Consider the following 72089-nt stretch of genomic DNA (forward strand, 5'->3'; position numbering starts at 1 on the left):
ATGGAATTACCGAAAAGCTAGTACTTTTTACAGGAGACACCAGAACATAGTAGTACCAGTATCCTGTGAATGGCACTATTATGTGATGCAGTATGCAACACTTCAATATTTTATTTAACTACTTTTTAGTTATTGTAAAACTGCCTTTAGCAATTATACAACAACTGCTAGGTAGGCAAAATTCAGTACAGAGGATCCAAAATAAATTACTCTCATGTTGAGTTAACCATGTAATTCCATTAATATTGTTAAATGGGCAAAGTCAAAATGAACCCTAACCATTTTTACAATTAGTTAATCATATAAACTTTGGACATATTCCACTCTGTTTAAAGATTTTTCCCCCATGAGTTAAAGGGACAGTCTACTTGAAATGTTTTGCATTGTTACGTGAGTCACCAAGATCTGAGGGCCTGTTATGGAACATTCTTTGGGCAGGGGGTACATGGGCTTAAGGATACACAGAGACAGCATGGAAATGTGGAATTTTATATGCTGGACACCCTATGTACTTTCATAACTCTGTCTTATGTCCATGTCACCCTGTATCCACAAATACAGGATGGGTACAGGGTGTGAGTGCCCCTTGTGGGAGCAATTGTTACTCTATAAACCAAGTGGGCATAAAGGACTTAATAGTTAATAAGAGCTGTTTTTATACTTTAAGATGTATTTTATTTACGTTTCAGATCTGATTGTGTCTCAGGAGTCTGTCTGGGCATACTGATTGTGTTCCTGTGTGATTATGTTATCTAGATTGCCCAAAATCAGATTGTCTGAGTAAACTTTCCTCCCAAGTTAATTAACTTGATATGTTACTCTGTTTTACCTGTGAATAGACAATTGTTAGAGGTTTGATGTATTGATCATATGTTTGCTTTACTGTTTAACCAATTCCCTCTGTAACCTGAAGCTCTGTGACTCTGGAATGCCAGGGTGTATAAATATGTGTGCTGCTTTTAAATAAAGTATTTATTTTTATGTTCAGACCACTGTGTGTTGCCTCAGTTCTGTTCCCCTCCATAACTTTAGACTGCGGTCAAAGGGAGCTACCAGGAGCTATTGCTATGGATAAAGGGATGTCCTAGACAAGGGAAGTGTTCTGACGGAGGTACTCATTTGGGGTACCAGGCGGTCCATCATATGGATAACTAACACTGTTATATTAACCCCTTAATTACCGACGTACCCTGTATGCTGACATCGGCAAAACCTGCGCTATAAACAAGCCTGATAAGAGGGCTTGTTTAACGACCGCCAGACCAGCATCACACATGGTACATCAGTGATCATTAAGGGGTTAAAACACTTTTTACCTCTGTGATTACCATGTATCTAAGCCTCTGCAGACTGCCCCCTTATTTCAGTGCTTTTGATAGATATGCATTTTAGCCAAATAGTGCTGACTCCTAAATAACTCCACTGGAGTGAGCACAATGTTGTCTATAGGACACACATGAACTAGCTCTGTCTTACTGTGAAAGACTGTCAAACTTCACTGAGATAAGAAGCAGTTTTCAACAGTTTAGAAATTAGTTTAAGCCTACCTAGGTTTAGTTTTCAAAAAAGAATACCAAGCAAACAAATCAAATTGATGATAAAAGTAAATTGGAAAATTTTTCTTTTGATGAGGCACTTTTAGTCATTTTGGGGCCCCTGACAAACCCTATTCCAGTAGTTCAGAAAACACTTGTTGTGTTAGGACTTTAAATTTAACTTTTATGTTATATGAGAATAATAAAAGAGGGAGTTGATATGATAAAAAAATAATAATTCAGGTACATTAAGGGATTTAATAAAGCCAAGGCTAAAATAATGTTTCACAAAACATTAAATAAAAATAAAGAACGACATGTCATGATCAGGTTGGAGGGTTCTAGGTTTAGGAGATATGGTGATTTATTTATAGAATAAACACCAAATAGAAGTAGTAGGGTTAAAGACTGTAAGATGATTGAATAATGCTTGGGATATGCATACATTTATCCAGGGAATTAAGTAAGCTTACACTTAAGAAGCAAATTTTGGTAGGCTCCATGGGCATTTTGGTTCTTCTTCGTTTTTCTCGCCATTAAATGGACTTTCTAATGATACCATTATTTTCATCATATCTTATAAATTTACTATAAAAAAAAAATATGAGAAAAAAATGGAAATAAACACACTTTTTCTAACTTTGACCCCCAAAATCTGTTACATATCTACAACCACCAAAAAAACACCCATGTTAATAGTTTCTAAATTTTGTCCTGAGTTTAGAAATACCCAATGTTTACATGTTCTTTGCTTTTTTTGCAAGTTATAGGGCAATAAATACAAGTATCACTTTGCTCTTTCTAAACCACTTTTTTTTTCAAAATTAGCGTTAGTTACATTGGGACACTGATATCTTTCAGGAATCCCTGAATATCCCTTGACATGTAATATCCCAAAGTATTGATCTAGGCCCATTTTGGTATATTTTATGCCACCATTTCACCGCCAAATGCGATCAAATAAAAAAAATTGTTCACTTTTTCACAAACTTTAGGTTTCACACTGAAATTATTTATAAACAGCTTGTGCAATTATGGCACAAATGGTTGTAAATGCTTTTCTGGGATCCCCTTTGTTCAGAAATAGCAGACATACAGTATATGGCTTTGGCGTTGCTTTTTGGTAATTAGAAGGCCGCTAAATGCCATTGCGCACCACACGTGTATTATGCCCAGCAGTGAAGGGGTTAATTAGGTACCTTGTAGGGTTAATTTTAGCTTTAGTGTAGTAGACAACCCAAAGTTTTTATCTAGGTCCATTTTGGTATTTTTCATGCAACCATTTTACCGCCAAATGCGATCAAATAAAAAAAACTCACTTTTTTTACTAACTTTAGGGTTCTCACTGAAATTATTTACAAACAGCTTGTGCAATTATGGCACAAATGGTTGTAAATGCTTCTCTGGGATCCCCTTTGTTCAGTGTGTTTGTACAAGTGTATATAAATGTATACTGTATGTAAATTTTTATATATATATATATATATATATATATATATATATATATATATATTTATAAATTTGTGCAAATATCCATCACATATACATTCAAATATCTCTTTAAGAATAAATTGAATATATTCTGCAGAATAGAATTGAATAGATTATGAAAGAGGGTCTGCTGCATTGGTTATCTGTTAAAGTAAGATTTTCTGTATAAGTAAGGGAAGTTAGCTAATCAAGGAAACTTAAAATGTTTGTTCTGTATAGGGTGCATTTTAGGGGAGGGATTATTTTCATCTGTTTGGGCCTACCTAGGCTATAAATTTGGAGCCTGCTCTGAGAGGGTCTGCTGCATTGATTATCTGTTACAGTAAGATTTTCTGTATAAGTAAGGGAAGTTAGCTAATCAAGGATTTTGAGTAACCAAAGGGAAATATAATTATTTTATATTTTTAAGTTAAACCTTTTAGTAAGTATGTGTGAGAATCTCATTCAGTGTACAGCTTGCCACATGTTTGCATCATTGGAGCAGTCACTTCAGGGATTATATGTCTTTGGCAAATGTGAGCATATTGTCTCTTTAGAAACTCGTATTGGAGTTCTGGAGGAACGAATTGCAAAACTGCATGAAATTCAGACACTTGAAAGGGAAATAGATAGGACTGAGCTGGTTGTTAATGGTTCTAGCAGTGTGAATGGGGAGGATTCAGATGAGGAGACTCCAGAATGTAGCTGGGTCACAGTTAGAGGGCGAAGTAAAGGTAAGCGGAAGAGACAGGCCAGTTCTGAGTTGGAACACCCCAACAGATTTGCCAGATTAAGTGAAGATGTTGGGGATATATCAGTTCAGGGGTGGCAGTGTCAGAGAGGGCTGTTTTGCCTAGTATACTGAACAGTCCTTTAGTCGTGGAAGAGAAGCATGCTATGGAGGGCAGTCCTTTAGTCATGGAAGAGGAGCATACTATGGGGGCCAGTCCGTTAGCCATGGAAGAGGGGCATACAAGTCAGGGCCTGAGGCAGATGTTGATGGTAGGAGACTATATTATAAGAAAGGTTGATAGGGTAATTTGTCATCCAGACCCTTTAAATAGAACAGTTTGCTGTCTTACAGGGGCTCGTGTTAGGCATATTATGGAGCGTATTGATAGATTGTTAGAGGGATGTGGGTCTGATACTTCAGTCATGGTACATATTGGTACTAATGAAGGAGTTAACAGGAGATGGAGAGTCCTAAAGAATGACTTCAGGGAGTTAGGTAGCAAGCTTAAAGCAAGTTCCTCCAAAGTAATATTTTTGGAGATATTACCAGTGCCATGTGCTAACTCAGTAAGGCAAAAGGAGCTAAGGTCAGTTAATTCATGGTTAAAAACATGGTGTAAAAACAAAGGGTTTGACTTTTTAGAGCACTGGGCTGACTTTTCACTTGGGTACAATTTGTACAGTAAGGATGGATTGCACCTGAATGACATGGGTGCAGGTGTGTTGGGGGAAAGGATGGTAGCTTGTTTAGAGAATCTTTTAAACTAGGCAAAGGGGGAGGGCCAGTTAAAACACAATAGAACAGAGAGATCAGTCTGTGAATATGTCACTCCTATAATATCTAAAGGAAGGGATGACTTAAGAAATGTCACACTAGAAAGTATGAAGGAAAGCGCACCAAGTAGCAGCAGGAAGCACATGAAAATTAAATGTATGACAACAAATGCAAGAAGCATGACAAGTAAAATGGGGGAGCTGGAGCTCTTAGTTGCAGCAGAGGACTATGATGTTATCAGTATAACTGAAAATTGGTTGGATGAGTCACATGACTGGGCAGTTAACTTAGAGGGGTATACTTTATTTAGGAGAGACAGGAATAATAAAAGGGGTGGAGGAATCTGCATGTTTATTAAATCTAACCTTAAACCTACAATAAGGGAAGATATATATGATGATACGGGTGACAATGTAGAGACCCTGTGGGTTGAAATAAAGAGTGGAGGAAAAAATCCTAAAAAAATATTACTTGGAACATGCTACAAGCCACCCAACTTTAGTGACATGGAGGAAACTCAACTACTTATGCAAATAGGTAAGGCTGCTAATAACAGTGCTGTAATATGGGAGATTTTAACAACCCTGATGTAAACTGGGCCAATGAAACTAGTAATTCAGCTAAGGGGATAGATTTTTAAATGTTCTCAGGGATAACTTCTTGTCACAATTAATAGAGGAGTCAACTAGGAATAAAGCTATATTGGATTTAGTGCCATCAAACAATACAGATATAATATCAAACATAGAAGTCAAAGAACATTTGGGTAACAGTGGTCATAACATGGTCACATTTGAAATCTATTTTCATAAGTACTCTTAAAGGTTTAACTACGGCTTTTCATTTTCAAGAAAGCAAAATTCAACGATTTAAGGAAATCATTAAATAACATAAACTGGGACAAAGTATTCTCTAATAAAAATACAGAGGATAAATGGATAACATTTAAAACTTTGTTAAAATGTTTTTTCAAGATTCATTATCCTCAGGCATAGTACCCCAGGATTGGCGTAAAGCTGATGTGGTGCCACTCTTCAAAAATGGAAGCAGGGATGATCCAGGAAGCTATAGACCAGTTAGTCTGTAGTGGGGAAGATATTTGAAGGGATTATAAGGGATTATATTGATGAGTATATTCGTGTAAACAAGATTATGAGTTCAAATCAGCATGGTTTTATGAGAAATAGATCATGTCAAACTAATCTAATTAGATTCTATGAGGAAGTAAGTAAAAATATAGGTAAAGGGGAATCAGTTGATGTGCTATACTTAGGCTTTGCAAAGGCGTTTTATACAGTGCCACATTAGAGATTAATGCACAAAATTAATGGACTGGGATTAGCTGAAAATGTTAGCTCATGGATAAATAACTGGATAAAAGATAGGGAGCAACGAGTAGTAGTGAATGGATTATACTCAGATTGGACAAAGGTAAACAGTGGAGTCCCCCAGGGATCAGTACTGGGCCCTGTTCTTTTTAATATTTTTATTAATGACTTGGAGCAAGGATTTAACAGCGACATCTCTATTTTTGCAGATGATACTAAGTTAAGTAAGGTCATTGGGTCAGAGCAGGATCAACTTTCATTACAAAGGGATCTGCAAAGTATGGGCAGGTAAATGGAAAATTTGATTTTTTATGGGAAAATGCCAGGTTCTACATTTTGGAAGTAAAAAAAAAAAGCAGGCAATGCATTATTTAAATGGGACAAAACTTAGCCAATTAGAGGAGGAAAGGGATTTGGGAGTAGTAATAGATAACAAGCTAAAGATGGATGCACAATGCAGGGCAGCGGCTTCAAAGGCTAATAAGATACTAGCATGTATTATATGAGGCATTGATTAAAGGGAGGAAAGCATAATTCTGTCACTATATAAATCCCTGGTAAGACCTCACCTTAAGTATGGAGTGCAGTTCTGGGGACCGATCACAAAAAAACAAAATTTATGCTTACCTGATAAATTTATTTCTCTTGTGGTGTATCCAGTCCACGGGTTCATCCATTACTTGTGGGATATTCTCCTTCCCAACAGGAAGCTGCAAGAGGACACCCACAGCAGAGCTGTCTATATAGCTCCTCCCCTAACTGCCACCCCCAGTCATTCGACCGAAGACAAGCAAGAAAAAAAAGTAGAAACTATAGGGTGCAGTGGTGACTGTAGTTTAAAAATAAAAAACACCTGCCTTAAAATGACAGGGCGGGCCGTGGACTGGATACACTACAAGAGAAATAAATTTATCAGGTAAGCATACATTTTGTTTTCTCTTGTAAAGGTGTATCCAGTCCACGAGTTCATCCATTACTTGTGGGATACCAATACCAAAGCTTTAGGACACGGATGAAGGGAGGGACAAGGCAGGAACTTAAACGGAAGGCACCACTGCCTGTAAGACCTTTCTCCCAAAAATAGCCTCCGAAGAAGCAAAAGTATCAAATTTATAGAATTTAGAAAAGGTATGAAGCGAAGACCAAGTCGCCGCCTTACAAATCTGTTCAACAGAGGCCTCATGTTTAAAAGCCCATGTGGAAGCTACTGCTCTAGTAGAATGAGCTGTAATTCTTTCAGGAGGCTGCTGGCCAGCAGTCTCATAAGCTAAGCGTATTATACTTCTTAGCCAAAAAGAAAGAGAAGTTGCCAAAGCCTTTTGGCCTCTCCTCTGTCCAGAGTAGACAACAAACAAAGCAGATGTTTGAAGAAAATCCTTCGTAGCTTGTAAATAAAACTTTAAAGCACAAACCACATCAAGATTGTGTAATAGACGTTCCTTCTTTGAAGAAGGATTAGGACATAGTGAAGGAACAACAATCTCCTGATTGATATTCTTATTAGATACCACCTTAGGAGGAAACCCAGGTTTGGTACGTAACACTACCTTATCTGCATGGAAAATCAGATAAGGGGAATCACATTGTAAAGCAGATAACTCCGAAACTCTTTGAGCCGAGGAGCTAGCTACTAAAAACAGAACTTTCCAAGATAAAAGCTAATATCTATGGAATGCAAAGGTTCAAACAGAACCCCTTGAAGAACTTTAAGAACTAAATTTAAACTCCATGGCGGAGCAACAGGTTTAAACACAGGCTTGATCCTAACTAAAGCCTGACAAAACGCCTGAACGTCTGGAACCTCAGCCAGACGTTTGTGCAAAAGAATAGACAGAGCAGAAATCTTTTTTTTTTTTTTTTTAACCTGTTTTATTAATTTTTCCAGATTTCCAATTTTTCCAATAAACATAATTAAACAAAATAAAAAATGGGTACAATCTTTCATATTGGACCTATTATAAACGCATGATGGGATTGGAAATTGCGCATAGTACTTAACCTGAACCCCAACTTCTTCTACGAGGAGTTGGTGGCTTACATCTATCGTTGTCAAGAATATTAACGAGTATTTGGCATAAACAATGAGTATAACCTCTAACAATATTTACACATAATTACCAATTAAGCAAACCAAAACTAACTATCTTGTACCCCAACATCATATTCAAGAAATTCTTGGCAATGTCTATCCTTGTCAAGAATTTTAACTAATAAACATAACGAGTGAGTACAATCTCTCACATTAACTACACATAACTACCAATTAAACACATCAATTATCATGTACCCTGACTTCTCATGCAAGGAGAAAACAAAAACAACAAATGGAAAAAAGAAGAGAGAAAAAAAAAATAAAAAAAAAATTATTCTATCTATTTAAAATTCCTCATCTCCTCTCCCCCCTCCTCTCCCCCCCCCCCCCACCATGTGCCCAGTACTACTAAATCAGTATTTCTGAAAGGAAAAATTAAATATTCAATTTCAGCGGACGAAAAGATCTTGATAAATTTTGCTCATTTGTCAAAAAAAAGTTTTATTTCCCTTTCTAGGTTTAGGTCTGTAGCTTTCTGTTTGATTAGGTATTGTTTTTTAAGATAATTTCTGACTTCAGTGATTGATGGCGATATCTTGCTTTTCCAGTTTTTGAATAATGAGTTTCTGGCTGCTAAGATGACTAGGTTTACAATTTTAGAGTCCTTAAAGTTATTATTATTGTCAACTAAAAAAATAATATAAATCAATGTTAATTTAAAGGGGATGATTTTTAGTGTTTTAATTAGCCAGTATTCTAATTTATGCCAAAATTGTATGATTCTTGGGCATTTCCATATCATATGAGCTAGATCAGCTGCTGGTAAGCTGCACTTTGGACACTTATTAAAATTCATGTTATACCATCTGTAACCCCTATCTGGTGTATAATATGTTTGGTATAAAAGTTTTATATGTGACTCCCTCCAGGTCTCGGCCATAGTTGCTTCCATCGATAATTGAATTGACCTGGACACTTGCAGTTCTCCATTTACGTTGACCTGATTCATCCATTTTTGGGCTATTCTCACTAAATTCTCGTCTCCTTTATAGGAGACAAGGAGGTTGTACCATGGGGCTATAGAAAAATGGCCTATTCTGTTTAGTATTATCCAGTTGTCCAATTTGCCCCACGTCCATTTCCAATTATATTTACTAATTAATTGCCAAGCATAGTGTCTGGTTTGTAAGTACATAAAAAATTCCTGATTTTTTAAATTGAATTCCAATTTCAGTTCCTCGAACGATTTAATGACGCCTGATTCTTGCTTAAAGAATTGCGAAACCCTAATTAATCCTTGATTATGGTGGTGTATGGTCTTTCCGACGGCGCTAACTTACAAGACTTAAGCTCCTATAACGAGAGGGTCTCTAGATACCCAAGAGGGAGTTAGACAGAATAGTTTAGTGTTTAGGAGCGCCTATTTAAAGGCTAAGTCTAATGAGGGTATAAATAAAAGTACGTCGTTAAGTATACCAGCACAAGGAGCCCAAGAGTGTAGAGGATATTTACAAGTTTAATATAGCTTTTAAATTAACAAATTTATTAAGACAATAGCTTGGTGTCTATAATTGCAAACAGATTATAAAAGCATAAAAGTATATGGATCCATATCACTTCATAAATAAACAATAATTAAAAACATTCACTGGTGTACTGTATCTGATAAAATCAATTTTACAGTCTATGATAAAACTGGTTTGGGTGAAGTCAAAAAGATGTACAAATGATACAGTAAAATACAATAAAAGATGTACAAATGATACAGTAAAATACAATAAAGTAAAATACAATAAAATACAAAAATAATGCAATAAAATACAGGAATGGTGTAAAAAAAGGAGCAAATGGGGATAGGTCGTGTGGCCTAGGATAAAAACATATATGTGAAGGATGTCATCCTGATTTAATATGAGAAAAAATGTGATAATCTTTTAGAAAAATAAAGTAAAAATGTGATAATCTTTTAGAAAAATAAAGTGAAATGTTGTTTTTAGCCTGATGAAGGATGTTATAAAAATGTGTGCGAGTCCCCTCGTGAAAAGTCAAAAAGTGTCCAAAATTAAGTCAATAATCCGCAAAAAAGTCACTCATAAAAAACAAAAATCCAAAATGTCAAAGAAATGAAATCCAAAAGAATTTAGTAGTGATAATGTGATGTCCAATAAAAGTCAAAAATGCCACCTGTGTTTATGGATCAAACTGTGAATAGCTGAAAAAAATAGAATAGAAATCCAACTGACCAATTTCTTGAAAATATTGGATATATGAAACAATGAATATAAAAAGGTTTATAAAAAAAGGTTATAAAAAAATATATGACGATCCAATCCCTGTGGAAAAAGAAAAATACAACATAGAGCAGTATCGTTTAAAATACGTTTGCACAAGTAGAAATAAAACTCACCATATATGCCAACGCGTTTCGGCCCACCAATAGGGCCTTTATCAAGACTGATATATGGTTGGTGAGAGTGCTTGCTTTATACTTGTTTGGTTTGTGACAAAATTCTCAATTGCGCCAAAAAACTTGCGCCAAAAATTCGCGCCAAAAGTTGGCCTTTGAACCCAGAAGTGTAAGATAGACCGGATATGTGTAGCTCCGGTTTCGGATAAAAACATATATTATGATATTATGGCACATATATAAGTCCTTCATTTTAGACTCATTTTGTTAATGTCCCTTAGAAGTAATGATTGGCAATTGGGGACTTGCTGGAGATATAGTAACTGTCTTGTACCGGATGTATGGTATTTTCATTCTACCGGAAGTTAACTGAAACCGGAAATTGATTTTGAGAGCAAAATTTGACCGGAAGTGTAATATCGATAATAACATTTATTACGATATGGAGGCCCAGATTTATTATTGAATAATACCCTCCTTAAGGACTCATTGTGCTGGTAACCCCGAAACATTAATTTGGCAGTTCGTGACTTACTAGCCCCATAATTGGTACTTGATTCCTGAGAAAGCCGTTCTACCGGAAGTGTATACATACCGGAAGTTAACAGAAACCGGAAGTCGGTTTCTTACGTGGAAAGCAGAGGAGGCGGTAGACATGTGTCTGGGATTTGTGAATGAAAACATTGTGGGATCTTAAGTTTAGTATGGGAATCCTTCACCTGTTTTGTTAGAATGACATAAAATAAGGAACATAAAATAAATAAAGATTTTTTGAGTGAAACTGTGATGTGGTCTCCAAATCTGAGATTCGTTTATAATTATTCATTTTAATCGCATATAAATTCTGACCTAGGTGTAAAACGAGATTGGAATATAGTCTTAGTTATGAGAATAACCTATAGTTGTGGTAACTTCATCACTTGTTATTTAGGAGTTATTAAATCCAGATAGTTAGACATAGAGGTCAAGTCGTGTTTAAAATTGACATGAACGAGGTTAACAAGATATATATAAAAATATAAATTATGAAATTGTCGGAAATGTAAAAAGACATTTAAAAGATATAGAGTTGTCTTTTTGAAGTGTATTTTAAAAAATCTTAAAAATATTAAGAAATGTTAAAAACGAAAGCTTGTAAAATATAATTTTTTTAAAAATTATTTTTTCTTAAAATTGTTAAAAATTGTTAAAAATTGTGCATAGGGGAAGGTTTCGGGGCCCTAAATCAACCAACCGGCTATTGTCGCTTCAAGTTGGTGTTTATGTGTAGATCTATAATTGTTATAGGTGTTTGGTATGTGGGATCCTTCATTTGAGATGTAATAGATGCGATAAGTCTTCTTTATTATTGAGACCTTTAGGATAGAGACAATCAAGTTCATAGATCCATCTTGATTCAGCTACAAGAAGTTTTCTTTCATAATCCCCGCCTCTCCAGTTGGGTCTTATTCGTTGAATCCCATAGTAGCTGAAATCTTTAAGGTTACTTTTATGATGGATGGTGAAGTGTTTGTACAGGGCGGTTTCGGTGTTGCCGTGTTCGACTTGTAGAATGTGCTCTCTAATCCTATCTTTTAATGGTCTTGTGGTTTGGCCCACATACTGTAGTGCACAGCTGCATTGTATTACGTATATTACGCCTTTACTTGAACATTTTATCATATCTTTAATTATATATTCCACCTTTGAGTTGTTGGATACGAATTTCTTGGTTTTGATACCTCTTTTGCATGCTTTGCAACTTATGCATGGATAGAAGCCCCTGATTGTCTTGCCAAAGACATCTTGTGTTCCTGTTGATCTGGAGCGTGGGACACTAGGTGATAGTATGTTTCTTAAATTGTCTGATTTCCTGTAGATGAATTTCGGTTTGTCTGCTAGTATTTCCCCTATGGTATCATCGTTTTTCAGTAGAGGCCAATGTTTTTTAACACACAGTCTGTGATTGACGAATACCAACATACGGATCTTAAGCCCAGATCTACTTTCTATCCTACAGCAAGCAAAGGAAGTGCTATTGATTCATTTGAAACTATAGTCTGCAACGAACTGAGAAACATCAACAATACCAAACTTCACAGACATAAACAGAACCTTTCAAGGAATCAAATTCAAACCATCAGAAATCTAGAGAAAAACAGAGATCTTGTAATCAAACCTGCGGACAAGGGAGGAGGCATCGTAGTACTTAACAAAGTCGACTACGAAGCGGAATGTATGAGAATTCTGTCTGACCAGAACACATACGAAAAACTCAACACCAACCCAGTGATTCAATTCAAAGAAGAAATTGACGACATCTTGGCAGAAGCACACGAGAACAACATATTGAACGACAAAGAATTTCGATACATAGGAATCAAACATCCTATTACACCAGTGTTCTATTTTCTACCAAAGATACATAAGTCACTTCAACAACCACCAGGAAGACCTATTATATCTGGGATTGGCTCTCTCTCTAGCAATCTATCCGAGTACCTAGATAAAAACCTACAAAAGTATGTTATAAAATGACCCTCCTACATACGGGACTCTACACAAATACTCAACATCCTGAACAACATTAGCTGGGAAGAAGGCTATTTACTAGTGACCTGTGATGTAGCCTCACTCTACACCAGTATACCACATGAAGGTGGTGTAGAGGCGGTACGATATTTTCTGGACAAGGATCCAACAGTACCAGACAACCAGAAAACATTTATCCTGGAAGGGATTTCTTACATTCTCACTCATAACTATTTTAACCACAATGGAAACTTCTACAAACAACTGTGTGGCACTGCCATGGGGACCAGGTTCGCGCCTAGCTATGCTAACCTCTACATGGGAAAATGGGAGACCATCTTTTGGGACTCTTGCCCAGCTGGCGCGGACCTGGTACTATACCATCGCTATATAGATGATATCATCATGGTATGGAAAGGTACAAGAGATGACCTGGAACACACCATCACAGTTATGAACAATAATATACATAACTTAAGATTCACCTATGAAATAAGCAGTTCAGAGATCACTTTTCTAGACCTTAGGATCACAATCCAAAACAACACTATCAAAACATCAACATACTTCAAACCTGTGGATTGTAGTCATTATATACACATCAACAGCTGTCACCACTCTAGGTGGAAAAGAAATATTCCCAAGGGACAGCTACTCAGACTGAGAAAAAACTGCTCAGATCCCGACCTATGGGAAACACAAGCCAAGACCATTAAAGCTCGCTTCATAGAACGAGGATATGAAGAAGATGCGATAGATAAAGAGATTGAAGAAGTAAGGAAGAAAGATCGGAACGAACTCTTGAAATATAAAGACAAACTGAAGACAATAACGGATGACAGAAATACTATCGATGTAGCATTCATCACACAATATTGCGAAAACAGACATTTGATAGAGGGAATAATTAAAAAACATTGGCCTCTACTGAAAAACGATGATACCATAGGGGAAATACTAGCAGACAAACCGAAATTCATCTACAGGAAATCAGACAATTTAAGAAACATACTATCACCTAGTGTCCCACGCTCCAGATCAACAGGAACACAAGATGTCTTTGGCAAGACAATCAGGGGCTTCTATCCATGCATAAGTTGCAAAGCATGCAAAAGAGGTATCAAAACCAAGAAATTCGTATCCAACAACTCAAAGGTGGAATATATAATTAAAGATATGATAAAATGTTCAAGTAAAGGCGTAATATACGTAATACAATGCAGCTGTGCACTACAGTATGTGGGCCAAACCACAAGACCATTAAAAGATAGGATTAGAGAGCACATTCTACAAGTCGAACACGGCAACACCGAAACCGCCCTGTACAAACACTTCACCATCCATCATAAAAGTAACCTTAAAGATTTCAGCTACTATGGGATTCAACGAATAAGACCCAACTGGAGAGGCGGGGATTATGAAAGAAAACTTCTTGTAGCTGAATCAAGATGGATCTATGAACTTGATTGTCTCTATCCTAAAGGTCTCAATAATAAAGAAGACTTATCGCATCTATTACATCTCAAATGAAGGATCCCACATACCAAACACCTATAACAATTATAGATCTACACATAAACACCAACTTGAAGCGACAATAGCCGGTTGGTTGATTTAGGGCCCCGAAACCTTCCCCTATGCACAATTTTTAACAATTTTTAACAATTTTAAGAAAAAATAATTTTTAAAAAAATTATATTTTACAAGCTTTCGTTTTTAACATTTCTTAATATTTTTAAGATTTTTTAAAATACACTTCAAAAAGACAACTCTATATCTTTTAAATGTCTTTTTACATTTCCGACAATTTCATAATTTATATTTTTATATATATCTTGTTAACCTCGTTCATGTCAATTTTAAACACGACTTGACCTCTATGTCTAACTATCTGGATTTAATAACTCCTAAATAACAAGTGATGAAGTTACCACAACTATAGGTTATTCTCATAACTAAGACTATATTCCAATCTCGTTTTACACCTAGGTCAGAATTTATATGCGATTAAAATGAATAATTATAAACGAATCTCAGATTTGGAGACCACATCACAGTTTCACTCAAAAAATCTTTATTTATTTTATGTTCCTTATTTTATGTCATTCTAACAAAACAGGTGAAGGATTCCCATACTAAACTTAAGATCCCACAATGTTTTCATTCACAAATCCCAGACACATGTCTACCGCCTCCTCTGCTTTCCACGTAAGAAACCGACTTCCGGTTTCTGTTAACTTCCGGTATGTATACACTTCCGGTAGAACGGCTTTCTCAGGAATCAAGTACCAATTATGGGGCTAGTAAGTCACGAACTGCCGAATTAATGTTTCGGGGTTACCAGCACAATGAGTCCTTAAGGAGGGTATTATTCAATAATAAATCTGGGCCTCCATATCGTAATAAATGTTATTATCGATATTACACTTCCGGTCAAATTTTGCTCTCAAAATCAATTTCCGGTTTCAGTTAACTTCCGGTAGAATGAAAATACCATACATCCGGTACAAGACAGTTACTATATCTCCAGCAAGTCCCCAATTGCCAATCATTACTTCTAAGGGACATTAACAAAATGAGTCTAAAATGAAGGACTTATATATGTGCCATAATATCATAATATATGTTTTTATTCGAAACCGGAGCTACACATATCCGGTCTATCTTACACTTCCGGGTTCAAAGGCCAACTTTTGGCGCGAATTTTTGGCGCAAGTTTTTTGGCGCAATTGAGAATTTTGTCACAAACCAAACAAGTATAAAGCAAGCACTCTCACCAACCATATATCAGTCTTGATAAAGGCCCTATTGGTGGGCCGAAACGCGTTGGCATATATGGTGAGTTTTATTTCTACTTGTGCAAACGTATTTTAAACGATACTGCTCTATGTTGTATTTTTCTTTTTCCACAGGGATTGGATCGTCATATATTTTTTATAACCTTTTTTTATAAACCTTTTTATATTCATTGTTTCATATATCCAATATTTTCAAGAAATTGGTCAGTTGGATTTCTATTCTATTTTTTTCAGCTATTCACAGTTTGATCCATAAACACAGGTGGCATTTTTGACTTTTATTGGACATCACATTATCACTACTAAATTCTTTTGGATTTCATTTCTTTGACATTTTGGATTTTTGTTTTTTATGAGTGACTTTTTTGCGGATTATTGACTTAATTTTGGACACTTTTTGACTTTTCACGAGGGGACTCGCACACATTTTTATAACATCCTTCATCAGGCTAAAAACAACATTTCACTTTATTTTTCTAAAAGATTATCACATTTTTACTTTATTTTTCTAAAAGATTATCACATTTTTTCTCATATTAAATCAGGATGACATCCTTCACATATATGTTTTTATCCTAGGCCACACGACCTATCCCCATTTGCTCCTTTTTTTACACCATTCCTGTATTTTATTGCATTATTTTTGTATTTTATTGTATTTTACTTTATTGTATTTTACTGTATCATTTGTACATCTTTTATTGTATTTTACTGTATCATTTGTACATCTTTTTGACTTCACCCAAACCAGTTTTATCATAGACTGTAAAATTGATTTTATCAGATACAGTACACCAGTGAATGTTTTTAATTATTGTTTATTTATGAAGTGATATGGATCCATATACTTTTATGCTTTTATAATCTGTTTGCAATTATAGACACCAAGCTATTGTCTTAATAAATTTGTTAATTTAAAAGCTATATTAAACTTGTAAATATCCTCTACACTCTTGGGCTCCTTGTGCTGGTATACTTAACGACGTACTTTTATTTATACCCTCATTAGACTTAGCCTTTAAATAGGCGCTCCTAAACACTAAACTATTCTGTCTTAATCCTTGATTATGCCAGCGTTGTAAATTTTGAGCTTGTGTTCCCTCCTGAAACTCTTAGTTCCCTAAGAAGGTTTGGTAAGTTGGTATTTGAGTATTTACCTGAATGAGGTTGCCGATTTTTCCCCAAGCTATAATTACCGCATATATAGTCTTCAGATCTTTTATTTGTTTAGGTATTTGTTGGGAAGAGATATGCAATAGAGATACTGGCGAAAGAGGATTTATCACGCTTTGTTCAAGTTCGTAATCAGAAAAATTATTTGATTCTGCAATCCAATCTGTGGCGATACGCCCTAGGAAAGCCAAATTATACAAGAATAGATCAGGCAAAGCCAATCCACCTTTTTGTTTGGGAAGCGTTAATCTCTTTAAAGAGATTCTAGGTTTCTTAGCTTGCCAGATAAAATGGCGGAGGGCTGTATTAAATTTCTTGACATCATATGCTTTTAAGATTAGTGGAAGGTTTTGAAATAAGTAGCAAATCTTTGGTAAGATAACCATTTTGAACAACGCTATTCTTCCCGCTATTGAGAGGGGTAGATTTTGCCAATTCCTCATTTGTTGTATTGCTTGTTGAAGAATTGGAGTAAAATTTAAAGAGTACCATTCCTGGGGTTTTGCTGAGATAATGACCCCGAGGTATCTGAACGAATTAGAAACTATTTTAAATGGATTGTCAGTCAGGGAGTTATTTTTTACCCTTAGCCACAATATTTCTGATTTAATGCTATTCATTTTATATCCTGTAAAGAGGTCAAAGGTATCAATTATATTTAATAACTTAGGGATATTCTTATTGGTGTTAGCTATATATACCAGCAGATCATCTGCGTACAACGCCACTTTGACTTCTTTCTTGCCAATTTAGATACCCTCGATTTGTTGCCTTATTTTTATGGCTAAAGGTTCGATTGCTAGATCAAATAGCAAGGGTGACAATGGACACCCTTGCCTTGTTCCTTTATCTAACTTAATTTTACTTGATAGCTGACCATGAATAACTAAACTTGTAGATGCTTGAGTACAGATATTTTTAACTAAGTTGAGAAAATTGTTTGGCAATCCAAACCGGCTTAATGTGTCGAGTATGTGATAACGATTAACCCTGTCAAACGCTTTCTCAACATCTATTGCTAATACTGCTGCATCTGGATATGATATTTGGAGTTTACCCTCAGAATTTTTAAAATAGTCAACAACCAAAAGAAGTTGTCTGATCTTGGCAGCTGAGCTGCAATTGTACAAAAACCCCGCTTGATCATTATGGATGATCTCAGCTAATCCCTTTTGCAGTCTCTTGGCTAGTATGGATGTGAACATTTTGTAGTCAGAGTTTAGTAATGCGATGGGTCTGTATGATTCCCTTTTTTGCGGATTCTTACCAGGTTTTAGGATAAGGATAGTATGCGACTCTAAAAAATTGGGCGGGATTTGAGTGTTTTCCCCAAAATAGAAGTTAAAAAGTTTTGTTAGATGAGGAGCAATTAACTCATCTAAGCTTTTATAAAATTCGTTTGGAATTGCATCTGGGCCTGGTGCTTTCTCCGTCTTTAAAGCTCGTATTGACTGCAAGACCTCTAGTTCAGATATTGGCGCATTTAAGTTAGTTATGAACTCGGCTTTACCTTTCGTAACAGGGAGCTTATCCCAGAATTTCTCCTGTGCTTCTTTATCAAGAGATGTCGGAGCGTAAACATCTTTATAATATTGAAAAAATTAATCTAAGATTTCCTCTGTTGAAGATAAGCGATTATTATCGACCTGCAGGCATTCAATTGTGTTTGACTGTCTAGTATTTTTTACCAATCTAGAAAGTAATTTGCCTGCCTTGTTGCCGTATTTATATAGATTGGATTGGTATTTTAATTCTGATTGCACTGTTTGTGAAGTTATAAATAAATTGCGTTCCTTTTTTACTTTAATGTATTTATTCCAGTTACCCTCGCTAGGGGAACTCAAGTAGCTGTTATATGCGTTAGCTACTGAGGCTATCAATTGTCTTTCCTTCTGTTGAAATTTGCATTTGAGTTTAGCAGTGTAAGCAATGATGTCACCCCTCAGGACCGCTTTTGCTGTTTCCCACAAAATCGAGGGGCTGGATACAGAACCCTCATTTAGCATAAAAAACTCATCCAATTTAGTTTTTAACCAGTCTTTAAATTTTATTTTATTACTGAGGTGTTTTGGGTAAAAGAAACGTGGTCCACCTGGGTTTTTCTTCTGAGTTGGAGTATCCAACATTATAGGGGCATGGTCAGAAATGCAGATTTCTGCTATGGTTGATTTGGGTCCTGATTGATAAAGCCTATCATTTATTAACATTAAATCTATCCTAGAGAGACTCTTAGTAGCTCTTGAGTAGCATGAATAAACCTTGCTGTCAGGGTTCTGAGCCCTCCATACATCCCTTACTGCTAGAGTTTGAAAGATGTTTTTAAATAACTTCATTTCGAGGTTATCTTTTTTAGTTTTTCTAGATGCACCTCTATATCTGTATCTATCCAGAGGATAGCAGGGAGCCATATTGAAATCCCTGGCTATAACTAATTGACCTTCCGCAACCTGGAGGAGTTTAGCTTGAAGAGCATCCCAGAACTGATAATCGATTATGTTGGGAGCATAGAGGTTACAGATAGTATATATTGAACTTTGAATTTTAATTTTTAAAATCAGATATCTGCTATCCGGATCTGTTATGATATGTAGTTTTTCATAGACTAGCTTTTTCCCCAGAAGGATAGCAACTTCTTTCTTCCTATTTAACGAGGGCGCAAAAAGTACCTCCGCTACCCATGAATATTTTAACTTTATTGATTCCTCTGTATTTAAATGAGTTTCCTGGAGAAGTGCCACAGTGGTATTTAATTTCTGGATGTGGGAAAGAATCGTCTTCCGCATGATCGGAGAGGTTATACCCCCTATATTCCAGGATGTGATTCTAATCATACTATTCCTGGCCTGTTGAACTCAAAGGGTCCGGGCAACGGGGGTGGGGGGGAAGCAGAGAGCAAGATTCCGGGTGTTGGGGGAGGGGACAGAAAGCAATAAGCATAGAGGGGAGGAAGAGGGAAGAATTAAAAAAAAAACAAGCTGACAAACCCTTCTCCAATCCTTGGAGAAAAGATAATATCCTAGGAATCCTGAACTTACTCCATGAGTAACCCTTGGATTCACACCAATGAGGATATTTACACCATATTTTATGATAGATTTTCCTGGTGACAGGCTTTCGAGCCTGAATTAAGGTATCAATGACCGATTCAGAAAAACCACGCTTTGATAGAATCAAGCGTTCAATCTCCAAGCAGTCAGACTTAGAGAAATTAGATTTGGATGTTTGAAGGGACCTAGAAGGTCCTGCCTTAGCGGCAGAGTCCATGGTGGAAAGGATGACATGTCCACCAGATCTACATACCAAGTCCTGCGTGGCCACGCAGGGGCTATCAAGATCACTGAAGCTCTCTCCTGCTTGATCTTGGCAATCAGACGAGGGAGCAGAGGAAACGGTGGAAACACATAAGCCAGGCTGAAGGACCAGGGTGCTGCTAGAGCATCTATCAGCACTGCCTTGGGATCCCTGGACCTGGACCCGTAACAAGGAAGCTTGGCATGACGAGACGCCATGAGATCCAGTTCTGGTTTGCCCCAAAGTTGGATCAACTGGGCAAATACCTCCGGATGGAGCTCCCACTCCCCCGGATGTAAAGTCTGCCGACTTAGAAAATCCGCCTCACAGTTCTCTACTCCTGGGATATGGATAGCTGAGAGATGGCAAGAGTGAACCTTTGCCCATAGAATTATCTTTGAAACCTCCAACATTGCCAGGGGGCTCCTTGTTCCCCCCTGATGGTTGATATAGGCTACAGTCATGATGTTGTCCGACTGAAATCTGATGAACCTGACCGCAGCTAGTTGAGGCCAATCCTGAAGAGCATTGAAAATCGCTCTTAGTTCCAGAATGTTTATCGGAAGGAGGGCCTCCTCCTGAGTCCACGAACCCTGAGCCTTCAGGGAGTTACAGACTGCACCCCAGCCTAAAAGGCTGGCATCTGTCGTTACTATAGTCCATTCTGGCCTGCGGAAACTCATTCCCTTGGACAGATGGACCCGAGATAGCCACCAGAGAAGAGAATCCCTGGTCTCTTGATCCAGATTTAGTAGAGGGGACACATCTGTGTAATCCCCATTCCACTGATTGAGCATGCAAAGTTGCAGTGGTCTGAGATGTAGGCGGGCAAACGGAACTATTTCCATTGCCGCTACCATTAATCCGATTACCTCCATACACTGAGCCACTGACGAATGAGAAATGGAATAAAGAGCACGGCAGGGAGTTTTGACAACCTGACCTCTGTCAGATAAATCTTCATTTCTACTGAATCTATCAGAGTTCCTAGGAAGGAAACTCTTGTGAGAGGTGAGAGAGAACTCTTTCCTTCGTTCACCTTCCACCCATGAGACCTTAGGAATGCCAGAACAATGTCCATATGGGACCTGCCAATTTGAAAAGTTGACGCCTGTATCAGGATGTCGTCTAGGTAAGGGGCTACTGCTATACCCCGCGGTCTTAGAACCGCCAGAAGGGACCCTAGAACCTTCATAAAGATTCTTGGTGCCGTGGCTAACCCGAAGGGAAGAGCCACAAACTTGTAATGCCTGTCTAGGAAGGCGAACCTGAGAAACTGATGATGATCCCTGTGTATCAGAATATGTAGATAAGCATCCTTTAAATCCACGGTAGTCATATATTGACCCTCCTGGATCATAGGTCATAGGTAGGATGGTTCGAATAGTTTCCATCTTGAAGGATATTGAGATCCAAGATTGGTCTGAAAGTTCCCTCTTTCTTGGGAACTATAAACAGATTTGAATAGAAGCCCTGCCCCTGTTCCTAGTTTGGAACTGGGTGGATTACTCCCATAACTAGTAGGTCTTGAACGCAATGTAAGAATGCCTCTCTCTTTATCTGGTTTGCAGATAATTGTGAGAGATGAAATCTCCCCTTTGGAGATGAAGCTTTGAAATCCAGAAGATATCCCTGGGAAACAATCTCCAGAGCCCAGGGATCCTGTATGTCTCTTGCCCAAGCCTGGGCGAAGAGAGAAAGTCTGCCCCCCACTAGATCCAGTCCCGGCTCGGGGGCTACTCCTTCATGCTGTCTTAGAGGCAGCAGCAGGCTTTTTGGCCTGTTTCCCCTTGTTCCAAGCCTGGTTAGGTCTCAAGACTGGCTTGGACTGGGCAAAATTTCCCTCTTGTTTTGTAGAAGAAGAAGATGAAGCTGCGCCACTCTTGAAGTTTCGAAAGGAATGAAAATTAGTCTGTTTGGTCCTTAACTTGTTGGACCTATCCTGGGGAAGGGCGTGGCCTTTTCCTCCAGTAATATCAGAAATGATCTCCTTCAGTCCAGGCCCAAATAGGGTCTGCCCTTTGAAGGGGATCTTGAGAAGTTTAGACTTTGAAGTGACATCAGCTGACCAGGATTTAAGCCATAGCGCCCTACATGCCTGAATTTTTAGCCGTTAGCTTGGTTAAATGAAAAACGGCGTCAGAAATAAATGAATTGGCTAACTTAAGAGCTTTAAGCCTGTCAAGGATATCATAAAACGGGGTCTCTACCTGTAAAGCCTCCTCCAGAGACTCAAACCAGAAAGCCGCTGCAGCAGTGACTGGGGCAATGCATGCAAGATTCTGGAGAATAAAACCTTGTTGTATGGGGGCGGAGCCTGCAGCTGTTGCGGAAGGTCATGTTTGTTAAGAGCTCCTGACTTTATCTGGAATCTTAGGAGATATTTTGTATTTAAAAGTGCTTTATTACAGCAGACTTCGTAGAAGAAGTACCCTAGGAGAACCCAGAGGAGTTGGTGAATGTTTGCTACAAAGATGGGCTTTCCTATGCTCTTCAGCTAAGCATCATTGGGGCCGACCACGTGGCAGTGAATCTGGGCTGTGGATCTGTTTTCCCAAGTTGCTTGGGCTGCCGCACAGTAACCCCCCCAGGATTCAGTGGATCCTGAGTTATCGACAGTGAATAGTGCTGTGGAAATCCCTTGACTTAAGGTCCCAAATCAAGATTGGGTAAGTCTAGATAGAGCTCTGTTCTAAACGCTCGCCACACTAAACAGGAGACTGTGTGAGATTACTTTACTATCATACCGCATACTAAGTGCGCAGCTAAAATATGGAAGCACTTGACAAGTGGGAGACAACGATTCTGCAATCACTTCATACACATGTTCACAATATGGTGCAACAACTAGCTCAGACCCTCTTCCTTGCAAGTGAGTGCATACCACCTGGTGAGCATGTACAAGTTAAACTGGCTCAGCCTGCTCTAGTGACCAAGAATTGTGAAATGAAGGTGCCTACTCATGTCCCTGTGGATACCCAACTTCTCCAGCCATTAGTGGAAATGTCTGAGAAAATCAACAAAGATTCCGCACCTCAGCCCCCTATCTTATCTGAAGAAGCGCAATGTTATGATACACTTGCCTTCCGAGAGGAGAAGCTCATGGCGGCTACCGACAACCCACGGCGGAATTTAGTGATGGGAAGCTCCATTGCTTACATTATATGTACCCAACAGAGAGAGGATGAAATGGGAGAGAAGGATTACATTGCCAAGACGCAAGATGTGGATCCTGACGCTGAAGGTCTGAGTTGCCGTTCTACAACTACCATGCAGCGTTACAAGTTCTGGGGGAGACAGAATACTAGAGGCGCACATGCTGAACAATATTTGCCTGCCGCTAGCTCAGACTTGGGTCACGGGACTCTGCATGCAGCGTGTCTGCTCGCATTTTGGCTGCTAAAAGTTTTTTTCATCACTTCCACAAATACAGCCTTGCCCAAGTACTCAAGTTGCCCCCACAAAACTGGAGTGGGATAAATTTAATAGACAACTTCGGGTAAGATTTAACGACTCCCCTCTGTGACCAGGTACCCAGTTAGTTTTTACACCATCTAGGGTTCGTTTCATCGGACTGTTTATATTGCCTGTATGTTTGATATCAAGTCAGTCTTTATGTAATGTGCTTTTAGGTCTGGACTGGTTCATGTTCCCATTATAGGATATTATGTTGTGATCCTTCTTATCCTGTTTATGCAAATAGTTATAATGTTCACCCACATTCTTCTTGCTATATTTGTTCACACTATTATATTTCCCACTCTGAATTTACATTTGCTAGGACTCAGTTAAGTAGCCTCATTTTTGCTTGTCCCATAGCAACCAGGGGTAAAGAAATATAATCCTCAATCCCCTATGTAGTTAATAGTATATAAGTCTTTAGGTGGGTATTTCTTTTGGCTAGGATTCTAATTTAATAATATCTAACCCACTTTCATTTAGTTTGCCCAATCATTATATAGCAAAGGGGAGGTTATGGACATGAGGTATTTATGCACCCTGTGTAAAAGTAAAAATTTGGCTTTGCAAATATTTTTAGTTTATAGGAAAGCTTCTAGTATAGTCTTAATCACACTGAAGTACAATGAGACACAACTGTACTTTATATTGTGCTTCACTGCTATCTGCTGATTCTTTTATTTTGCCACAGTAGTTGCACATAATAAATGGCAAGCCCCAAGATAAGCTGAGCACATAAGTAAACCTTTGGGATGTCTGTTGACCCAATACCCAGTTGTTGTAGGGAATTAGAGTACCAATATAATTCAGGAGGGAAAATAAACTTCAATCCTGTAACTGTGTTTTTTTTTTGTTTTGTTTTTTGATGGTATGTCTTCCATTCCATACGTTATCATAATGCTGTTGTGTATGTTTGTCTTTGCTTTCACTTCGTGTGATACACTAAGGGTATACCTACAAAATGTTAACTCCCTGTAAGGTAAGAACCTGTTATGGTTCAACCTTGGTTATGAGATGCGTAATCATAATGGTTAAGTTTATATGTATATCAAAGTTTGTATAAAATATGAAACCAAGAGCTTTAAGAATAATCTGCTGGTGTCACAAACCCTGCTGGCACTTCCACTGCTATGGACTGTTACAGGAAGATGCAACTTGAACACTTTTTGTCTCTATCATAATCGCAATTCGTTGTATCAGTCATCTGGTGTTAATGCTGTTATTGTATATGTTTGCATGTCCTGTGACTTGTTTGACTTAAATAAAGCTCTTTAAAAAAAAAAAAAAAAAAAAAAAAACCTTGTTGTATAAAGATTTTCTTAAGGAAACCCTCTAATTTCTTATCCATAGGATCTAGAAAAGCACAACTGTCCTCGACAGGAATAGTTGTACGCTTAGCTAGGGTAGAGACTGCTCCCTCCACCTTAGGGACCGTCTGCCACAAGTCCCGTTTAGCGGCATCTATAGGAAACATTTTCTTAAAAGCAGGAGGGGGAGAGAACGGCACACCTGGTCTATCCCATTCCTTAGTAATTTCTGAAAACCTCTTAGGGATTGGAAAAACATCAGTGTAAACAGGCACTGCAAAGTATTTGTCCATTTTACACAATTTCTCTGGGACTACAATGGTGTCACAGTCATCCAGAGTCGCTAAAACCTCCCTGAGCAACATGCGGAGGTGTTCAAGCTTAAATTTAAATGCTGTCATTTCAGAGTCAGCCTGAAGTAACGCCTTCCCTGAATCAGAGAAGTCACCCACAGATAGAAGCTCTCCTGCTTCAACTTCTGCACATTGTGAGGGTATATCAGACATAGCTACTAAAGCGTCAGAGAGCTCTGTATTTGTTCTAGCCCCAGAGCTGTCTCGCTTTCCTTGTAACCCTGGCAGTTTGGACAATACCTCTTTGAGGGTATGATTCATAACTGCCGCCATGTCTTGTAAAGTAAACGCATTGGACGCGCTAGATGTACTTGGCGTCCCTTGAGCGGGAGTTATAGGTTCTGACACGTGGGGAGAGCTAGATGGCATAACCTCCCTTTTGTCAGTCTCAGAAACCTCAGGTGATAAATCTTTAAAAGCCATAATATGGTCTTTATAACTTATAGAAAGGTCAGTGCATTTGGTACACATTCTAAGAGGGGGTTCCCACAATGGCTTCTAAACATAATGAACAAGGAGTTTCCTCTATGTCAGACATGTTTAACAGACTAGTAATGAGACCAGCAAGCTTGGAAAACACTTTAATAAATGTGAAAAAAGCAATAATAAAAAACGGTACTGTGCCTTTAAGAGAAAAAAACTGCCACATAAACTGCAAAACAGTGAAAAAAATTAGTAAACTCTACGAAATTTTTACAGTGTGTATAAGGGGCTAAAGCAGCATTGCACCCACTTGCAGCATTGCACTCACTTGCAAATGGATGATTAACCCCTCAGGCCCAAAAACGAATTAGAAAAACATTAAACCTGTTAACAAACAGTCAAACACACTGCCACAGCTCTGCTGTGGCTCCTACCTGCCCTTAAAAATGATTTTTGCAGGAACAAAACCCTCTATAGAGGTCCTATAAGCCAGAGGACTCCTTCAGGGAAGCTGGATGTCTCAGACTGAAAACGAAAATAGGCCCCTCCCACCATGCACTCAAAGTCAGAGGGCCTTAAAAAAAGTACTCCTAGGAGTAATCTAACAAGCCATGTGGAAACTAGGCCCCAAATAAAGATTTATCACCCTCAGAGAAAAAACGTTTTTATTTATAAATCATGCAAACGTTTTTACACTAAGTAATATAGGTATTAACATGAATATTATCCCTTTTTGCAAGCATGATCCCAGTTGTTGTTGTTAAATCACTGTATCAGGCTTACCTTAAATATACCAGGCACTGTCAGCATTTTGTAGACCTTATCATCTCTCTAGAAAAAAAATATACTGAACATACCTCAAAGCAGGCAAGCTGCAGACCGTCCCCCCAACTGAAGTTTTCTTTCCATACTCTTCAGTTATGTGTGAGAACAGCAATGGACCTTAGTTACAAACCACTAAGATCATCAAACCTCCAGGCAGAAGTCTTCTTCCAATTTCTGCCTGAGAGTAAAAACAGTACAACGCCGGTACCGTTTAAAAATAACAAACTTTAGATTGAAGGTAAAAACTACACTAAGTCACCACATCTCTCTTGATACTTCCTTTCTTGTCGAGAGCTACAAGAGAATGAATAGGGGTGGCAGTTAGGGGAGGAGCTATATAGACAGCTCTGCTGTGGGTGTCCTCTTGCAGCTTCCTGTTGGGAAGGAGAATATCCCACAAGTAATGGATGAACCCGAGGACTGGATACACCTTTACAAGAGAAATATATTGCAGAACTAGAAACAATTCAGAGTAGGGCCACAAAGCTAATAAGGGGAATGGAGAATTTAAGCTATGAGGAGAGGCTAGCCAAACTCGGTCTGTTTTCCCTAGAAAAAAGGCGCTTGAGAGGTGAAATGATTATTTTATATAAATATATTCAAGGCCCATATACAGAGATGGCAGAAGCTATGTTTATTCCAAGAAAAACATAAATTAAGCTTACCTCATAATTTCCTTTCCTTCTGTCCACAGCTGCATTCCTTGTGGGAAATACTGGAGCTGGCCATCAGGAGGAGGCAAAGACACCCCAGCCAGATCTGGAGTCTGTCAATGCCAAGAATCTCTGGACTCTAAAATTTCTCAATGCTGAAGTGAGTCTGTTTGAAAAACATCACCTTAGGAACCGGAAAGTTCCCTGAGGAGGAAAGAAAAATATGAAATCCTTTCTCAACAGTGGGCCTGCACTGCTCTTCCCGTACCAGGGGTAGAGTGGACCATATAGTCTCCTTCTGGAACAAGGAGACAAGAGAAGCTTGCTTAGTACATTAGGGTCCAAATAGGACGGTATTAGCCCCCCCTCTGAGGGACCACCCACAAAACAGTTTGAATAATTACTCAAACCTCACTCAGCAATAATCGCCAGTGACAATGACTACAAAGGAGAACAAAACAAGCATCCACCTGAAGGTGTCCCTCTCTCTGTCTGGAAGACAGGGACAAGAGAAGGAAAAGTTCTGGGAGGCTGAGAATCTAAGCCTAGCTATGACCTCCAAAACCCACGGGTCCTGGACAATCCTGAAAACACGAAATGAGCGATACACTATCCCTAACGCAGTACAAGATAGGACCCGGGACTGGTCCCATCTGCCAACCTAGGTTCGGCGGACCTGTGCTCTGTATGGAGTTATTCCAGGACTTAGTCATCTTCCAAAAATGCAAGAAAATTTGACTCTCATATTCTCTCTCTTCCAAAAGGAAAACTGCAGAATAGCGGAATTAAAACAAATCTTTCCCTCGTTCAGAAGGAAAAACTAGATTCCAAAGCCATATCTGTCAGAGCGAATCAGTTCTGAACAGAAAAATGGAAGCCCTAGTTTTGGGGCTAGAAAACTTTGAAGTCACAGATAAAAGAATTATAATCTCCAAAGACCTAATAGTTCCTTGGAAATATCTAGGGAACCTCACCTTGAATCGAGACAGAGATGCTTCAGTAGGAAGTCACCAAGTCAACAATATACAAATATCCCACGTGAGGAATATCTTCATGAAAGGAGTTTCCTCCAAGAATCCAGAGCTCTAAAATTAAACTATCCCCAAATGGAATAGTATAAACGATAGGCAAGCACACACAAAGAATTAGCTAAATAGGGATGGGCAACAACCCAACCCCCCTCAAGAGCCCGGAACTGGGAATCTTAATAAAAAACTGAATAAAGACGTAAGGGAAAAGGATCTCTATTCCCTCCCCGCCCTAATCAAGATCGTCCTGTAATTCAGGGCTCTGAGAGTCAACTGGCAGATCAATACTTGGCATCTCTAATATCAACAAAAGCTCTCTTAGAAGGAAGCGCAAGCCATAAATCTAAAGACGAAATCCTCCTCTGCCGGAGGACTAGAAGCAGCAGACTCCAACCCAGAAGGTTACATGATGCTCCCTGGGCAGGAGTGCATGGATTAACCCTTTGTTTGCGCGTAGCCGTAGGAGGCAAAATGGCTAAGGCCGTAGACATCACCATATGGAACTGCGCAGTAACGTCAGGTGGAAAAAGGCCCCCTCCAGGAGGAGGATTAAAGGTACAAGGGGAAGCTACATGTGTAGGATCAGATGACTGCAGGGGACACACTTCACTGGACGAAGAGTCCTTAGAGGCGGAAGGCTTAGTGGCATCTAACATCTCAACATTTAATGATGAAAACACCCTGTTGCGGCATATGAAACATAATTGAGAGGGCTGGATTACCGGGGCCTCCTCACAATATACACAGGTATCGAATTCTGTCGTAGAGGACTTATCCTCTAAAACATTAGAATTCTTCATAACTAGGTAACTTTTATCTAATCAGACTACTATGACCCAGACAGTGTAGAGAAAACTTGCTCCTCTCTGTACTCTCGGTCAGGAATAGGAAATGGAAACCATGACCACACGTGGTCACATGGTGCGCAATGCAGGACTGCCCCAGCTAAAGGAAAAGCGCGGAAAGCTTAATAAAACTGTGCAGCTCTCAAAGTAAAGGATCAACCTGTACGTTCCATATCAGCCTACAAGCCTAAAATATCTTACACATATAAGCAGCATAAATCACATAAACTAATATGATTAACACCCAACTGTTCAACAATCACCCTCAGGAGATATTAACCCTTGATTCCATAAATAAAAAGGAGTCCCACTGTGACCTTGTCTTCTAGCGTTAAAATTTATGTGTAAAAAATTAAACAACCTACCAGAATCTATGCCGTGGAACAGAAACACGGGCCTTCAAGCGTGACAGACTGTAGCATTGCTTCTGACATGGACTTGAGTGAAGAAAAGCAGGCAGCGAAACTCGTCAACGCTGACTGTTTAGGAGCTGTTAATCTGAGTCTGGATGGATTCGCAGAAAGACTCTCCCTGCATCTCCAGATTCTAACTTTCATCAATGCTCTGACTGAGAGACTGAAAAGACTACTTAACACTCCAGTCCCATATCAAAGGGCAGATACCCTTTCTAAAGAACTACTTCGAAATCTTCTGACACTTCTCTGCCAACCTCCTGTGACGAAAGGCAAAGAATGACTGGGGGATGAGGGAAGTGGGGGAGGTATTTAAGCCTTTGGCTGGGGTGTCTTTGCCTCCTTCTAATTTAAGCTCAACTGGAGCTTTTTTTTAAAAGTATATTAGATTTGTATAGGTTGAACTCGATGGACTTCGGTCTTTTCCCAACCTCATCTACTATGTTACAATATTATTTTCTTATGTTACGCTTTTAAATAACTGTGATCGTGTTAGTGCGACTTGTGGGTGCTAGGTATTTTTTCAACTTTTTCAGCTCTAATGAAGTCAATGGAGGAATGCGATTTTGCATTTGCAACTTCTATTTTTTACCTTGACGTTAAAGCTGGTTGCCAGCTATGCTTCAAAAAAACACCGGACGACCTATTGGTGATTGGATACGGGACATAGGTGGGTTCACACAATGTCTAAACAAAAAGCTCATGTGGACAAATATGATAGGTGCTCTAAAAGAGTAACAACCAAATATACCCTAGGAGCTGGTGTTAAATATTAAAGGCAAAAAAAAAAAAAAAAACACTAAAAACGGTGGTTTACCTCAGTAAAAAACCACCTGCAACTAAAAAATAGTTTTAGAACATGGGAGTATAATTTATTTTTGAATGCGCCTGGAGTAGCTCTGGATAAGAGAAACTCAGTCTGAATTTTGCCTAGTATTACAATATTTAAGTAAACTATGTTATAAATATCGGTATTAAAGTTAACTCTGTTGAAAAAATAGAAGTGTAATAGTATCTTGTCTAATTGTATAAATGACAAATATCTGATTGAATATATAATGGAATAATTTATTCTTAAATAAAATTAAAATTAAAATAACACTTTACATACAACAAATACATTAAATAAGTATACAGTAAATATAAATATAAAATTACAAAGATGAGCGGATATTCAATTGATATTAAATCCTTTTGGCGCCTATTTCAAATTGAACCGGATCCGGTAACTAGAGTGTTAAAAAATGAATAATAAAATCTATATGTAATATAAATAGTTGTTCTAAATTAATTGTTCTAAAATAATGCTACGTATTGTATAGATATCGATGTTGTAAGTAATAAATATCCTTAGAACTTCATGTTTTTATATACAGAGAAATTGACGTGGAGACTAGTTGACATAGAGACTAGTATATTGTCTAAGAACTCAATGTATGCATATACATATACCTTATCTATTTCAATCAACAACTTTAAGGTAAGAATTTTTTTTTTTTTTTAGTTTATATGTATGCAAAAGAACATTTGATTCAGTGATTGCCCGGGGCTTGCTAAAATTAGAAGGTACCTTTCAATTTGTAGTAGAGGATAGCGCAAGTCTGTGTACTATACCGGTATAGTTATTCTGTTGGTAGTATCCGTTGAACCAATCTTATTGATCTTGGAAACCTACCAGGGGGTCTCTTAACTTTGTGTCCAATGTGAAGCAAACAGTTGTTCCTTTAGTTATAATCCTTTGTATTGGAGTGTAGGAGTTACGATCTTGTATATCCTTTGTTGGAGGTCCCGCCAGGGGGTCTCTTAGAGTCTTGCAGATGTATTTTATTTATCAAAAACAGAATTTATGTTTACCTGATAAATTACTTTCTCCAACGGTGTGTCCGGTCCACGGCGTCATCCTTACTTGTGGGATATTCTCTTCCCCAACAGGAAATGGCAAAGAGCCCAGCAAAGCTGGTCACATGATCCCTCCTAGGCTCCGCCTACCCCAGTCATTCGACCGACGTTAAGGAGGAATATTTGCATAGGAGAAACCATATGATATCTTGGTGACTGTAGTTAAAGAAAATAAATTATCAGACCTGATTAAAAAACTAGGGCGGGCCGTGGACCGGACACACCCTTGGAGAAAGTAATTTATCAGGTAAACATAAATTCTGTTTTCTCCAACATAGGTGTGTCCGGTCCACGGCGTCATCCTTACTTGTGGGAACCAATACCAAAGCTTTAGGACACGGATGAAGGGAGGGAGCAAATCAGGTCACCTAAATGGAAGGCACCACGGCTTGCAAAACCTTTCTCCCAAAAATAGCCTCAGAAGAAGCAAAAGTATCAAACTTGTAAAATTTGGTAAAAGTGTGCAGTGAAGACCAAGTCGCTGCCCTACATATCTGATCAACAGAAGCCTCGTTCTTGAAGGCCCATGTGGAAGCCACAGCCCTAGTGGAATGAGCTGTGATTCTTTCAGGAGGCTGCCGTCCGGCAGTCTCGTAAGCCAATCTGATGATGCTTTTAATCCAAAAAGAGAGAGAGGTAGAAGTTGCTTTTTGACCTCTCCTTTTACCAGAATAAACAACAAACAAGGAAGATGTTTGTCTAAAATCCTTTGTAGCATCTAAATAGAATTTTAGAGCGCGAACAACATCCAAATTGTGCAACAAACGTTCCTTCTTCGAAACTGGTTTCGGACACAGAGAAGGCACGACTATCTCCTGGTTAATGTTTTTGTTAGAAACAACTTTTGGAAGAAAACCAGGTTTAGTACGTAAAACCACCTTATCTGCATGGAACACCAGATAAGGAGGAGAACACTGCAGAGCAGATAATTCTGAAACTCTTCTAGCAGAAGAAATTGCAACCAAAAACAAAACTTTCCAAGATAATAACTTAATATCAACGGAATGTAAGGGTTCAAACGGAACCCCCTGAAGAACTGAAAGAACTAAGTTGAGACTCCAAGGAGGAGTCAAAGGTTTGTAAACAGGCTTGATTCTAACCAGAGCCTGAACAAAGGCTTGAACATCTGGCACAGCTGCCAGCTTTTTGTGAAGTAACACAGACAAGGCAGAAATCTGTCCCTTCAAGGAACTTGCAGATAATCCTTTTTCCAATCCTTCTTGAAGGAAGGATAGAATCTTAGGAATCTTAACCTTGTCCCAAGGGAATCCTTTAGATTCACACCAACAGATATATTTTTTCCAAATTTTGTGGTAAATTTTTCTAGTTACAGGCTTTCTGGCCTGAACAAGAGTATCAATAACAGAATCTGAGAACCCTCGCTTTGATAAGATCAAGCGTTCAATCTCCAAGCAGTCAGCTGGAGTGAGACCAGATTCGGATGTTCGAACGGACCTTGAACAAGAAGGTCTCGTCTCAAAGGTAGCTTCCATGGTGGAGCCGATGACATATTCACCAGATCTGCATACCAAGTCCTGCGTGGCCACGCAGGAGCTATCAAGATCACCGACGCCCTCTCCTGATTGATCCTGGCTACCAGCCTGGGGATGAGAGGAAACGGCGGGAATACATAAGCTAGTTTGAAGGTCCAAGGTGCTACTAGTGCATCTACTAGAGTCGCCTTGGGATCCCTGGATCTGGACCCGTAGCAAGGAACCTTGAAGTTCTGACGAGAGGTCATCAGATCCATGTCTGGAATGCCCCACAGTTGAGTGATTTGGGCAAAGATTTCCGGATGGAGTTCCCACTCCCCCGGATGCAATGTCTGACGACTCAGAAAATCCGCTTCCCAATTTTCCACTCCTGGGATGTGGATTGCAGACAGGTGGCAGGAGCGAGTCTCCGCCCATTGAATGATTTTGGTCACTTCTTCCATCGCCAGGGAACTCCTTGTTCCCCCCTGATGGTTGATGTACGCAACAGTCGTCATGTTGTCTGATTGAAACCGTATGAACTTGGCCCTCGCTAGCTGAGGCCAAGCCTTGAGAGCATTGAATATCGCTCACAGTTCCAGAATATTTATCGGTAGAAGAGATTCTTCCCGAGACCAAAGACCCTGAGCTTTCAGGGATCCCCAGACCGCGCCCCAGCCCATCAGACTTGCGTCGGTCGTGACAATGACCCACTCTGGTCTGCGGAAGGTCATCCCTTGTGACAGGTTGTCCAGGGACAGCCACCAACGGAGTGAGTCTCTGGTCCTCTGATTTACTTGTATCTTCGGAGACAAGTCTGTATAGTCCCCATTCCACTGACTGAGCATACACAGTTGTAATGGTCTTAGATGAATGCGCGCAAAAGGAACTATGTCCATTGCCGCTACCATCAAACCTATCCCTTCCATGCACTGCGCTATGGAAGGAAGAGGAACGGAATGAAGTATCCGACAAGAGTTTAGAAGTTTTGTTTTTCTGGCCTCTGTCAGAAAAATCCTCATTTCTAAGGAGTCTATTATTGTTCCCAAGAAGGGAACTCTTGTCGACGGAGATAGAGAACTCTTTTCCACGTTCACTTTCCATCCGTGAGATCTGAGAAAGGCCAGGACTATGTCCGTGTGAGCCTTTGCTTGAGGAAGGGACGACGCTTGAATCAGAATGTCGTCCAAGTAGGGTACTACTGCAATGCCCCTTGGTCTTAGCACCGCTAGAAGGGACCCTAGTACCTTTGTGAAAATCCTTGGAGCAGTGGCTAATCCGAAAGGAAGCGCCACGAACTGGTAATGCTTGTCCAGGAATGCGAACCTTAGGAACCGATGATGTTCCTTGTGGATAGGAATATGTAGATACGCATCCTTTAAATCCACCGTGGTCATGAATTGACCTTCCTGGATGGAAGGAAGAATTGTTCGAATGGTTTCCATTTTGAACGATGGAACCTTGAGAAACTTGTTTAAGATCTTGAGATCTAAGATTGGTCTGAACGTTCCCTCTTTTTTGGGAACTATGAACAGATTGGAGTAGAACCCCATCCCTTGTTCTCCTAATGGAACAGGATGAATCACTCCCATTTTTAACAGGTCTTCTACACAATGTAAGAATGCCTGTCTTTTTATGTGGTCTGAAGACAACTGAGACCTGTGGAACCTCCCCCTTGGGGGAAGCCCCTTGAATTCCAGAAGATAACCTTGGGAGACTATTTCTAGTGCCCAAGGATCCAGAACATCTCTTGCCCAAGCCTGAGCGAAGAGAGAGAGTCTGCCCCCCACCAGATCCGGTCCCGGATCGGGGGCCAACATTTCATGCTGTCTTGGTAGCAGTGGCAGGTTTCTTGGCCTGCTTTCCCTTGTTCCAGCCTTGCATTGGTCTCCAAGCTGGCTTGGCTTGAGAAGTATTACCCTCTTGCTTAGAGGACGTAGCACTTTGGGCTGGTCCGTTTCTACGAAAGGGACGAAAATTAGGTTTATTTTTGGCCTTGAAAGACCGATCCTGAGGAAGGGCGTGGCCCTTACCCCCAGTGATATCAGAGATAATCTCTTTCAAGTCAGGGCCAAACAGCGTTTTCCCCTTGAAAGGAATGTTAAGTAGTTTGTTCTTGGAAGACGCATCAGCTGACCAAGATTTCAACCAAAGCGCTCTGCGCGCCACAATAGCAAACCCAGAATTCTTAGCCGCTAACCTAGCCAATTGCAAAGTGGCGTCTAGGGTGAAAGAATTAGCCAATTTGAGAGCACGGATTCTGTCCATAATCTCCTCATAAGGAGGAGAATCACTATCGACCGCCTTTACTAGCTCATCGAACCAGAAACACGCGGCTGTAGTGACAGGGACAATGCATGAAATTGGTTGTAGAAGGTAACCCTGCTGAACAAACATCTTTTTAAGTAAACCTTCTAATTTTTTATCCATAGGATCTTTGAAAGCACAACTATCTTCTATGGGTATAGTGGTGCGTTTGTTTAAAGTGGAAACCGCTCCCTCGACCTTGGGGACTGTCTGCCATAAGTCCTTTCTGGGGTCGACCATAGGAAACAATTTTTTAAATATGGGGGGAGGGACGAAAGGTATACCGGGCCTTTCCCATTCTTTATTTACAATGTCCGCCACCCACTTGGGTATAGGAAAAGCTTCTGGGAGCCCCGGGACCTCTAGGAACTTGTCCATTTTACATAGTTTCTCTGGGATGATCAAATTCTCACAATCATCCAGAGTGGATAATACCTCCTTAAGCAGAGCGCGGAGATGTTCCAACTTAAATTTAAATGTAATCACATCGGGTTCAGCTTGTTGAGAAATTTTCCCTGAATCTGAAATTTCTCCCTCAGACAAAACCTCCCTGGCCCTATCAGACTGGTGTAGGGGCATTTCAGAACCATTATCATCAGCGTCGTCATGCTCTTCAGTATCTAAAACAGAGCAGTCGCGCTTACGCTGATAAGTGGGCATTTTGGCTAAAATGTTTTTGATAGAATTATCCATTACAGCCGTTAATTGTTGCATAGTAAGGAGTATTGGCGCGCTAGATGTACTAGGGGCCTCCTGAGTGGGCAAGACTCGTGTAGACGAAGGAGGGAATGATGCAGTACCATGCTTACTCCCCTCACTTGAGGAATCATCTTGGGCATCATTTTCATTGTCACATAAATCACATTTATTTAAATGAGAAGGAACCCTGGCTTCCCCACATTCAGAACACAGTCTATCTGGTAGTTCAGACATGTTAAACAGGCATAAACTTGATAACAAAGTACAAAAAACGTTTTAAAATAAAACCGTTACTGTCACTTTAAATTTTAAACTGAACACACTTTATTACTGCAATTGCGAAAAAATATGAAGGAATTGTTCAAAATTCACCAAAATTTCACCACAGTGTCTTAAAGCCTTAAAAGTATTGCACACCAAATTTGGAAGCTTTAACCCTTAAAATAACGGAACCGGAGCCGTTTTTAACTTTAACCCCTTTACAGTCCCTGGTATCTGCTTTGCTGAGACCCAACCAAGCCCAAAGGGGAATACGATACCAAATGACGCCTTCAGAAAGTCTTTTCTATGTATCAGAGCTCCTCACACATGCGACTGCATGTCATGCCTCTCAAAAACAAGTGAGCAATACCGGCGCGAAAATGAGGCTCTGCCTATGATTAGGGAAAGCCCCTAAAGAATAAGGTGTCTAAAACAGTGCCTGCCGATATAATTTTACCAAAATACCCAGATTAAATGATTCCTCAAGGCTAAATATGTGTAATATATGAATCGATTTAGCCCAGAAAAAGTCTACAGTCTTAATAAGCCCTTGTGAAGCCCTTATTTACTATCTTAATAAACATGGCTTACCGGATCCCATAGGGAAAATGACAGCTTCCAGCATTACATCGTCTTGTTAGAATGTGTCATACCTCAAGCAGCAAGAGACTGCTCACTGTTCCCCCAACTGAAGTTAATTCCTCTCAACAGTCCTGTGTGGAACAGCCATGGATTTTAGTAACGGTTGCTAAAATCATTTTCCTCATACAAACAGAAATCTTCATCTCTTTTCTGTTTCAGAGTAAATAGTACATACCAGCACTATTTTAAAATAACAAACTCTTGATTGAATAATAAAAACTACAGTTAAACACTAAAAAACTCTAAGCCATCTCCGTGGAGATGTTGCCTGTACAACGGCAAAGAGAATGACTGGGGTAGGCGGAGCCTAGGAGGGATCATGTGACCAGCTTTGCTGGGCTCTTTGCCATTTCCTGTTGGGGAAGAGAATATCCCACAAGTAAGGATGACGCCGTGGACCGGACACACCTATGTTGGAGAAATACCATTGGTCCGTTTTCTTGCTAATTCTCTAGCTTGACGTTTACAGCTTTGTTCTCTTCTCACTTGGAAGTTGGCACACAGGTAGCAAACACAGACCCAGAGTGTGGTGTGAGGCAATGCTGGTGCAATCAAGCAAAGACTGAAGACTTCCTAAGTAGACTTCTGAGGAGGGTGGGGGGTAATTAACCAGACAGGTAAGTTCCAGCAGTAAGAAAGCATAAGGAGATGCCCTAAGGGGTCTTTAAAAATACTGGACATTTAAGTGTCCAGTATTTTTGTACAGATTTTACTGGACAGCCTGCTAAAATATTGGACTGTCCAGTTGAATACTTGACACCTGGCAACCCTACATATAGTAGTCAGAGTGGCCTGATAGCTGAGTAGGGGGCTCTATACAGCTGGTTAGAGAGTGTAGTAAAATAGTTAGCTGTGTGGGGAAGGAACAATACTATACAGTAGTATCATACATTTGTGCAGAACTGAATAATTTGTTTCCGACGAATATTTTGAGAAATCAGTTTTTCAGAATATTTGTGTGCTGAGCTATTTGGTATTCAATTAGTTTTAAAAGAACCAAATACTGAATATTTTCATTTTGTTAAAACAAATGTAAATGTTCTCTTATCCCGTCACCTTTGATGCTAATCTTTAGAGCACTTAGGAGCCGCGTCAATCCTCTTCTTCATAGAGTCTTCAATGCTCCTATAAGCGCGGCTGCCCAGTGTGCTACAGGTATATTTGCACAGCACAATCCTTCTCCATTAGTGCAGACCGGGCACTATTCTGGCCCTTCTTTACAGGGTCCATGGCCTAATTATAACTATTATCGTGACCCTGGACTCTGTAAAGAAGGTCAGATTAGCGCGTTCCCGACTGCTTTAAAAGAAAAGGGATCCGCTATGCTACTGTACCTGTAGAGCCCTGGAAGCCTTGCTAATAGGAGCAATAGCACCGTCCTGGAGCCTATGTAGAAGAAGAGGATTTGCAATAACAAATATACTCATGAATTATTTTCGTTCTTTAGCTGGTGAGTCATTTGCACCCCAAGCGCTGAGCTACTTTGCGGTTTTTAAAAGCTGTTTATAGTTAAGCCCTACTGTAGGTAATTTTCAGTGAGAAACCCACACATATATATATTTTTTCCCCGGAAGATTTAAATTATACCATTATTTTATGTATACATCATGACGTGTAAAAAAAACCTGCATAAAAAGTGTGAACAAGGTTATAAAAAATAGTGTGTGTTGTAGCAGTATAGTAAAAAGAAGGGTTTAACCATATAAAATAAGGGGCTTTTTGGTATAGCTATGTAACTTTGATCTGCACATAGGAGCTCCCATGAGTCTCTATGCAGATAAATGCACATTTATTCACACTAGGTGATCACTATTACCACAGTGATCATCCTGCAATTAAATATTACATAATATGAGTGCTTTATTTTTAAGAGGGGTTTATGGGCTTTAAAAAAAACGGTCTCTAGGCTTTTTTATTAATATGTTGTGCTTTAACATGTGTGACTTTTTTTTTTTGGAAAATGTGTTTGTACATAAATCCCCAATACACAGACCATTTAAAAAACCATGGTATTAACTTTTAATCAGTGTTTCCTGAAAATTTCTAGGGCGTAAAGGGACACTGAACCCAATTTTTTTTCGTTTGTGATTCAGATAGAGCAAGCAATTTTAAGCAACTTTCTAATTTACTCCTATTATCAATTTTTCTTCGTTCTCTTGTTATCTTTATTTGAAAAAGAAGGCATCTAAGCTTTTTTTTTTTTTGGTTTAGCACTCTGGACAGCACTTTTTTATTGGTGGATGAATTTATCCACCAATCAGCAAGAAGAACCTAAGTTGTTCAACAAAAATGGGCCGGCATCTAAACTTACATTCTTGCATTTCAAATAAAGATACCAAGAGAATGAAGAAAATTTGATAATAGGAGTAAATTAGAAAGTTGCTTAAAATTTCATGCTCAATCTGAATCACGAAACAAAAATTTTGGGTACAGTGTCCCTTTAACCCCTTCCCGCCTTTAGGACGTTTTATGCCGCCCTAACTGCATTGGGCTTTAGTGCCCTTAGAATGGCATAGAACATCCTAGCCATTTGGCTGACCGCTGTACTAAAGCCAAAGGCACTTCCTGGCATTATAGGCACTCTCCCCAGACACAATCCCATCATTGATTTCACCTTTTACTTATTTGTTTACATCTGAACTGTGTTCCGATGTAGACAAATAAGTCTGGGTCGGGAAGGGGTTAAGCTGTTACAATGCATCATTAAAAGTAAGACAATGTTATAGTATAATTACCCTTCAATACAAGAAGACAAATATGGCTGTTGCACAACTTTTTTGGTAAATATGACATACACATCTACAATAGCCATGCTGTTAAACAGGGGTATATATGTGCATGTAAGAGGTGTTCCAATAGGGCTGTTGGAAAACAGATAATAGTTGCAAATAGAGCAATATAAGACAGCAAGAGAACATAACAGAGACCATATATGTGATAAGGCGGTACCTTTTATATTTTGATTGCTAAAATATTTAACCTTCTACTTGTAATAACAGATTGAGCTTTATTCTTTGCGTAAAGGTCACGCAAAAGATAGCGCACCCTGTGCTATTAATAGCGTTCCACTAGTAATCTACCCCCTAGTGTTTAATTATGTTTACCTTTTCTTCAAAAGGAGAGTGAGTTATTTTCCTCAGTTTGGTTTTTCGTGTTTCTGTTTTGCCAAAATCCTCTTCAGCTGAAAAACAGTGTAGAGCATAGCCACAATCTCTAAAAAAGTATTTCATTAAATACATTTTTCTATATGTAAAAACAGTAAAAGGGACAGTCTATTCAAAATTTAAACTAAAATTATTTTTTTATTTACTTTTATTATCAAATTTTCTTTGTTCTCTTGGTATTCTTTGTTGAAAGCTAAACCTAGGTAGGTTCATATGCTAATTTCTAATCCCTTGAAGACTGCCTCTTATTTCAGTGCATTGTGACAGTTTTTCACAGCTAGACAGCACTAGTTCTTGTGTGCCATATAGATAACGTGCTCACTCCGGTGGAGTTATTTATGAAAACTGATTAGATGAAATGCAAGTCTGTCAAAAGAACTGAAATAAGGGGGTGTCTTCAGAGGCTTAGATACAAGGTAATTACATAGGTAAAAAGTATATTAATATAACCGTGTTGGTTATTCAAAACTGGTGAATGGATAATAAAGGAATTATCTATATTTTTAAACAATAATAATTCTGGAGAAAACTGTCCCTTTAAAGGGACATTAAACACTAAATACATGCTAGATAGAATGATGCATTCAAAGAAAAGATTAGTCCGTGACTAACATGTAGATGTATTTTTTAAAGTTTCAATAGCTATTTAAATACTGACAAAATAAGTGTAAAGTTTTAGTGTCTATAAAACACTGGGAGCTGCCATGTTGTTACTTGTGTTACCTTCTCTGCTGTGGCCAATTAGAGACAGTTATACATAGGTCATTAGAGTGTGCAGCCAATGGCTGTGTGGAATATAACAGTGTTCTGCACTTCCATTTCTAACAGGAACTGAAAAGCTCACAATTTCAGAATGGAAATACAGGCAAAGAGGACAAAATAAGTAATTAAAGTATATTGCAAACTTCTTTTTATAGATGTGATTTATCATTTTATATTACTATATCAAAGTGTGTAATGTCCCTTTAAGTCAAAACATGTTGAGGTATGATAAATATATCAGAAAACTGTATTTGAGACTGTGGACTGCAAAATAAAATTGTATCTAACATTCAAAGATGCAAACTTACTCTAGTAATATGAATGTGATATAAAAAAACATAACAGAATCTAGATGGGAATGCAACTAGAAAGCAAGAAAAAAACATTGCAAGACCATTAATCTATTATCTAGTAATATCAGTAATGATCTGAAATAAAAAATAAACAGATTAAGTTTCTAACATAGAAAATCTCCTACTATTGCAGAATTGTTTCACATGAATTGTGTTGTTCCCTGTAAAAGTGAGTACATTTATCACAAATTCTGAATATATGTTTACTTTCTTTACTTACACTAAGGGCTAGATTACAAGTGGAGCACCAAATTATTGCGGGCCCGCAAACGGGCAAATTTGCCCGTTCGTGGGTGCGTGATAATTAACCAGCCATTACAAGTGGCTGGTTATTGCTACCGCAAGCTCACGGTAGCAATTAGCGCCCTGAAAATTAACTAGAGATTATATCCCTTAAAATAGAGGGCATTATAGTTTTTTTTTATTTAAAAACAAAATTTAGCATTTTTTTAAAATAAAAAAATAACTGCACTAGGCAGTTTTGGGACTTTAAAGATGGTGGGAGTGGGGTGTTAGAAAAAATACAGCACTACAAAGTGCCTTCCATTGCGGTCTATGGGAACTGTGTGTTCCCATAGACCGCAATGTAAATATGTATGTATATGACTATATACATATATATTTATGTGTTAATATGTGAATATACACATATTAACACATAAATATATATGTATATACAGGGAGTGCAGAATTATTAGGCAAATGAGTATTTTGACCACATCATCCTCTTTATGCATGTTGTCTTACTCCAAGCTGTATAGGCTCAAAAGCCTACTACCAATTAAGCATATTAGGTGATGTGCATCTCTGTAATGAGAAGGGGGTGTGGTCTAATGACATCAACACCCTATATCAGGTGTGCATAATTATTAGAAATGGACAAGTGAAGGGGAGCCGTATATCAATTAATAAAAAATTGTTTTTAAAAAATTGAAAAAAATATATATTAACAAAGTGCTTTTAATCGTGTTGCAATGTGGTAGCTAAACTGATATTGAAAATACAGAATTTGTATGTGTTAACTGGTAAGTGTGGTGGTAAGATAATAGAATTGTGGAGGTTAATATATGTAATAAAAAAGGAAAGACTTGGGTAGTGTACAAAATGTGACAATTTTTATAATGTACAATGTAGCAGATACAAGTTGTAACAATTACAAGTTGCAACAAATACAAGAAATAAGCAGGTTTAAAAATGACAAATTAAAAAGACATAAAATACATATTTACACAATATATATGTGGCTTGTGTGTATCTCACTGCAGTGGATAAAAATGGATAAAAAGGTTTTATAAAAAATTGTATAATACAGCCAAAGTAAGGTAGTATTGATAAGAGCGGTTGATTATTAGGACAGTGCCTTATAAACACTTTTTAAAAGTACCTTAGAAAGTAGTGGTTCCCAAAACTACTTAGTGGTATAGTGGGATCTGTTGAAAGACATTCATATGGATATGCTATTAGTAATAGCTAAAAAAGGGTTCTTTTGTAGATGGTGGTTGTCTCAATACTATTTATCAGTATGGACTCCGGTCTGGTAGCAGGTATCTAATTCCAAATGGAGTTTTCTTTGTTAAAAGTCTTGTGGGGTTTCCTGTAGATTGCGGTGTCCCAATACTCTCTGTCAGTATGGACTGAAGTTTGCAAATGAAGGAGAAAATTCTTTAGGTGTTCCTGTGTCCCAATACTCTCTGTCAGTATGGACTTCTGGATCCTTAGCTGAACCAGTGTATAGCAGCACCAGTATGTAGCAGCAGTTGGATTTCTTAGGTGAACCAGTGTATAGCAGCACCAGTAATGTAGCAGCAGTTGGATTTCTTACGATCCGTTTGGCGGCAAAAAAGGGTTCAAATTTCAAAGTACCGGCTTTTTTTCAGATGTGACCGGCTATTTAAAACTGAACGGTTTTTCAAATAACCGTTTTTTTCAAAACGCCCGGTTGTAGGTACAAAAGTTTCAGAGTGTAGGCAGCTCTACGCGTTTCGGCCGTAGCCTTTATCAAGATGCCATTAAACACTCTGTGGGGCATTTATAAAGGGCAGTATAGATTGCTATTGGATAACATTGGTGGGCAATCTGTGTTACTATTGGGTGCTTGTGACCACTGTCAGCCAATAGAACAGGCTATAGAAAAATTATACTAAAAAGGAAATTTGAAAATTGTAAAGTGATAAACCTGTAATATAATTCACATTTTGTGTAGTAAAAAATGATGTGAAGCTTGTATCGGGCAAAGATTTTTATAACTGGTTATGTTAGAGTAAGGTATTTTGTAAAATATAATATAAAGGTCCAAATGTCAAAATGAAAAATTGGTATGAGAAAAACAATTAAATTCTTCATGCTTAAAAAACTGGTGTATAAATTATATCTAATGTGGTTAAATAAAGTGTCTACTAATATGGATCTAGATGCTCAATTATTAGGCGTTAGTGATTTAGATAAAACGTAATGTTAAGGGAAGTATTTTATTCTTAAAAAATGAGGTTTGTGATTATTGTTCGTCATTTTTATTAATCTATATTTGGGATGGTTATTCTTTGTATTTGATCAGTGTTAATAGTATTGATTTTTATATAAAAAAATGGAGATTTTTTGGATAAGTGAAAAAGGGGCAAAATAAACAATTTTGTTAAACTAAGTATTAATGATTAATTTTGTATCCAAAAGATTATAAGGTTTAGACTGGGCTAATTTTATTCAGTAATTGATTCGTGGATCTTAAAATGGAGAAAGGGGGGCAGAGTAAACTATATTTTAATTAAATATCGTTGTGTATAAGTTTATTTATTATTTGTTTTAATTAAATGGGAAGAGATATTTATAGGACTGTGTTATTAAATATTTATATTTATATTTTGATAGAGAATCTTCTTTAGATTTTCTGATTTTGTTTTTAATTTGACTTTTATTTTGGTTTTAAATTAGAAAGTTTAGATCAAATTCCATGTTTAATCCATATGGATGGAGGGTTTTAAATGCATAGATATATTCTGCTTCCTTTCTTAGTAAAAAATGTTCCATATTACCTCCTCTGGGGCTAATAAATACTTTTTTAATTCCCCAATATTTGAATTTGTTAGCGTTTCCGTTGTGACATTCTGTGAAGTGTTTGTATAGTTCAGTATTGGTAGCTTTGTGTTCTATATGGTGTAAGTGTTCTCTAATTCTGTCCCTTAACATGCGGCTCGTTTGGCCAAAATATTGTAGGCCGCATGAACACTGTATACAGTAGATTACGTTTTGATCCGAACAGCGTATGATTTCTTTTATATTTATGTATTGTTCATTATTATTTGATTTTATTGTTTTGATTTTTGAACTATGTTTACATGATTTGCATGAAATGCATGGAAAAAATCCTTCTATTTTTTCTTTTTTGAAATTTGTGTCTACTAAATTGTTGGTTGTTTTATTTTTAAATTCACTAGGTGACAGAATATTTTTTAAATTTTTTGCTCTTTTAAAAATGATGTCCGGATGATTTTTTATTCTAGGTCCTAATATCTGATCTTGTTTGATGTAATGCCAATGTCTGTTGAGGATCTTTTTTATTTCATGATGTTGGGAGCTATATTGTGTGATGAATGGTATAAAAAATGGGTCTTCGGTTTTTTGTTTTTGTTTATGTTTTGTCAATTGTTGTGTAGTTAGTATTAGCTCTCTGTTTTTTTCTTCTGCTTCTTTTTTGGCTTTATTAATAATGTGGGACTTATACCCTTTCTCTTTAAATCTTTGTGTGAGAATTTCGGATTGTTTGGAAAATTGATTGATATCTGAACAGTTTTTGCGGATTCTTAGGTACTGACCCTTGGGTATATTTGTTTTCCATCTTGTTAAGTAGCAACTGTCATTGTGAATATAATTGTTTGCGTCTGTTTGTTTGAAATAAGTTCTTGTTTTTATTTCTGTGTTAATGATTTCGATTTCTATGTCTAAAAAGTGGATTAGATTACTGCTGTACTCGTGTGTGAATTTGAGATTCATTGGGTTAGTGTTCATATCCTCTATGAATAAGTCTAGAAGTTCATGTTCACCCTTCCAGATGATGAATAGATCATCTATGTATCTATAGTAGTGCACAAGGTTCGCCCCCCATTGTCCTTCATATATAAAGTTTTTTTCGAAGAGACCCATAAACAGGTTCGCATAACTGGGGCGAACCTTGTGCCCATAGCTGTTCCTTTGACTTGGAGATATATATTTTCATTAAAGAGAAAAGAATTATTGTTGAGTATGAAATTTATGCATTCTAGTAGAAATTGATTTTGATCTAAGTTTAAAAGGGGATCTTTGTCAAGGAAATATTTTATTGCTCCTAAACCTTTTTGATGGTCTATATTTGTGTATAGTGAATTGACATCGCAAGTAACTAATAGAAAATTTTCTTTCCAAGAAAGATTTTTTAAAATATTGAGTAATTGGGTTGAGTCTTTCAGATAGGATGGTAGGGATGTAACATAATTTTGTAAAAAGAAGTCTACATATTGGGAAAGATTAGATGTGAGTGATCCTATGCCTGATATGATGGGTCGGCCTGGGGGTCTAGTGAGGTGTTTATGGATTTTAGGTAAAATGTAGAAAGTTGGAGTGATGGGATTTTTTACGTTTAGAAATTCATATTCATATTTCGTTAATAACCCAGTATTAAATGCTTTGTCTAATAGTTGTTCTAGTTTTATTGTCTGATTTTTAATTGGATTATTTTTCAGTTGTTTGTAAGTGGTTTCGTCGTGTAGGAGTCTATTTGATTCTTCAATGTAGAAGGAAGTGTCCATAAGGACGATGCCTCCGCCTTTATCCGCTGGTTTGATTGTAATATTTTTATTATTTTTTAAATCTTTGATTATGTTGAGTTCTTTCTGACTCATGTTCCAATTAAGATATTTATTTTGGTCAAGATTATATTGGAGTAGTTTCTAGTGATTGTTTTTACCAAAAATTTGTGATAGATCTTTTTTACTAGTGGTGGTATCTGTGTCTATATTTTCTATATCACAGTTGGTTTCTGTTTCTATAGGAGTGTCTGTTTCAGGTTTATTGTCTGAATAATCCGTTAAATCTCTTTGGTATTTTGAAAGTTTGGTTTCTATAATGTTGTCTTTAAATTTTGAGATATTGTTAAAAATGTCTTTTTGTAGGTTTGTAAATTCAATGTTGTTCTCAAAAGATTTGAGATTATTTTTGTGTGAGTCAATTTCTGATTTTATATCTTTAAGGAACAAATTTCTAGATTTTATGATGATTTTCATTAGTCCTAGAGAGGCATTTTCAAGGGTCTCAAACCATTCGTTTGAGAGTTCTTCATTTAGTGTAAAGGTACAGTTTTTCTTTAACCTTAGTCCTCTAGGGACCATGTTATTGTCAATATATTTTTGGGTATATTTGATTTCTATAGTATTTTTAAGTTCTTTGATTAAGAGGCTTTCTAGGTTTTCACATAAGTCATTTAAGTTAGTGGGGATATTATTAGAAATGTCATTTGTTAGATGTTCATTGTCTAATGAAATATTTTAAATCTTTGATTATGTTGAGTTCTTTCTGACTCATGTTCCAATTAAGATATTTATTTTGGTCAAGATTTTCTAAGTCTTTTTTCAACATTTCTTCGAATAATTTAATATGTTCGCTCTTTTCATGAGTGGGGTAGAAGGTAGAAGGGGCTTTTAGATCAGTGTGTTTATACATGGTTTCTTTTTCTTTTAAAACTTTATTTTCTAAAGGATTTTTTATGTAATACCTTTTAAGTGTGAGTTTTCGAACAAATTGGTTAATGTTAATAAGGGTTTCAAACTTATTTAGTTTGCAGGATGGGGCAAAAGATAGGCCTTTATTTAGAATGTTCTTTTGTATGTCATTTAGTGGATATTTACTTAAATTGAATATTCCTGAATGTTTTATTTCTGTCTTTTTGGTGTTTTGCCTGGATTTTCTTCTGCCCCTCCTGCCTCTAAACCTCTTTTGTTTCTTACAGTTCTTTGTGGTAATATACGAGAATTTGTGTTTTTTGAGGTTCCTTCCCCCGAAGGGGACTTTCCTAAAAAAACTTGTTGTTGTGTTTGATTTGGGATAGGTGAAAATGGTTCTATATTAGTTTCCAGTGGTTGGAATCTATTTTTAACAGGCACTCTCCAATCTTGATTTATATTGGAGTAGTTTCTATTGTAATGATTATAGTCATTGGATTGTGGTCTATATGAGTAATGGTTTTGTTGCTGGTGACTGTGATAATTATCATTTGTGTTATATTCTCCTTTTCTATGATGGTAATTTGTGCGATTTGTGTCTCTAAAGTTAGAGTTTCTAAAATTAGTATTTCCGGAGTGGACATTTCTAGAGTTATGGTTTCTCCAACTATAATTATAGTTATCTCTGTTACTACTATTTTCTCTGTCATTATCATAGTTGTTATGTGAAAATCTTCTTCTATCATCATAGTATCTATTTTCCTGTTGGTAATAGTTGTGTTTTGGTACAGCACTGTCGTTTTGATTTTCTTTAAACCTCATTGGGTTATAAGCACTGTCTCTTTGTTCTTTATAATTGGTATGATAGTGATTTGGGTTTTGTCTATGGTTGTTTGAATAGTTATGATATTGGTTGTGATTGAAATTTTCAGAGTGTTTGTAAAAGGTTTTTATCGATTCATTATTATGGTTGGGATAATTATGGTTATTTTCTGTATTTTTTGAAGGAAAATTTGTTTTATCATGTCTATTTGTATAGTGATTGTTTTTACCAAAAATTTGTGATAGATCTTTTTTACTAGTGGTGGTATCTGTGTCTATATTTTCTATATCACAGTTGGTTTCTCTTTCTATAGGAGTGTCTGTTTCAGGTTTATTGTCTGAATAATCCGTTAACAAAGAAAACTCCATTTGGAATTAGATACCTGCTACCAGAATTTTCTCCTTCATTTGCAAACTTCAGTCCATACTGACAGAGAGTATTGGGACACCGCAATCTACAGGAAACCCCACAAGACTTTTAACAAAGAAAACTCCATTTGGAATTAGATACCTGCTACCAGACCGGAGTCCATACTGATAAATAGTATTGAGACAACCACCATCTACAAAAGAACCCTTTTTTAGCTATTACTAATAGCATATCCATATGAATGTCTTTCAACAGATCCCACTATACCACTAAGTAGTTTTGGGAACCACTACTTTCTAAGGTACTTTTAAAAAGTGTTTATAAGGCACTGTCCTAATAATCAACCGCTCTTATCAATACTACCTTACTTTGGCTGTATTATACAATTTTTTATAAAACCTTTTTATCCATTTTTATCCACTGCAGTGAGATACACACAAGCCACATATATATTGTGTAAATATGTATTTTATGTCTTTTTAATTTGTCATTTTTAAACCTGCTTATTTCTTGTATTTGTTGCAACTTGTAATTGTTACAACTTGTATCTGCTACATTGTACATTATAAAAATTGTCACATTTTGTACACTACCCAAGTCTTTCCTTTTTTATTACATATATTAACCTCCACAATTCTATTATCTTACCACCACACTTACCAGTTAACACATACAAATTCTGTATTTTCAATATCAGTTTAGCTACCACATTGCAACACGATTAAAAGCACTTTGTTAATATATATTTTTTTCAATTTTTTAAAAACAATTTTTTATTAATTGATATACGGCTCCCCTTCACTTGTCCATTTTCAATTTTACATCGATAACAATTTGGAGGAATTGCTATCTCTTAGAAGGGTTGTAGAGCATATTCCTTATCACTCAAATATTATTTAGCTCACTATTATCCAAACATTTTTAAGGTGCACTCGCTCCATCCTGTAACTTAAATAGTGCATAATTATTAGGCAACTTCCTTTCCTTTGGCAAAATGGGTCAAAAGAAGGATTTGACAGGCTCAGAAAAGTCAAAAATAGTGAGATATCTTGCAGAGGGATGCAGCACTCTTAAAATTGCAAAGCTTCTGATGCGTGATCATCGAACAATCAAGCGTTTCATTCAAAATAGTCAACAGGGTCGCAAGAAGCGTGTGAAAAAACCAAGGCGCAAAATAACTGCCCATGAACTGAGAAAAGTCAAGCGTGCAGCTGCCAAGATGCCACTTGCCACCAGTTTGGCCATATTTCAGAGCTGCAACATCACTGGAGTGCCCAAAAGCACAAGGTGTGCAATACTCAGAGACATGGCCAAGGTAAGAAAGGCTGAAAGACGACCACCACTGAACAAGACACACAAGCTGAAGCGTCAAGACTGGGCCAAGAAATATCTCAAGACTGATTTTTCTAAGGTTTTATGGACTGATGAAATGAGAGTGAGTCTTGATGGGCCAGATGGATGGGCCCATGGCTGGATTGGTAAAGGGCAGAGAGCTCCAGTCCGACTCAGACGCCAGCAAGGTGGAGGTGGAGTACTGGTTTGGGCTGGTATCATCAAAGATGAGCTTGTGGGGCCTTTTCGGGTTGAGGATGGAGTCAAGCTCAACTCCCAGTCCTACTGCCAGTTTCTGGAAGACACCTTCTTCAAGCAGTGGTACAGGAAGAAGTCTGCATCCTTCAAGAAAAACATGATTTTCATGCAGGACAATGCTCCATCACACGCGTCCAAGTACTCCACAGCGTGGCTGGCAAGAAAGGGTATAAAAGAAGAAAATCTAATGACATGGCCTCCTTGTTCACCTGATCTGATCCCCATTGAGAACCTGTGGTCCATCATCAAATGTGAGATTTACAAGGAGGGAAAACAGTACACCTCTCTGAACAGTGTCTGGGAGGCTGTGGTTGCTGCTGCACGCAATGTTGATGGTGAACAGATCAAAACACTGACAGAATCCATGGATGGCAGGCTTTTGAGTGTCCTTGCAAAGAAAGGTGGCTATATTGGTCACTGATTTGTTTTTGTTTTGTTTTTGAATGTCAGAAATGTATATTTGTGAATGTTGAGATGTTATATTGGTTTCACTGGTAAAAATAAATAATTGAAATGGGTATATATTTGTTTTTTGTTAAGTTGCCTAATAATTATGCACAGTAATAGTCACCTGCACACACAGATATCCCCCTAAAATAGCTATAACTAAAAACAAACTAAAAACTACTTCCAAAACTATTCAGCTTTGATATTAATGAGTTTTTTGGGTTCATTGAGAACATAGTTGTTGTTCAATAATAAAATTAATCCTCAAAAATACAACTTGCCTAATAATTCTGCACTCCCTGTATTGGGGTAGACCGATTATTGGAGCGGCCGATTATTAGGGCCGATATTCGGAATTTCTGAAATAATAGGTATTGCCCAGAAACTTGCCAATATTACTAATATGGAGCAAATCAAAAGTAATTTAGCTCTGTGTACTTCAGGGAAACTATGTAGTTTTAAGTGGCACAAATCATCTATGTTTGCTAATGCAAGTCCATCAACAGGCCTGCCAAGGGGGGTATGGTAGTTGGTAACTGAGCTCCCAGGAACACCAGGGCTTGGATTCTGTTATTAAATGTAGTGATGCACTACATCTTGGTTTTGCAGCCTGATAGCACATATAAGCTGGACATAGCATAACATCTAATAATAAATAGCACTGATAACAGAGTCCAAGCCCAAGTGTTCCTGGGAGCTCATTTACCAACTACCATACATTCAATGGCAGGCCTGTAGATGGACTTGCATAAACAAACATATGTGATTTGTAAAATGGAAAATTTGATCTTTTGATTTGCTCATAGGGGTCAGCAATATATCAAATCAATCTGCTTGCTAATTGCTGTCAGAAATAGAACATTATTTATTGCATTCTGATACATTTTACACAGTTGTAAAACATTTCACTAAAGCTGCTATATTTAATGATTTTTAATTTAAAAAAATATTTTCCTCTTTGATGGGCATAGAAAAAATTACAGTTCAGTCACAACAAACCTTGAGTAGAAAGCTATGCAATAGGAGACTAGTATCAATATTCTCTAGTAGTGGATAACAATGCTCTGACCTTTAAGTGGAGCTGTTGTACATGTATAAAACTGCCCATAAGTGACATAATAAAGAAACTTATAGTCCACTCCTCAGTACCAGGGAAGGTATTTGCAATCCAGTAAATATATGAGCATATTAAAAATTAGAGCAAATAGTACCAGGACTTCAGAGGACCATCCATCTTCCAGCTCATGTAAAGGCCTAACAGCAGATGAACCAGCAACCACGAACAACTTTCCTATACAAGGAGCTAGTGGGCAACCCTCTGAGGAAGCGATTGTGAAATGTGAACGCGTTAGGGGGAGTTTGTTTCTCTTTTTTAATTAGCTCCACTATGGTTGTTTAAATGCTAACAATAACTAACCATAGCTTTATTCTCTTATAATTATTATGTTGGTCTCTCAGCCTTTGTGCTCCCAGACATATTTAAATATTTACCTTCTAAAATATATAATCTGGGTAAGCAAGTTGTGCTACCCCTAGCTGATTTAGATTTTGTGGAAAACGTTTAATCTTCTATTTATTAGCAGATTTCAATAACAGTATCATCTAGTCTGATACATCCGCTGTGCTGATTAAGAGATATTTTTTCAGCTGGTATGAGAATTGTGCTACCGGTTCTTTAGAAAATATTGTTAAGCTATTGATCTTTAAGACATATTTCAAGCATTTATCTTTAAAATATTTTGTTGGGGTAAGCAAGTTGTGCTACTCCCACTATACTAAGACCGTTGAAAAACGCTTGATCTTAAATCCAATAATAATATCACAGCAGTAGTATTACTCAGTCTGATATATCAGTAGCAATGTTTAAGCCATAAAATACAGCCGAAAAGCGTTTTTTTCCACTGGATTGTAAGAAATAATATAACAATCGCTCTTAGTCATGAATAAATGCTACATTACTCCTTCCCATTAACCAACATCTCACATCTATATTTTACCTAACAGCATATGTTAAAGTACATGCTGGTTTACTATAATCAGTGGTATACAGCAGGGCTAGCTAGCACTGACCTGCCAGACTATATGCCTATATATCTGGAGACCTTCTCTGACAACTAGATAACCCCATGCTGTTACTTTTGTTGCAACAGGCGATATAATATGTAACGATTCAACCCCTTTATAATACAAATATAGGGGCTAGCATAATCTAATTTAAACTACAACTGTTGTATATAATAATCAGCATTATAGATCGTATAGGCAATTTTGCAACATAAGTATATATCTGGGTATTTACTTGATGACCATCATGATTCACTCAGAATAAGCTATTTTTCACATATACCACAGTGGAAGTGCTTTTAACTTGTTCTTGTGTGTGGGCAGCTACCAGGATGTTTACTTATTCCAAGCTGTCTTTTTATTTAATAAAAGTTAAATTTTATAAATTACTCTATGATATATTTTTCTACAATCAAGCTTTTTTGTGTTTAGAGGCATTTCTTCTTTGGTCATCCCAATCTAGGGATGAGTTGTCCCAATAAAATGGGCTTGGAAGGAGTCTGAAGAAATAAGATAGTTATACAATGAAAATCCTGAATCCTGTGATATATTGACAGCACCAGAAAGCGATCTAGCCCTGAAACCAGAGGGCAGACCGATGCAATGGGAGACCTGTGAAACAATACAAACAGATCCGGAGCAGGATTTAGCTGACACGTGGGAAACAGACTATAATTCTGGTCAGCAGAGAGAGATGATTACAGCCGACATGACCGCATCCGACAAGCAACATGGGCACTATAGAAAAACTGATATGAGCGTTGCCATTCCAAGCTCTCCCACATCCACATATGCTATTATAAGTGGTGTGACAGGTTCTCTTGGATCCGCATTTACAGAGCACCTACGACATGAGATGCTGCTAAGGAAGGAGGGAGATTAGCTTGAACTCTCATGTTCTGGCTGCAGAGAAAAGAGGTCTAGAGTGGCTGCTACTAACAGAAACAGAGCCAAAGATCCCTAGAGGCATTGGTTAAAGGGACTGCTATACAGCTCTCTCCCAAGCCCTCACAAGACAGTAAATCATACGCTAGTGTGATTCTTTTACCACATCTGAGCTGAACACATATATATCCTGCAAGACTGGTGCCTACATTGGGAGAACTTTAGCTTTAAATTTGACACGCAGACTAGGATATCCCTTAACCATGTTCCTTTTCATTGTTTTTTTTTATCTGCACAATTTTACCGTTAGATACGACACGCATGACAATTGCGCCTCTGTCATAACTGTTAATTTTTACATTTTATGTTTGCTCTTTGAGAAATGTATATCTCTTCTCATAATAAGGGGTATCTCTAAGCATAACACTAGATCTAGTGCTCTGATACAAATATAGTAACAGGAGACTGTTTCAAATAAATGCGTTTGTCCAAGACATACCAATTTAGATGATGTCTGCTTTTTGGAAGTTTCCTGGATATATTACATACTCATGTATCGTACTACACAATATTTGTTTAAATGATATCTACTGAGGGTTGTGTATATGTTTGTTCTATTTAAATATGCTTCCACATGATAGTGCCTAAACATTATTACTTATATGCTGAGTGTGTATATCTACAATATTTACACTGTTCCTGACAGATCTGTACTTGTCCACAAACCTGAACTTGTTTTTTATGTTATTATATAATACACTACGAACTCCATTTCGCTCAACATGCCTAGTATTGGGTTATGCCCTAAATTTAAAAGTAATGATTAGGGATGATTTTTTACCCAACATAAATTACTCTTCTTGCCATAGTTTGTTAGAGCTTTTAACACTTATTGCCCGCCGCTAACAAGCTGAGCTTTATTTTATTATTGATACATAGAGATCCCTCTCTTAAATATGATTTGCCACCCTGCTGTCAGCGGCCGAGATAGTGAGGCGTGCAAACTAATTTTAGATATAAAATGGGAATCTCACCTATTTCACTCAAGATATATGGAAATTGTGTCCTCTTTTTTGGTTAACTCTATATATGAGAAGACAAGTTATTTATATAGCTTAATTTATAGAACAAGTGAGCCCAGCCAGATATGTTTAAAGGTTGTTTTATTATGCGTTATGAGATATCCCTGAGAGCATGTGTCTTCTGGTACCCATAGAGATGCTTGAAGCACTGTACATATAAGTATTTCCACATACTCAATACTATATCTCAGTGAATATAATTTATTGGCACACTCCAGCGATGACACTTCACACTATGTATGAACACTGCAGGCTAAACAACATTACTGATGCAACAGCATTGTTCTTGGAGTCCTATAATACAACCTTAATGATAGGTGCAACCTGCTGACAAGTAACCACATATTAGAGACTAGTTTAATAGACAAATATACTGTATATAGGATAGCTTTAGAGGTTAAGTTATACTTTCTGTATATTTAGAATTATGTTAGTTGACATGATTCTGATACCCTAGTGCTGAGGAATAATCAGTAAGTCAGTTAACCGACATCAGCCACGTAGCATCCTAATTTACCTTATTATCCTCACCTTATAAGGAATTCAAATTTCTTGCCATTAACTCCGGCCCCCTCCAATACTGTTTATCTTGTAAACAAAGGAAAATATATCCTGCAAACCATCCTCCCAAACCATTATTCTCAGTAAACAATTTACCACAGTGGCGGCTGACTATAAGATGCTTCCTAGGTGACTCTACACATCACCTACTACTATACCTAATATATCACAGTCCACTTCTGGTTCTATAACTATATTCCCCATCCATGTAAACTGAATATCACTACTTCCACCTATTTACATTTTTAATAGTCATGGCCCAAGAGTGGCCGCTTACTCTACTGGGAAATAGTCAGATTTAACTATAAAAGAGGTTTGATGATGAGTATACCTACTATTTACTTACAAATTGATATGTTTATGACTAGGAGAGTTATTGTCATGATTTTTTCCGTTCATCGCCGTGTCACCGCGGCTCCCGGATCTTCTCTGTGTGAATGACGTCACGTTGCTTAGCAACGTGACGCATCCTCTGACACACCCCTCTGATTACGTCGCCGCTCCTGCCTTTAAACCACGGCGGGAGATCTTACTCTGGGCCCGTTTGTTTGATTCCCTTGGAGTTTGTGAGTACTTTACCAAAATCTGTTTCTATTCTTGTGTACCGACTACTGCCTGCCTGACCTAGCCTTTTGCCTTAACCCTGCTACTGATGTTTGGATACCGACTACTGCCTGCCTGACCTTGCTTTTGCCTTAACCCTGCTACTGATGTTTGGATACCGACTTCTGCCTGCCTGACCTTGCTTATGCCTTATCCCTCAATCTTCTCTTGGATATATTTTCCTATTTACTACCTGCTTAAAGGGACAATTACTTTTACTAGCTGCAAAAGAGAACTTTGTCTTTCTGTTTGTTACAAGCCTGCTTAAAGGGACATTTACTTTTACAAGCTGCAAAAGAGAACTTTGTCTTTCTGTTTGTTACAAGCCTGCTTAAAGGGACATTTACTTTTACAAGCTGCAAAAGAGAACTTTGTCTTTCTGTTTGTTACAAGCCTGCTTAAAGGGACATTTACTTTTACAAGCTGCAAAAGAGAACTTTGTCTTTCTGTTTGTTACAAGCCTGCTTAAGGGGACATTTACTTTCACAAGTTGCAAAAGAGAACTTTGTCTTTTTGTTTGTTACAAGTCTGCTTAAAGGGACATTTACTTTTACAAGCTGCAAATAAGAGCATGATCTTTATATTTTCCTAACCTGCTTAAAGGGACGTTTTCACTTTTGTGGCTTTCCTGCGTACTGGAACAATTATTATTTTTTGTAACCAATCTTATCTGTTTCCTGAGTGGGTCACGTCCTGGTTATTTCTCAGTGTGCTAGCGTGTGTTTTACTATTCACGCTAGCAGTTGAGTTGCACCCCGGACTGATTCCTAAACGGCTGATAGTTATATCCTATTCTTATGTAATGCTATATACAGAGTATATTGATGTACTATATATTTTTATATTGTGTAAGTTTAAAAACACTATACTACATATCAAGATTTTTGTATACTTGATGGAATCTATTGATATCTACGCAAAAAATGCTCTCATATACTCAAGTTTAAGACTGTATTGTAACTTTGCATCTATTCTTTATATTTTATAATTTTAATAAAAATATTTTATTTTTTTTTAAAAAAAAAAAGCAAATAAATCCTAGCACTGATATTCCAGCATGTCCTTTATTTCCCTGTCAAGTGGCAGTATATACTTTACTTTTAACCCTTATCTGTAAAGTGTACCAAGTGAGGGTGTGGTTTTTTTTTTTTGGTTTTTCTTTATAACTTTATTTTTAAACAGATCCGGTGCATACATGACAAATCAGTTAACATTGATTACAGTATATTGGTGAATCTTAAGAGGTTTGAGAGTACATATAAATCAGTACAGAGTATTTGTCTAGATGCGTATCAATTGTCCAGTTTAGACCTGCCATGTAGAGGTCTGGATCCGGATTTTCATTATAACATTATAACAAATAACACAATAACACAAGTCTACTTACCCGAAGCGCCCTCAGTCGAGTTTCACCCTCACAGGCCTGCGTCTGACGTGGGGGGGGGGGGAAGAGAAGGGAGTGGGGGGAGCTCTGACTATAGTAGGCATGTATATCAAATGTTGGCATCTGAGAAGCACCATTTACCTTTAAGATTCTAATTTAAGATGTAAGAACTATTTCAAAATGGGTATATGACTTCCCTTCTAACAGTATCTGGAAAGAACAAAAGGTAGGCTTCCCATTTATATAAGAAGCGTTTAATTTGTTTTTCTGGATCTCCCTTTACATCTGCTTGTTCTACTATCATCTGGGTGTGTATACGTTTAAGTAGTTGCTGAAATGGGGGGGTTTTGTTGCCCGCCCATCCTGCCAGAATTAGTTGTTTTGCCATGACAATAACTATAGATATGAAGATTTCGGGAACCAGTGTTCTATCACGTGGGATTAAAAAGATTATATGTTGGGCTGAAAAGGTTATCTATGTCTTTGTTACCTTAGTCAACCAGTAAGAATTTTTTAACCAGAAGGATTTCAGCTTAGGACAGTCCCATAAAAGGTGTGTCCAATCCGGTGAGTTAAAGCTACACTTGGGGCAGATATTTTGAGCCCCAGGAACCCATTTGGATCGAAGACCTGGAGTTATGTAAGCTTGATGCAAAAATTTTAAGTGTAATTGTCTGAATTTTATTAAGGCTTGTGCTAATTAGATCTTCATCTACCATGAAATCACTATAGTTAACCCATTTTGAAAATCCTTTGTACAGCAGAGTCATTATAATGTTGGAGAATGAGGCTATAAGTGTGTGTGATTTTATAGGATCCTTGTTTTGCCAGTGCACACAAGTTATCAATATTGGTGGGGTTTCTTGGGAGCAAGCCATCTGTCTTTAGCTTATTGACATAATGCCTACACTGAAAGTATGCAAATCTGTGGGAATCAGGGAGAGCAAATAAGTTCTTTAAGTCATGAAAAGGAACAATTTCTAGGGTCAGCGGATTGAGGGGTTGTTTAATCATTGTGAGTTGTCGCCTGTGCCATAGTTGGAATGCCTCCGTAGTGTATCCGGGTAAGAATTGTAAATTACCCTGGATCAGCAAGTATTTACTTGTCGATTTTTCTATCCCCCACAGCCTACATAACTTATCCCAGACCCTCAACGGGTCTCTAAATAATATATGATTCTGAATAAATGTTGGCAGTGAGGTTAGGTCTGCATGTGGGAGGATCGCCAAATGTATGAGTTTAACAAGGTTAGCTTTTATTATGGGGACAGTGAATTGGTTGTTACCGACCAGCCAGTCCATTGTCAATTTAGTTAGTGTGGCCCAGTTGTACCATGAGACATTTGGGAGGCGAAGCCCACCCTTGTCTAATGGCATGGCTAAGTATGCTTTCCCTATTCTGTGTTTCTTTCCCCTCCAGATGAACTGTCCCAGAGCAGACTGTAGTGATTTGGCGTCTTGGTTGGTGAGAAGGAGGGGTAGCATCAGCAGAGGATAGAGGAGTTTAGGCATTGCAACCATTTTAAAAAGATGGATTGTTCCTGTGAGGAACAGAGGTAAATAAGACCAGCCCGAGAGCAGAAGCTTTATGTTTTGCACAATGTTTTTGAGATTATAATGGTATAATTTATTGGGTTCACGTGTATGTAAATACCTAAATACTTGAAAGAACCATCTGTGATTTTAAGTTTTGTGTGTGTTAGGCTAGTGTTATGTTTATTTTGTAGAAGTAGAACAAAGTCCAGCACACAGGTACTATCATGCAAAGTCACAATGACCTGCTTCCAAGGTCAGGGAAGTAATATATAAAAAAAAAAACAGAGAGTAGTGACAGCATAGATATTTATTCGTGAGACAGCAGGACAAACAGCAACGTTTCGAGACTTCTGTCTCTTTGTCAAGCTAATGTGTACAATAAACTAGAACACCTTATATAGCAGTCTACCACCAGGTGGCGCTAAAAACACAGTTAAGAATTAACCTCTTATATACTAAATATATTTATCATATAACACATATAAATTATGTACAGAAGATACTCCATAATTATCATTTCAATAATGTATTTCAAAATTGGCAATTGAATTTAAAGTAAAATGTACAAAATTTAAAGTGCAATGTACAGAACTTACTCAGAAATGGTTCCCTAGACATTTACTAGAAAGTTTACATTCCAAAATAAAATAAAGTTTATAGTGCAATATTGAATTCTGAATAAATAAACAGGAGTTTCAATTTTTTTTCCCCCAATTAGAAGTTTTTAAATTTTTAAGTTTTAATTTTTAATTTTCAAATTCTAGAATTCAAACACAGAGACAATGTCCCTATAGAAACACTGATAGATCCCAGTCCTTATTCATACCATTGGGATACATGGTACCCAATTCATGAATCCAGAATGCTTCACGCTGTTTTAGCATTTTCTCCCTGTCCCCACCTCTACGTAATTTGGGGACATGGTCAATGATCTGAAAACGGAGTTGATTTATGGCATGTTTTTTATCTAAAAAATGTTCTGCAACTGGAGCTTTAAGATTTTTAGTTCTTATAGAACTTTTATGCTCTATGATTCTATTGCGTATGCACCTTGTTGTCTCTCCAATATAGCTCCGCCCACAGGGACATTTAATTAGATAAATAACATAATCAGTATTACAGGTATAGTATCCCCTAATGTAATATTTTTTTCCATTACATGGGTGGTGGAACACCGGGCCTTTAATCAAATTTCCACAACATGAACAATTTAGGCATGCATATGAACCACATCTGTTGGTAGTTATATATATCTGGTTTATAGTTTTTCTAGATCCTATATCAGCCTTAATTAAATGATCATGGAGATTTTTGCTACGTTTATATGCAGGCATAGGTGGTTTCTGGAATTCTAGAATGTTAGGGTTACATTCACTCAATATATTCCAATGTTTCCTCACTATTTTTTGTATAGCCGGACTGAGGCTTCAAAATTCTGAGACAAAGGCTAATCTATTGTCTTTGTCAATCTCCTTTCTCTTATTTATAGTTTGTAACAAACTTTCTCTAGGAGTAGACAAAATAGATCTAATTTCCTTTTGAATTAAAGTTGGTGGGTAGCCTCGCTCAATAAACCTTTGACCCATATCTCCCAATCTAGCATCTACTATATTAGGGTCAGAAACAATACGTCTGACTCTTAATAGTTGGCTTTTAGGAAGAGAGTTTATTAAGGATGGAGAATGTGCACTATCATAATGTAACAAACTGTTACGGTCAGTACTTTTCCTGAATAAATCAGTTTTTAAAGTGCATCCATCCTTAATCACTCTGGTGTCCAAAAATTCAATAGTTTCCTCATTCCATGTTAGTTTGAATTTGATATGATTGCTGGCAGAATTCAAATCTGCCACAAATGCCATTAGGGTTCCAACGTCGCCCAGCCACACCCCGAAGATGTCATCTATGTAGCGCCACCAAGTGGCGCCACATAGAGTAAACCAACTATTACAAAAAACAAATTTTTCTTCGAATATATTCATAAAAATGTTGGCGTAGTTTGGGGCGACGTTGGAACCCATGGCTGTACCTTGAATCTGCATATAAAAGTTGTCTTCAAAAAGAAAATAATTGCAATTTAGTACCATATCAAGTAACTGTAATAAAAAGTCAACTTTCTGTCTGTTCAATTTAGAATCATTTGCCAGCACTGACTCTACAGCTCCCAGACCACTGGCATGTGTAATGGAGGTGTATAAACTGTCTACATCTAAACTATAAAGAATAAACTTACTTGAAGAGAAGTTTAAGGTATCCAATTTAAGGAGGAAAACACTGGTATCCTTAATGAAAGATGTAGACAGTTCTACATAAGGTCTAAGCATCCTGTCTAAAAAAACAGATACATTAGTTAGTACAGAGTCAGTGCTAGCAATGATGGGGCGACCGGGGAGGGTTTCAAGGTTTTTGTGTATCTTGGGGAGGACATACATCACTGGAGTGTGGGGATGTTTAACTGTAAGAAACTTAACTAGGTCTATATCTATCAAATTATTTTTAAGGGCTGTATTTAATTTATGATCCAATTCTTTTTGTATAGAGAATAAAGGGTTTTTTGTTAGTTTCTTATAGACAGTACTATCCTCTAATTGCCTATAAATTTCATTGATATAATCATTTTTGGACATTATAACTAAAGCTCCACCCTTATCGGCTCTTTTCAATATGATATCCTTTTTTGATTTTATTGCTTCCAAAGTTTCAAATTCTTTTTTATTAAAATTCACTGATTTTAAATTGTTGTTAAAATAGTGTTTCCTATAATTAAATTGCTCATTAGTTTCAGTGATATGTTGAAGATGTTCAATATCCTTTTTAACTAAATCTATATAAGTTTCCACACTATGATTTAATTGGTTAGGAATAAATGTACTCTTATTGCGTAAACCAAGTTGCTGCATAGAAATACTTTCTTTATTTTGCACTTTAGATTTATCTTGATACGGGATATTGCTAAAGAAGGCTTTCAATTTTAGAGAACGAAAAAACTTGAATAGATCTATTTGCAATCTAAAAAAATTACATTTCTGCTTTGGACAGTAAGATAGTCCTTTGTTTAAGACGGAAAGTTCATCAACAGTAATGTCAGCCTTAGAGATATTTACCACGTTGTTAACGGTTATGCTTTCTTCTGAGATCGAAGTTGAAGATTTGATTTCACTTTGTTGGTTGTGGTCTTTTTGGCTTTTGCGGTGTTTCTTTCCTCCACGCCTTTGTCGGCGTCTGAGTCCCCCGGAGATGTACCTGATGATTCCGAGCTGCTACCATGGTATGCCGATATCCCTCCGCGGCGTCTCTGATGACCGGAAGTTGTTCTGCGGTTGGTGCCTTCCGGATCATACCGCCACCGATAGACTCTACCTTGGATGTAATCCGTTTCATCTCGGCTAAATTTGGTACGTTTCCGTACTTCAATCTCTTTTCTGAGATCATCAATCTTGGATGTAGTATCTGTCAGTATTTTGTTTGACTCCTCTTGTGGCAAGGTATGTTTAATGGTGGATTCCATCTCTGTCAGTTTTGTTTGTTGTTGTACAATTTCTTTGTTAAGGCAATCAACTGTTAGCACCATAATGTCCATAGAGCATTTATTTAATATTTGCTCGAATACATCACAGTAATCTTTATTATCCCGCATTAGTGTAGGGCGGGCGTTCATACGTAGTCCCCGTGGGATTCTTTTTACACGATGATATTCCGCTAAAGTTCTTGCATGTAGATCATATGCAAGTTTTTTCTTTGCAAGTTTTTCATATTCTTTTACTGAAGTATCAGAAGGAGCCATCTGTAGGAAATCCCTTTGGCCTTTGGTAAGGGTGGTAATTCTTGAGGCTTCCATTTCTGAGTAAGAAAAAGTTTTAAATCCTGCTTGTGTCTCTTCCATTGTTTCACACAGTTCTGTGTAATCCTGGTGCAGGGGCTTTAAGGAAGCAAACAGCTAATGAAGAAGTAGAACAAAGTCCAGCACACAGGTACTATCATGCAAAGTCACAATGACCTGCTTCCAAGGTCAGGGAAGTAATATCAAAAAAACAGAGAGTAGTGACAGCATAGATATTTATTCGTGAGACAGCAGGACAAACAGCAACGTTTCAAGACTTCTGTCTCTTTGTCAAGCTAATTTTATACTAAATATATTTATCATATAACACATATAAATTATGTACAGAAGATACTGTACATTTTACTTTAAATTCAATTGCCAATTTTGAAATACATTATTGAAATGATAATTATGGAGTATCTTCTGTACATAATTTATATGTGTTATATGATAAATATATTTAGTATATAAGAGGTTAATTCTTACCTGTGTTTTTAGCGCCACCTGGTGGTAGACTGCTATATAAGGTGTTCTAGTTTATTGTACACATTAGCTTGACAAAGAGACAGAAGTCTCGAAACGTTGCTGATACTGACAGATACTACATCCAAGATTGATGATCTCAGAAAAGAGATTGAAGTACGGAAACGTACCAAATTTAGTCGAGATGAAACGGATTACATCCAAGGTAGAGTCTATCGGTGGCGGTATGATCCGGAAGGCACCAACCGCAGAACAACTTCCGGTCGTCAGAGACGCCGCGGAGGGATATCGGCATACCATGGTAGCAGCTCGGAATCATCAGGTACATCTCCGGGGGACTCAGACGCCGACAAAGGCGTGGAGGAAAGAAACACCGCAAAAGCCAAAAAGACCACAACCAACAAAGTGAAATCAAATCTTCAACTTCGATCTCAGAAGAAAGCATAACCGTTAACAACGTGGTAAATATCTCTAAGGCTGACATTACTGTTGATGAACTTTCCGTCTTAAACAAAGGACTATCTTACTGTCCAAAGCAGAAATGTAATTTTTTTAGATTGCAAATAGATCTATTCAAGTTTTTTCGTTCTCTAAAATTGAAAGCCTTCTTTAGCAATATCCCGTATCAAGATAAATCTAAAGTGCAAAATAAAGAAAGTATTTCTATGCAGCAACTTGGTTTATGCAATAAGAGTACATTTATTCCTAACCAATTAAATTATAGTGTGGAAACATATAGATTTAGTTAAAAAGGATATTGAACATCTTCAACATATCACTGAAACTAATGAGCAATTTAATTATAGGAAACACTATTTTAACAACAATTTAAAATCAGTGAATTTTAATAAAAAAGAATTTGAAACTTTGGAAGCAATAAAATCAAAAAAGGATATCATATTGAAAAGAGCCGATAAGGGTGGAGCTTTAGTTATAATGTCCAAAAATGATTATATCAATGAAATTTATAGGCAATTAGAGGATAGTACTGTCTATAAGAAACTAACAAAAAACCCTTTATTCTCTATACAAAAAGAATTGGATCATAAATTAAATACAGCCCTTAAAAATAATTTGATAGATATAGACCTAGTTAAGTTTCTTACAGTTAAACATCCCCACACTCCAGTGATGTATGTCCTCCCCAAGATACACAAAAACCTTGAAACCCCCCCCGGTCGCCCCATCATTGCTAGCACTGACTCTGTACTAACTAATGTATCTGTTTTTTTAGACAGGATGCTTAGACCTTATGTAGAACTGTCTACATCTTTCATTAAGGATACCAGTGATTTCCTCCTTAAATTGGATACCTTAAACTTCTCTTCAAGTAAGTTTATTCTTTATAGTTTAGATGTAGACAGTTTATACACCTCCATTACACAAGCCAGTGGTCTGGGAGCTGTAGAGTCAGTGCTGGCAAATGATTCTAAATTGAACAGACAGAAAGTTGACTTTTTATTACAGTTACTTGATATGGTACTAAATTGCAATTATTTTCTTTTTGAAGACAACTTTTATATGCAGATTCAAGGTACAGCCATGGGTTCCAACGTCGCCCCAAACTACGCCAACATTTTTATGAATATATTCGAAGAAAATTTTGTTTTTTGTAATAGTTGGTTTACTCTATGTGGCGCCACTTAGTGGCGCTACATAGATGACATCTTCGGGGTGTGGCTGGGTGACGTTGGAACCCTAATGGCATTTGTGGCAGATTTGAATTCTGCCAGCAATCATATCAAATTCAAACTAACATGGAATGAGGAAACTATTGAATTTTTGGACACCAGAGTGATTAAGGATGGATGCACTTTAAAAACTGATTTATTCAGGAAAAGTACTGACCGTAACAGTTTGTTACATTATGATAGTGCACATTCTCCATCCTTAATAAACTCTCTTCCTAAAAGCCAACTATTAAGAGTCAGACGTATTGTTTCTGACCCTAATATAGTAGATGCTAGATTGGGAGATATGGGTCAAAGGTTTATTGAGCGAGGCTACCCACCAACTTTAATTCAAAAGGAAATTTGATCTATTTTGTCTACTCCTAGAGAAAGTTTGTTACAAACTATAAATAAGAGAAAGGAGATTGACAAAGACAATAGATTAGCCTTTGTCTCAGAATTTTGCAGCCTCAGTCCGGCTATACAAAAAATAGTGAGGAAACATTGGAATATATTGAGTGAATGTAACCCTAACATTCTAGAATTCCAGAAACCACCTATGCCTGCATATAAACGTAGCAAAAATCTCCATGATCATTTAATTAAGGCTGATATAGGATCTAGAAAAACTATAAACCAGAGATATATAACTACCAACAGATGTGGTTCATATGCATGCCTAAATTGTTCATGTTGTGGAAATTTGATTAAAGGCCCGGTGTTCCACCACCCATGTAATGGAAAAAAATATTACATTAGGGGATACTATACCTGTAATACTGATTATGTTATTTATCTAATTAAATGTCCCTGTGGGCGGAGCTATATTGGAGAGACAACAAGGTGCATACGCGATAGAATCATAGAGCATAAAAGTTCTATAAGAACTAAAAATCTTAAAGCTCCAGTTGCAGAACATTTTTTAGATAAAAAACATGCCATAAATCAACTCCGTTTTCAGATCATTGATCATGTCCCCAAATTACGTAGAGGTGGGGACAGGGAGAAAATGCTAAAACAGCGTGAAGCATTCTGGATTCATGAATTGGGTACCATGTATCCTAATGGTATGAATAAGGACTGGGATCTATCAGTGTTTCTATAGGGACATTGTCTCTGTGTTTGAATTCTAGAATTTGAAAATTAAAAATTAAAACTTAAAAATGTAAAAACTTCTAATTGGGGGAAAAAAATTGAAACTCCTGTTTATTTATTCAGAATTCAATATTGCACTATAAACTTTATTTTATTTTGGAATGTAAACTTTCTAGTAAATGTCTAGGGAACCATTTCTGAGTAAGTTCTGTACATTGCACTTTAAATTTTGTACATTTTACTTTAAATTCAATTGCCAATTTTGAAATACATTATTGAAATGATAATTATGGAGTATCTTCTGTACATAATTTATATGTGTTATATGATAAATATATTTAGTATATAAGAGGTTAATTATTACCTGTGTTTTTAGTGCCACCTGGTGGTAGACTGCTATATAAGGTGTTCTAGTTTATTGTACACATTAGCTTGACAAAGAGATAGAAGTCTCGAAACGTTGCTGTTTGTCCTGCTGTCTCACGAATAAATATCTATGCTGTCACTATTCTCTGTTTTTTGATGTTTATTTTGTAACCAGGTGACTTCAGATTTGCTAATGTTAATTTTGTAACGTGTGAAGGTTCCAAATGTTTCGATCAGGGCTAGGAGAGTGCCTAAATTGTTGGCAGGGTTGCCTACAAACAATGACAAATCGTCCGCGTATAAGGATAGATGTTGCGGGCATTCAAATAGATACAATCCCTTACAATACTGTCGGACATAAAATGCTAGAGGCTCTATAGCCAGGTCAAACAGCAGAGGAGAGAGGGGACAACCCTGCCTCGTACCTCTCTGCAGCCCAAATGAAGGGGAGAGTCTGCCATTGATTATTAAAGATGCTTTGGGAGTACTGTACAGTCTTTGAAGGAAAGTCATGAAATTGCCAGTTAGGCCAAATTTTTCCAATGAAGTATACATATGGTCCCACTCTATCCTGTCAAATGCCTTTTCCATGTCAAGTGCAAGAAGGCAAGCGTCCAGCAAATTAATAGGGTGTAATGATTGGGAATTATACCAATAGTGGGAGGTAATTGCTAGCGTTTTCCAAATGTTAATCACAGACGAACAACCCTTGACGTTTGGTCAGTGTGTACAATTGAGGACAAGACCTGCACTAGTCTGTCAGCTAATATCTTTGTTAATAACTTATAATCTCCATTTAGCAGTGAAATAGGTCGATAAGAGGAGGTATGTGTGGGATCTTTGTCAGGCTTAAGTATAAGGCAGATGTTAGCTTCTGTGAATCTGTCATCCATCTGAGATGTGCCTTTTAAGTAAGCATTATATAAGGAAGACAGAACAGGGGCCATATCATCTGCAAGGAGTGCATAGTATTCTGTGGAAAGACCGCCCGGGCCCGCAGCCTTCCCATGCTTGGCTTTGCGTATGGCTTTGATTACTTCATGTGGGTGGATATGAGCATTGAGAAGTGTGTTTTGCTCGTCCGTTAGTGTGGGGAGGTGTAATGAGTTCCAAAAACAATGTTTTGCTTCTAGATCTATCTCTTGATAGTGTATAAAGCAGTGTAGTATTTAACAAACTCCGCCATGATTTCATTATTTTCCGATGTTAATTGGGACTGAGAGTTGATGGCCATTATATAAGATTTGGGAGTGTGCAACTTTACTAAGCTTGCCAGCAATTTACCCGACTTATTTCCATGCCTGAAGTATTGGCCTTGTCTATGAATATTAAGGTTATTGTCCTGTTGGGCTAGATATGTGTTCCTCGCAAGTTTGAGGTCGTAGTATTTCTGTTTGGAAATGAGAGTGGGATTTTGGAGGTAATTATTATACGCTTTGGTAAGGTTTTCCAGGAAATTCTCATCGACTTTCTTGATATTTTTATTATAGTGTGATGTGAAAGATGTTATAACTCCTCTCATAACAGCCTTTGAGGCATGCCAGAATAGGTTTGGATTGTGTGTATGTTGCTCATTATCTGACGCATAATGATTCCAGGAAGTCCTAAGATGGTGACGAAAGTGTATGTTGTTATATAAGTATGTAGGGAATCTCCATGATTTGTCTGGGGGCTTAATAGGCATGGGCTGAAGCAAAAAATGGATTGGAGCATGGTCTGAGATCGCTATATGTTCTATGGTCATAAACTGAATCTGGGCTGTTATCGTGGAGGATGTGAGGAAGTAATCAATTCTAGACAGTGTGTTGTGTGATTTGGACAGGCAGGTGTAGTCCCTCCCCACCGGGTTTTGTGTCCTCCACACGTCTACTAGCCCCAATGTGTCTTTAAAGTTGTGTATCAGAGACGCCTCCCTTTTATATCTGGTGAGAGGATATTTTGAGGTACAGGGTACTGTTGGGTCCTTAAACCTATCTAGGGGGAGAGCCTGGGCCAGATTAAAGTCTCCCCCCATGATGATGGGGGCTGTGTAAATGGCTAGTTTTGCTAATAGGGTTGACCAAAAGGTGGGGCAATACTCATTAGTGCCATAGACATTGCATAAGGTATACATAAAATTATTTACTTGTAAGATTGCCAATATGTATCTCCCTTTTTGATCTATCTCTACTTTCGAAAAGGTTACTGAGAGGCCCTTTTTTATCAGAACAGCCACCCCTCTCTTTCTGCCCTCAGTAGGGGAATATAGTATTTGGCCCACCCAGCAAGATTTTAGTTTTTCATGTTCCTCAGAAGTCAGTTTTGTTTCCTGAAGTAGTGCTATATCAGTGTGAAGCTTCTTTAGCTGTTGCAGGATCATACTTCTTTTTGCTGGGGACGTAAGGCCCCCAACATTCCAAGAGGTGACCCTAATATTCAAAGCCATTTGATACTAGGGTGAAGTGAAGTGAGAGTGTGAGAGCCTTGTTCAGATGGGTATCTGTGTAAAATGAGTCTAGGGAGAGTGTCCCTGCAGGGCAGATATAGACTACCTGTGTAGGACGTGAGAGAAGCTGCGAGGAGAGTAGGGTAAACTGAAAACTCACTGTCAACATTTCCCAGGAAATTACGTTGAAACATGTTTCTAAGCTAGTACCAATAGTTATGTGAGGATTGCCTAGTGAATTGTAAGAATTGTACACAAGACAAGGGCCAAATTTTTTGGAGAGTAGATGACATAAGACACTCGGCTTTTAGGGGAATCCCCTTAATGAGATAAAGGAGACATGATAAGGACACTATGGGGCCAGGCCTAAGTGATATGGGCATAAGTGTTAGGGAGTAATTATTCTCCGTAAAAATGCTGCTTTCTGTTGCATTAAAGGTGATGGGCGATTGACTTCTATTTGAGACACAAGGCCGACTTTCTTTTTTTAGGGGGCAATATAGTAATATAAAGTTCTTCAAATAGTGGAATCTTTTGAAATAAAGGGACATGAATGGGATCATTACCTGTAGAACACTCTTAACAAACCTTGTTAGAACAACAAACATCTGGAAACACTGGCACCCTAAGCTAGGGTAGCAATTTAACGTATCCCAGTAGTGCAAAATATATACCCTGAATGGGGTGAATATCCCCCTCACATCTTTTCTAAGACCTAAAAGGGTTAGCTTGTATATCAAGTAGCATGAACTCTCTGTGGCTAAAAAGAAGAGCAGTATCTGCAAAAAACAGTTAACATACATTGTACAACATAACATTGGTTATAAAGCACAGATAGAGATACTTATTAGCTGGGTATCAGTCACTGCCTTGTCGTCTCTCTGAAGCCAGGTAGGCCTGAACTGCTGCAGGAGAGTGGAAGATCTTTGGACCTGAAGGTGTATGAAGCCGCAGCTTGGCGAGAAATAAGAGAGCAGCTCTGCGACCCTGTCCATGAAGTTGAGAACATAGTGGTGCAAAATCTTTGCGTCTTCTGGTGAGAAGTCCTGAAATAGATCTCTTTCGTTGCTCTGTATGCTCTCAGTATCACCAGCTTATCCTGATATTTCAAACATTTGAAAATAACCTGACGAGTCCTATCTTTTGAATTATCAAGGTATCTATCAGGTAGATCACATAGGTATGTGATGTGCTCTTTCAATGTCGAATGGTAAGTAGTCCTGAGATATTCCTAGACGTTTTGGAAGGGTAGTTGATACAAACTCCAGTAGGTCTTTATCTTTGACGGTCTTAGGTACTCCAACTATATGCAGATTGTTTTGTCTGCTGCAATATTCTAAGTCTTCCACCTTGTCCTGGAGGTATTGGTTTTTCTTTAGTAGGTGTTTAAGGGAACCCCCTGATTCTTGTTGCCTGTCCTCCACTCCCGAAATACGCTGCTCTGCAGCTGTGAGACGTGTTGAAAAAACCCTTACTTCACTGGTCAATGTGTCATTTTCGTCAAGAAAAAGGCCTTGAGTTCCTGTAATAGGGAACTGTGATCTTGGGATCCAGCACCATTTTCCAGTTCAGAGGAATTTGCGGTCTGACTCTCCACTGTTTGCTGACTTTTCTTTTCTTGTGTTCTTGATCTGTGGTTCATGGTGTCTTTTATAGGTGGAGACAGCCTTTGGAAGTATTCGTTAACTTTCATAGAACTAGGGCACAGGATATTTATCTTGTATTGTTATTATTTCTCTTCAAATGGAGTGTTATTAATAGGCCCCTAGATGGCGCTTTTCAGCTTGATCAAAGAAAGTTACAGTTCAAAGTGGAAGCTTGGGAGTGAGAGAAATCCCCCCTTGATAAAACTGCATAAAACAAAAGTTTGACTTCTGTGGCTATTTTCAGTATGAATTCAAATCAGTTCAGGCCCTATGGTAGTTACTTCTCCCACACTGCAGATGGTAGCTGCTGCTAGTCCACAATGAATTAGAAAGACAGATAAGGAGGTTTAGACTCACCACAGGCTTCAATAAAAAAGACAAACTGGGTTGTTGCATGGCTTGATTGTAATGTAAGCAGGCCTAACTTTTCTTGTAACTAACTGCTCTCTCACAGACAAGGGAGTGAGTTCAATCTGGTGCCACTTGCGACTCCGTAGGGGTGAAATATCTCTCCTCTGTAGGAAAAAACAGTTGGGCCCACTTTGTTCTGTTAGGGACTGGCTTAGGTTATTGCCTATGTAAACGCCACTTTATTAGTGAGGGGTGATTTCCAGTTTATATGCTGGACTATCAAAAAAGAAGACAAAAGAAGGCGCCACAATAGTGCAAGATCAGTGATATCAAAGATAGCCCCTACTCCAATCCGTTGTACTTACAGGATGTCAGGCACATGATAAGTGCCACAAAAGCATTCTGAGCTCTTATAGTCGCTCAGCAGACTAATCCTTGTACTCTCCGAACTCCTCCGTGTTGTAAATGCAGCTGTGCCCTAACACATGTACACATAGAGTAAGGGATGATCTGTTCAAACCAAACCGTTTATTATAATAACCGTCACAGAAGTTCCCACAACTTTAGCTCTATGTGACTGAAAGGCAGCTATAGATATTAAAATTCTGTGGAAAGTCTAGTATAATTAAAAGACTTTATTAAAAACAATGATAAAACATGACGTTTCACGGTCTTACAATGACCGTTTCATCAGGTGAGTTCACTGATATCACTGATCTTCCACTATTGTGGCGCCTTCTTTTGTCTTCTTTTTTGATACTGCAGAACTTTACACCAACTATTGTCGTGAAGAAGCAGCAAGCCGCGGATTTGCTATCCATCTGGTGCAGGAGATACTTTCATCACCCCCCTGGTACAGGGGACATTACCATCGCTCGCTATCAAGCTTGTGGGACATCACTATCTGCTTCAGGGAATAGCGTTGCCATATATGATAAGTGATTTATACATTTGAACATTACGGACTCGATACCTGTATCTGAATATATATATTTTTGTGTATATAGATCAGTCTGCTTGGTTTCATTACCTATATATATATATCAGTTAACGAGTTTCTTTCACCATATCACTCATATTGTTTTATTACTGGTTTATATGTTAGCTGATAAGCTTTTATTACTATATTGAGTGACACCTAGGTTGTGAGGTATTATATTTCCATATATATGGCATACAACATTTATCGTTTATTGTTAGTAGTAGGCGCATCCAATTTTTACATTTATATGCTGTTCTACCTGCTTTTGTTTCGGTTCTTATTCTCCCCCTATGTAGCATATCCTGGAGGGCTGCAAGTGCGGCACTTGACCGGGGAATCCCCTCTGCTCACCTGGGCGCACCAGTGTGGTGTGGAGTGTGTATTTCGCCACAGCAGGCCAGATGATGGAGGAGTCTGCTGGGCCTTTGCTCAAGATGGCGGCGGTTTGCGCCTTTGATGTTTGCCCTCCGTGGGTCAGGAGTAGAAGACAGGTCCTGCGTATTTCGGCCAGAAAGCACGATGAGAATTGCATCCGCCTGCCTAGCAAGAAAGAAGCGCGGGGGCGACTTGGAAAGCAGTTTTTTAAAAGATAAAGTTAGGGAAAACTGCAGAGCTCTGTTCAGTTGCTGCTCTCCGGTCGCCCCGCCCATCGGAAGTCAGTGAGCATGTTTTTAGTGAAGTGGCAACAATATATGAAAAAGCAGAAGCCGTTTAACAGGAGAACATACTGAAATGTTATGCTTTCTGCACTATATCGTTGTTCTACTTAATTGGGAGCATTGGAGAAATTGTGCAGTGTCTAGCTTTGTAGTAGTGACTTAAATTTAATTTTATATCAGTGTGCAGTTTAAAGGTATTTATGCCATTTTTTTTATTTTTTGGAAACCCATTTAATAAGTTAATTTTCAAGCACTTTATTTTTCCCAGTTGTTTACTTTTAATGTTTAAAATGTTAATAAGCATGTTCAGTTTATACCAGATTTGTGTAGAAATTGTGTTGATTTTTCAAAACTTTTAATGTAGAGAATATTGGCCCCTGCTATCGGCCTGAAAGGCGGCCAATAATCGGTATCGGCCCTGAAAAAACGATATCGATCTATCCCTAGTATATATTCAGATTTTATATAAATATATATATATATAAAATTAAAATTGCTTCCCATTGCTGCGCGAGGTTCTAATGCAGTCTCTGACGGCATCAGAACAAGGCTCCCATAGTAGCCTATGGAAGTGCACTCCCGTGAGTGCAATCCTTCTTAACAATTGTGATTTACTTGTAATAGCAGCACACATTATCTAA

Source organism: Bombina bombina, chromosome 3 (assembly GCF_027579735.1).
Source record: "Bombina bombina isolate aBomBom1 chromosome 3, aBomBom1.pri, whole genome shotgun sequence".
In the NCBI taxonomy this organism is placed as follows: Eukaryota; Metazoa; Chordata; class Amphibia; order Anura; family Bombinatoridae; genus Bombina; species Bombina bombina.